This window comes from Salmo salar, chromosome 15 (genome assembly GCF_965601325.2).
Source record: "Salmo salar chromosome 15, fSalSal1, whole genome shotgun sequence".
Lineage (NCBI taxonomy): Eukaryota > Metazoa > Chordata > Actinopteri > Salmoniformes > Salmonidae > Salmo > Salmo salar.
Genome location: NC_138305.1, coordinates 13,639,535 through 13,702,719, shown reverse-complemented (window position 1 = coordinate 13,702,719; position 63,185 = coordinate 13,639,535). Strand labels below are relative to the sequence as shown.

Here is a 63,185-nt window from a genome sequence, read left to right as displayed (position 1 = left end):
GCGCTGTCTGATCCGCTGTCTGATGCGCTGTCTGATAAGCTGTCTGATGCGCTGTCTGATGCGCTGTCTGTTGCGCATCAGAGGGGGGTGAGGAGGGTGAGGGGGTGAGGTGTAGAGGGGAGGAGGGGGGTGAGGTGTAGAGGGGCGGAGGGGTTAGGGGAGGAGGGGGGTGAGGTGTAGAGGGGAGGAGGGGGGTGAGGTGTAGAGGGGAGGAGGGGGGTGAGGTGTAGAGGGGGGGAGTGGGGTGAGGTGTAGAGGGGAGGAGGGGTGAGGTGTAGAGGGGAGGAGGAGGTGTATATCGTTTAAACGTTTCAATGAAGTTGGTTTCAACAAAATGTACTTACAATCACAGTAGTATATTATAGTATGTAGCCCAAAGAATCAGGGCCTGGAACTGTAAGTATGGACCGCCACCCTGTGCTCATTTACCGGTACTACCGCATTCACTTCATCCATAGACCGACCGTCTGGTATGACTGGATGATGGATCATTCACTTCACCGACCGTCTGGTATGACTGGATGATGGATCCGTAGACCGACCGTCTGGTATGACTGGATGATGGATCCTTCACTTCACCGACCGTCTGGTATGACTGGATGATGGATCCGTAGACCAACCGTCTGGTATGACTGGATGATGGATCCGTAGACCAACCGTCTGGTATGACTGGATGATGGATCCGTAGACCGACCGTCTGGTATGACTGGATGATGGATCCGTAGACCGACCGTCTGGTATGACTGGATGATGGATCCGTAGACCGACCGTCTGGTATGACTAGATGATGGATCCGTAGACCGACCGTCTGGTATGACTGGATGATGGATCCGTAGACCGACCGTCTGGTATGACTAGATGATGGATCCGTAGACCGACCGTCTGGTATGACTGGATGATGGATCCGTAGACCGACCATCTGGTATGACTGGATGATGGATCCGTACACCGACCGTCTGGTAACACTGGATGATGGATCCGTAGACCGACCGTCTGGTATGACTGGATGATGGATCCGTAGACCGACCGTCTGGTATGACTGGATGATGGATCTGTAGACCGACCGTCTGGTATGACTGGATGATGGATCTATAGACCGACCATCTGGTATGACTGGATGATGGGTCCGTAGACCGACCGTCTGGTATGACTGGATGAAAGATCATTCACTTCACCGACCGTCTGGTATGACTGGATGATGGATCCATAGACCGACCGTCTGGTATGACTGGATGATGGAATCATAGACCGACCGTCTGGTATGACTGGATGATGGATCCATAGACCGACCGTCTGGTATGACTGGATGATGGATCCGTAGACCGACCGTCTGGTATGACTGGATGATGGATCATTCACTTCACCGACCGTCTGGTATGACTGGATGATGGATCCGTAGACCGACCGTCTGGTATGACTGGATGATGGATCCGTAGACCGACCGTCTGGTATGACTGGATGATGGATCCGTAGACCGACCGTCTGGTATGACTGGATGATGGAATCGTAGACCGACCGTCTGGTATGACTGGATGATGGATCATTCACTTCAACGATCGTCTTGTATGACTGGATGATGGATCCATAGACCGACCGTCTGGTATGACTGGATGATGGATCCGTAGACCGACCGTCTGGTATGACTGGATGATGGATCCGTAGACCGACCGTCTGGTATGACTGGATGATGGATCCGTAGACCGACCGTCTGGTATGACTGGATGATGGATCCGTAGACCGACCATCTGGTATGACTGGATGATGGATCCGTAGACCGACCGTCTGGTATGACTGGATGACAGTGACATTTCTATCCACATATCCTGACATGTATTGTGGTGATAAAGATATTCAGAGCTGACCTGTGTGGAGGAGCTTCCTGTCAAGTCCACAGTTCTACATCAAATCAAATCAAGCTTCATTTATAGAGCACATTTCAGACATGGAATACAGCACAATGTGCATCACAGGGAAAAAACGAATGAAAACTGAAATATTTACTACAAAACAAACATAAGAGGATAAAAAACATAAGAATAACAATAAAAACTGAACAACTAAACAGCACCCTGAAGAAAAGCAAAACTAAAAAGGTGTGTTTTAAGTTTCGGCCCCCCTCAGGTTCTCTGGCAGGCTCTTACAGAGTCTGGGCCCATCAGGTTCTCTGGCCGGCTCTTACAGAGTCTGGGCCCCTCAGGTTCTCTGGCAGGATCTTCCAGAGTCTGGGCCCCTCAGGTTCTCTGGCCGGCTCTTACAGAGTCTGGGCCCCTCAGGTTCTCTGGCAGGATCTTCCAGAGTCTGGGCCCCTCAGGTTCTCTGGCAGGCTCTTACAGAGTGTGGGCCCCTCAGGTTCTCTGGCAGGCTCTTACAGAGTCTGGGCCAGTCAGATTCTCTGGCAGGCTCTTCCAGAGTCTGGGCCCCTCAGGTTCTCTGGCCGGCTCTTACAGAGTCTGGGCCCCTCAGGTTCTCTGGCAGGATCTTCCAGAGTCTGGGCCCCTCAGGTTCTCTGGCAGGCTCTTACAGAGTGTGGGCCCCTCAGGTTCTCTGGCAGGCTCTTACAGAGTCTGGGCCAGTCAGATTCTCTGGCAGGCTCTTCCAGAGTCTGGGCCCCTCAGGTTCTCTGGCAGGCTCTTCCAGAGTCTGGGCCCCTCAGGTTCTCTGGCAGGCTCTTCCAGAGTCTGGGCCCCTCAGGTTCTCTGGCAGGCTCTTCCAGAGTCTGGGCCCCTCAGGTTCTCTGGCAGGCTCTTCCAGTATGATATAAAATGCTAACCTCCCTTGTTATTGTAATGGTGAGAGGTTAGCATGTCTTGGGGGTATGATATAAAATGCTAACCTCCCCTGTTGTTGTAATGGTGAGAGGTTAGCATGTCTTGGGGGTATGATATAAAATGCTAACCTCCCCTGTTATTGTAATGGTGAGAGGTTAGCATGTCTTGGGGGTATGATATAAAATGCTAACCTCCCCTGTTATTGTAATGGTGAGAGGTTAGCATGTCTTGGGGGTATGATATATAACACTAACCTCCGCTGATATTGTAATGGTGAGAGGTTAGCATGTCTTGGGGGTATGATATAAAATGCTAACCTCCCCTGTTATTGTAATGGTTAGAGGTTAGCATGTCTTGGGGGTATGATATAAAATGCTAACCTCCCATGTTATTGTAATGGTGAGAGATTAACATGTCTTGGGGGTATGATATAAAATGCTAACCTCCCTTGTTATTGTAATGGTGAGAGGTTAGCATGTCTTGGGTGTATGATTTAAAATACTAACCTCCCCTGTTATTGGAATGGTGAGAGGTTAGCATGTCTTGGGGGTATGATATAAAATGCTAACATCCACTGTTATTGTAATGGTTAGAAGTTAGCATGTCTTGGGGGTATGATATAAAATGCTAACATCCCCTGTTATTGTAATGGTTAGAGGTTAGCATGTCTTGGGGGTATGATATAAAATGCTAACCTCCCCTGTTATTGTAATGGTGAGAGGTTAGCATGTCTTGGGGTTATGATATAAAATGCTAACCTCCCCTGTTATTGTAATGGTGAGGGGTTAGCATGTCTTGGGGGTATGATATAAAATGCTAACCTCCCCTGTTATTGTAATGGTGAGGGGTTAGCATGTCTTGGGGGTATGATATAAAATGCTAACCTCCCCTGTTATTGTAATGGTGAGGGGTTAGCATGTCTTGGGGGTATGATATAAAATGCTAACATCCACTGTTATTGTAATGGTTAGAAGTTAGCATGTCTTGGGGGTATGATATAAAATGCTAACATCCCCTGTTATTGTAATGGTTAGAGGTTAGCATGTCTTGGGGGTATGATATAAAATGCTAACCTCCCCTGTTATTGTAATGGTGAGAGGTTAGCATGTCTTGGGGGTATGATATAAAATGCTAACATCCCCTGTTATTGTAATGGTTAGAGGTTAGCATGTCTTGGGGGTATGATATAAAATGCTAACCTTCCCTGTTATTGTAATGATGAGAGGTTAGCATGTCTTGGAGGTATGAAATTTGTGCATCTGTAACTTTTTCACTCACTATTGTTCACGATTCATTCATGACAGATCCTTAGTGTGGACACCAAGGAACTTGAAACTCTCGACCCGCTCCACTACAGCCCCGTCGATGTGAATGGGGGCCTGTTCGGCCTGCCTTTTCCTGTAGTCCACGATCAGCTCCTTTGTCTTGCTCCGATTGAGGGAGAGATTGTTGTCCTGGCACCACACAGCCAGTTCTCTGACCTCCTCCCTAAAAGCTGTCCCATCGTTGTCGGTGATCAGGCCTACCACTGTTGTGTCGTCAGCAAACTTAATGATGGTGTTGGAGTCGTGCTTGGCCACATAGTCATGGGTGAACAAGAAGTACAGAAGGAGACTAAGCTGGCACCCCTGAGGGGCCCCAGTGTTGAGGATCAGCATGACAGATGTGTTGTTACCTACCCTCACCACCTGGGGGCGGCCCGTCAGGAAGTCCAGGATCCAGTTACAGAGGGAGGTGTTTAGTCCCAGGGTCCTTAGCTTAGTGATGAGCTTTGAGGGCACTATGGTGTTGAACACTGAGCTGTAGTCAATGAAAAGCATTCTCACGTAGGTGTTCCTTTGTCCAGGTGGGAAAGGGCAGTGTCGAGTGCAATTTAGATTGCGTCATCTGTGGATTTTCTGGGGCGGTATTCAAATTGGAGTGGGTCCAGGATTTCCATGAGTTTTGCAAAATGTGTATAATCTCCAGTTTAACAATATAGTGAGTTAGGCCTATAATAGTTTAATACAATATATATGCAAAAGTATGTGGACACCCCCTTCAAATTAGTGGTTTGGCTATTTCAGCCACACCCGTTGGTGACAGGCATATAAAATCGAGCACATAGCCATGCAATCTCCATAGACAAACATTGGCAGTAGAATGGCCTTACTGAAGAGCTCAGTGACTTTCAATGTGACACCGTCCTAGGATGCCACCTTTCCAACAAGTTAGTTTGTCAAATTTCTGCCCTGCTAGAAATGTCCCAGTCAACTGTAAGTGATGTTATTGTGAAGTGGAAACGTCTAGGAGCAACAACGGCTCAGCCGCGAAGTGGTAGGCCACACAAGCTCACAGAACGGGACCACCGAGTGCTGAAGCGCATAAAACTCATCTGTCCTCGGTTGCAACACTCACTACTGAGTTCCAAACGGACACTGGAAGCAACGTCAGCACAATAACTGTTCGTCGGGAGCTTCATGAAATGGGTTTCCATGGCAGAGCAGCCACACACAAGCCTAAGATCACCATGCGTAATGCCAAGCATCGTCTGGAGTGGTGTAAAGTTCGCTGCCATTGGACTCTGGAGCAGTGGAAACGTGTTCTCTGGAGTGATGAATCACGCTTCACCATCTGGCAGTCTGACGGACTAATCTGGGTTTGGCGGATGCCAGGAGAACGCTACCTGCCCCAATGCATAGTGCCAACTGTAAAGTTTGGTGGAGGAGGAATAATGGTCTAGGCCCCTTAGTTCCAGTGAAGGGACATCTTAACACTACGTTATACAATGACATTCTAGATGATTCTGTGCTTCCAACTTTGTGACAAAGCGCGCACACTGCATTCACTCAGCTTCAACTTGATTTCAGGCATGAGAGAGTCTATTATTTACCCTCCCGTTCTAGCTACAGTGTCAGTTCAGTCCATTGTTGGTTACAGACGGCATTGTCCCCTACAAAGGACGCTGTGTTTTCCACCGAGAAGGTGCATGTGATGCAGGAACCCCTCTTTATACTTCTATAGGTCATTTATTTTTCCAGTGGGAGGGGGGGTTCAGTAGGTGGCGGTAATGCACCATAGTGTTAGATGCCAACCACGATAAACCCCACAGAAGAAGAAGAAGCCTACTGCTTTTGCCCGTTTATGTCACGGGCCATAGACCGGTGCCGCACGGCTCAGCATAATCGAATTACCCATTGTTTCCACCCGGTCGGCCACTCCTCTTTCCCTGTGCGCTTTCACTTCGGATTGGCTGTCCTGTCTTCACCACCCTCTCTCATCTCCAAGTTCCGTGTTAACAGTCAGGTATTTAATTGTTTGATTTTGTAGTTAACATTTTCATTCAGGACTCTTCTGGCCCGACGCTCTCTACGATCTTTGCAGTCATGTCTGACCGAGGCTCTTTTGATACCAACGTGGTGACTTTAACCCGGTTTGTGCTGGAGGAAGGGAGGAAAGCCAAGGGAACAGGGGAGCTCACTACCCTGCTCAACTCGATGTGCACGGCCGTCAAAGCCATCTCCACAGCGGTGAGGAAAGCTGGCATCGCCAACCTGTAAGTAATTCTCATCACAGTTAGCAAGCATGCTTTCTAACAAAATAGGACATGTCTGTCTCTCATTGGAGAGAGAGAGACGGAGACCGAGAAAGTTTGTTGTTCAACAAGTCATTGTACAAGTAGCACTTTGTTTACAGATGTATCAGTAGGCTGATGTCTTAGTTTTTACCCAATTTACACACTGAATGGAGTTTCAGATGCAACATATCCACGTAAGGAGGTTGGTGGCACCTTTAAATTGGGCTGGTGGGATTGGCTGGAACAGAATCAGTTGAATGACAGACAGACAGACCGCCATTCAAGTTGAAATACCTATTCAAATTGAAGTTGAAATACCTATTCAAATTGAAGTTGAAATACCTATTCAAATTGAAGTTGAACCAATTGCACTTTATGGCAGCGAGGTGTGGGGTCCACTAGCAAAACAAGATTTCACCCAATGGGACAAACACCCCATTGAAACCCTGCATGCAGAGTTCTGTAAGATTCTCCTACATGTCCAGAGGAAAACTACAATCAATGTATGCAGGGCAGAATTAGGCCAATATCCACTAATTATAAAACAAAAAAAAGAGCAATTATTTTGGAAACATCTCGAATACAGTGACCCCCTCTCATATCATTACCAAGCCCTGCAATGCCAAGAGCTGAGCAAAGAAAAGAGTCCCCTCATCCAGCTGGGGCTGAGTTCACAAACCTGTTCTTCTAACACACTGAAGCCTCAGGACCCTCATCCAGCTGGTCCGAGGGGCTGAGTTCACTAACCTGTTCTACTAACACACTGAAGCCTCAGGACCCTCATCCAGCTGGTCCGAGGGGCTGAGTTCACTAACCTGTTCTACTAACACACTGAAGCCTCAGGACCAGAACATCCAATCAATCAGAATGAACTAAATTACAACCCAGTCAAAACAAAACTACATTACTTATTGGGAAGCACAAAGCAAAATGCAGTGCTATCTGGCCCTAAATCGACAGTACACTGTGGCAAACTATTTGACCATGGTTACTGATCAAAACCTTGACATAGTACAGGCTCAGTGAGCACAGCCTTGCTATTGAGAAGACACAGGAAAACCTGGCTCCCTGTAGAGGAAAGGCTGTGCAACCACTGCACAACAGCAGAACCTGAGACGGAGCTGCATTTCCTGACAAAATGTCAAAAATATATAACAATTTGAGTGTCATTTCCCCAAATTTGAAACCCTTCTTCAAGGTTTCAAAGACCTCTCTGATGAGGATAGGCTACCCGTCCTGTTGGGGGAGGAAGCAGAGAGCTGTGGGTTGGCAGCGCACTACATTGCTGCCTGCCATAAGATGAGGGACAGTGTCTGACAGTCCAATCAACCTGCACATGTCCTCTATGCTTATTGTTATTGTTGAATGTGTTGGTTATTTTGACCCTTGGTTATTGTTGTTACTGTTGTCCCGTTGACAAGTTTGATTCTTATTATTTTTATATTGTAAATATCCAAAGTAAGCTTTGGCAATATGTACATTGTTACGTCATAATAAAGCGAGTTGAATGGTATGATTTCATTCGCTCCGTTATAATGAACCATTCTCCCCTCAGCAGAGGGTTTTGACCAATCATAATCACTCAGCAGAGGGTAGCCTAGGCCCTACTAGGCTATTTGACCAATCATAATCACTCAGCATAGGAAAGGTAGGTAGCTGTATTTTATGTAACTTCACATTCCGTTTTGATGTGGTGTTTTTTTTAGTTTTATTTAACCTTTATTTAACTAGGCAAGTCATTATTTTTTACAATGACAGACTACCAAAAGGCCTCCTGCGGGGATGGGATTAAAAAATAACAAATATATATAAATATAGGACAAAACACACATCACGACAAGAGACCTAAGACGGCAACACTGCATGTCAGCTACACAACAACATTATTGGGCCCAGACAACAGCACAAAGGTCAAGAAGGTAGAGACAACAATGCATCACGCAAAGCAGCCACAACTGTCAGTAAGAGAGTCCATGATTGAGTCTTTGAATGAAGAGATGGAGATAAAACTGTCCAGTTTCAGTGTTTGTTGCAGCTCGTTCTAGTCACTAGCTGCAGCGAACTGAAAAGACAAGCGACCCAGGGATGTGTGTGCTTTGGGGACCTTTAACAGAATGTGACTGGCAGACAACGGGTGTTGTATGTGGAGGATGAGGGCTGCAGTACATATCTCAGATAGGTGGGAGAGAGGCCTAAGAGGGTTTTATAAATAAGCATCAACCAGTGGGTCTTGCGACAGGTATACAGAGATGACCAGTTTACAGAGGAGTATAGAGTGCAGTGATGTGTCCTATAAGGAACATTGGTGGCAAATCTGATGTCCGAATGGTAAAGAACATCTAGCCACTCGAGAGCACCCTTACCTGCTGATCTATAAATTATGTCTTCGTAATCTAGCATGGGTAGGATGGTCATCTGAATCAGGGTTAGTTTGGCAGCTGGGGTGAAAGAGGAGCGATTACGATAGAGGAAACCAAGTCTAGATTTAACCTTAGGCTGCAGCTTTGATATGTGCTGAGAGAAGGACGGTGTTTTTGGTATACACAATCGCACTGACTTCCTCATTTCAAAATTGCAGTATCACACTTGCTTGGCACATATATCTTTACATGTGGTAATGTGGAGTTGTTTTTGTGAAAGAGCGTTGGTCAACTCAAACCACCACATCCATCAACAGACAGGACTAATCTGTCTCTCTCGTTAGAGAGACGTACATATGAAGTCGGAAGTTTACATACACCTTAGCCGTCTCTTGTTCGCTCCTATGGCCTATTTATTGCCTGCCTCCTCATGCCTTTTGCACACACTGTATATAGACTTTCTTTTTTTCCCTACTGTGTCATTGACTTGTTTATTGTGTTATTGGCTTGTTTATTGTTTACTCCATGTGTAACACTGTTGTTGTCTGGGACACACTGCTTTGCTTTATCTTGGCCAGGTAGCAGTTGTAAATGAGAACTTGTTCTCAACTGGCCTACCTGGTTAAATAAAAAAATAATTTAAAAAATAAAAAGAGACCTACAGTAGAAGTGGGAAGTTTACATACACCTTAGCCAAACACATTTAAACTCAGTTTTTCACAATTCCTGACATTTAATCCTAGTAAAAATTCCCTGTCTTAGGTCAGTTAGGATCACCACTTTATTTTAAGAATGTGAAATGTCAGAATAATAGTAGAGATTTATTTCAGCTTTTATTTCTTTCATCACATTCCCAGTGGGTCAGAGGTTTACATAATAATTGAGTGTATTTGGTAGCATTGCCTTTAAATTGTTTAACTTGGGTTAAACGTTTCCGGTAGCCTTCCACAAGCTTCCCATAATAATTTGGGTGAATTTTGGCCCATTCCTCCTGAAAGAGCTGGTGTAACTGAGTCAGGTTTGTAGGCCTATCTACACACAACACACCATAATGACAAAGCAAAAACAGATTTTTATATTTTTATTTATATACATTTATGAAAAGCGTTTTTGCTTTGTCATTATGGTGTGTTGTGTGTAGATAGTTTCAAACCTTGCTGAGGAAAAACTATTATGTTTTAGTCAAACATCTGTTTGTGCTTGTTGCTGTCAATTTGCAGTCTACAAATGAGTTGTAATTCCGTTCCGGCTCCCCGACCATCCGGCTCCCCGACCATCCGCTCCCAAGCTGAATCTAGTCGATGATCCCTGGGATACAGCTTAGAATGAAATGTAGTCGTGGTGCTGGGGTGGCGTTGGCATGCACCTTAAAGGGGGTGCTGGGGTGGCGTTGGCATGCACCTTAAAGGGGGTGCTGGGGTGGCGTTGGCATGCACCTTAAAGGGGGTGCTGGGGTGGCGTTTGCATGCACCTTAAAGGGGGTGCTGGGGTGGCGTTGGCATGCACCTTAAAGCCAGACTCGGTAAGAGACACATAGAAGTAGTGTAAACGGGGGGGCTAGACGTAAAAGGGGGGGTAGATGTTTGTTTATTTCATCACCCTCTGTCTCCTCTCTCCCACCTGCTAGTAGGTAGCAGTTCTGTCTCCTCTCTCTCTCTCCCGCCTGACGGCTGTTTAGTAGGTAGCGGTTCTGTCTCCTCTCTCTCTCTCCCGCCTGACGGCTGGTTAGTAGGTAGCGGTTCTGTCTCCTCTCTCTCTCTCTCTCCCGCCTGACGGCTGGTTAGTAGGTAGCGGTTCTGTCTCCTCTCTCCCGCCTGACGGCTGGTTAGTAGGTAGCGGTTCTGTCTCCTCTCTCCCGCCTGACGGCTGGTTAGTAGGTAGCGGTTCTGTCTCCTCTCTCTCTCTCTCCCGCCTGACGGCTGGTTAGTAGGTAGCGGTTCTGTCTCCCTCTCTCTCCGCCTGACGGCTGGTTAGTAGGTAGCGGTTCTGTCTCCTCTCTCTCTCCCGCCTGACGGCTGGTTAGTAGGTAGCGGTTCTGTCTCCTCTCTCCCGCCTGACGGCTGGTTAGTAGGTAGCGGTTCTGTCTCCTCTCTCTCCCTCCCGCCTGACGGCTGGTTAGTAGGTGGCGGTTCTGTCTCCTCTCTCTCTCTCTCTCCCGCCTGACGGCTGGTTAGTAGGTAGCGGTTCTGTCTCCTCTCTCTCTCTCTCCCGCCTGACGGTTGGTTAGTAGGTAGCGGTTCTGTCTCCTCTCTCTCTCTCTCTCTCTCTCCCGCCTGACGGCTGGTTAGTAGGTGGCGGTTCTGTCTCCTCTCTCTCTCTCTCTCCCGCCTGACGGCTGGTTAGTAGGTGGCGGTTCTGTCTCATCTCTCATAGCGGGCAGCACCAATGAGATGGGTACTAACTGCGTCTCCTCTCCCCAGGTATGGCATAGCAGGCAGCACCAATGTCACGGGGGACCAGGTGAAGAAGCTGGACATCCTGTCTAACAACCTGGTGATCAACATGATCAAATCCTCCTTCACATCCTGTGTCCTGGTATCAGAGGAGGACGATACCGCCATCATAGTAGAACCAGACAGACAGGTAACTAACGCTGTTGTCCTGGTATCAGAGGAGAACGATACCACCATCATAGTAGAACCAGACAGACAGGTAACTAACGCTGTTGTCCTGGTATCAGAGGAGGACGATACCGCCATCATAGTAGAACCAGACAGACAGGTAACTAACGCTGTTGTCCTGGTATCAGAGGAGAACGATACCACCATCATAGTAGAACCAGACAGACAGGTAACTAACGCTGTTGTCCTGGTATCAGAGGAGAACGATACCACCACCATCATAGTAGAACCAGACAGACAGGTAACTAACGCTGTTGTCCTGGTGTCAGAGGAGAACGATACCACCACCATCATAGTAGAACCAGACAGACAGGTAACTAACGCTGTTGTCCTGGTGTCAGAGGAGAACGATACCACCACCATCATAGTAGAACCAGACAGACGGGTAACTAACGCTGTTGTCCTGGTGTCAGGAGAACGATACCGCCATCATAGTAGAACCAGACACAGGTAACTAACGCTGTTGTCCTGGTATCAGAGGAGAACGATACCACCATCATAGTAGAACCAGACAGACAGGTAACTAACGCTGTTGTCCTGGTGTCAGAGGAGAACGATACCACCATCATAGTAGAACCAGACAGACAGGTAACTAACGCTGTTGTCCTGGTGTCAGAGGAACGATAGTAAAACCAGACGGTTAGTTTTTGGACCAAAAGTTATAAAAATTCTGGCAACATTGCTGTTTAGAGCGGGGGGGGGCCAACCCACCAGATAGTCCACATTTTGGTTCTATCCCTGCACTGATGAACATAATACAAATGATGATTTTCCTCTGGTCTCCTCCAGGGTAAATACGTGGTGTGTTTTGACACTCTGGTCTCTCCTCCAGGGTAAATACGTGGTGTGTTTTGATCCTCTGGTCTCTCCTCCAGGGTAAATACGTGGTGTGTTTTGACCCTCTGGATGGCTCCTCTAACATCGACTGCTTGGCTTCCATCGGCACCATCTTCGCCGTCTATAAAAAGGTCTGTTTCATTAGGTTTCTCTACAGGAGCCATGTCTCACGTTGTTTTTAACCAAACAGAAGGTGAAGCCAGTGGTCAGTGTGTTTGACCAGGCTGGATATACGTGTGTGTGTGTGTGTGTGTGTGTGTGTGTGTGTGTGTGTGTGTGTTCTATAAAGTGCTTCATTGAGACCTAATGTATTTAGCTTATACAGTGGCAAGAAAAAGTATGTGAACCCTTTGGAATTACCTGGATTTCTGCTTACAATTTGATCTGATTTTCATCTAAGTCACAACAATAGACAAACAGTGTGCTTAAACTAATAACACAGAAATTATTATACAACATTTAATCATTGTGTAGGTTGGAAAAAGTATGTGAATCCCTAGGCTAATGACTTCTCCAAAAGCTAATTGGAGTACGGAGTCAGCTAACCTGGAGTCCAATCAATGAGACGGGATTGGAGATGTTGGTTAGAGCTGCCTTGCCCTATAAAAAAACACTCACAAAATTTGAGTTTACTATTCACAAGAAGCGTTGCCTGATGTGAACCATGCCTCGAACAAAAGAGATCTCAGAAGACCTAAGCTTAAGAATTGTTGACCTGCATAAAGCTGCAAAGGGTTATAAAAGTATCTCTAAAAGCCTTGATGTTCATCAGTCCACGGTAAGACAGATTGTCTATAAATGGAGAAAGTTCAGCACTGTTGCTACTCTCCCTAGGAGTGGCCGTCCTGCAAAGATGACTGCAAGAGCACAGCGCAGAATGCTCAATGAGGTTAAGAAGAATCCTAAAGTGTCAGCTAAAGACTTACAGAAATCTCTGGAACATGCTAACATCTCTGTTGACGAGTCTACGATACGTAAAACACTAAACAAGAATGGTGTTCATGGGAGGACACCACGGAAGAAGCCACTGCTGTCCAAATAAAACATTGCTGCACGTCTGAAGTTTGCAAAAGAGCATCTGGATGTTCCACAGCGCTACTGGCAAAATATTATGTGGACAGATGAAACTACAGTTGAGTTGTTTGGAAGGAAAACAACACTGTGTGGAGAAAAAAAGGCACAGCACACCAGCATCAAAACCTCATCCCAACTGTAAAGTATGTTGGAGGGAGCATCATGGTTTGGGGCTGCTTTGCTGCCTCAGGGCCTGGACAGCTTGCTATCATCGAAGGAAAAATGAATTCCCAAGTTTATCAAGACTTTTTGCAGGAGAATATAAGGCTATCTGTCCGCCAATTGAAGCTCAACAGAAGTTGGGTGATGCAACAGGACAACGACCCAAAACACAGAAGTAAATCAACAACAGAATGGCTTCAACAGATGAAAATACGCCTTCTGGAGTGGCCCAGTCAGAGTCCTGACCTCAACCTGATTGAGATGCTGTGGCATGACCTCAAGAGACCGGTTCACACCAGACATCCCAAGAATATTGTTGAACTGAAACAGTTTTGTAAAGAGGAATGGTCCAAAATTCCTCCTGACCGTTGTGCAGGTCTGATCTTCAACTACAGAAAACGTTTGGTTGAGGTTATTGCTGCTAAAGGAGGGTCAACCAGTTATTAAATCCAAGGGTTCACATAGTTTTCCCACCCTGCACTGTGAATGTTTACACGGTGTGTTCAATAAAGACATGAATACTTATAATTGTTTGTTAATAGTTTTAGCAGACTGTGTTTGTCTATTGTTGTGACCTAGATGAAGATCAGATCACATTTTAGGACCAATTGATGCAGAAATCCAGGTATTTCTTACCACTGTATATGCATTTTTTAATGATCAAATCAATCAACCAATCGTCCGGTGTGTCTTCCAGACGACAGAGGATGACCCGTGTGAGAACGACGCGCTGCAGCCCGGTAGGAACATCGTTGCCGCCGGATACGCTCTTTATGGCAGCGCCACCATGATGGTACTGTCCACTGGGCAGGGAGTGAACTGCTTCATGTTGGACCCGGTCAGTACACACCCATTACCGGGCAGAAAGTCAAATATTGCTTGGCCCCTTGAGCACCGTCCTCTACCCACATCACTGCAGCTGTTAGAACCTCTTACTGGAGATTTCATTCATGTTTATGTATCCAGCCGTCGGTCCGGTGATACGCTCATTCATGTTTATGTATCTCTCTCTGTCAGGCCATAGGTGAGTTCATTCTGGTGGACAGAGATCTGAAGATCAAACCGAAAGGAAATATCTACAGTCTGAATGAAGGATACGCCAAATACTTTGACCCCGCTGTCACGGAGTACCTACAAAAGAAGAAGTTCCCCCAGGTACACGCACACAAAGTAGTTCCCCCCCCCCCCCCTCGAGGTACGCGCACACAAAGTAGTTCCCCCCCCCCCCCCGAGGTACGGGCACACAAAGTAGTTTCCCCCCCGAGGTACGGGCACACAAAGTAGTTTCCCCCCCGAGGTACGGGCACACAAAGTAGTTTCCCCCCCCGAGGTACGGGCACACAAAGTAGTTTCCCCCCCCGAGGTACGCACACACAAAGTAGTTTCCCCCCCCCCCGAGGTACGCACACACAAAGTAGTTTCCCCCCCCCCCCCGAGGTACGCGCACACAAAGTAGTTTCCCCCCCCGAGGTACGCGCACACAAAGTAGTTTCCCCCCCGAGGTACGCACACACAAAGTAGTTCCCCCCCCCCCCCCCCCCCCTCGAGGTACGCACACACAAAGTAGTCCCCCCCCCCCCCCCCCGAGGTACGCGCACACAAAGTAGTTCCCCCCCCCCCCCCGAGGTACGCGCACACAAAGTAGTCCCCCCCCCGAGGTACGCGCACACAAAGTAGTTTCCCCCCCCCCCCGAGGTACGCGCACACAAAGTAGTTTCCCCCCCCCCCCCCCCGAGGTACGCGCACACAAAGTAGTTTCCCCCCCCGAGGTACGCACACACAAAGTAGTTCCCCCCCCCCCCCCCGAGGTACGCGCACACAAAGTAGTTTCCCCCCCCCGAGGTACGCGCACACAAAGTAGTCCCCCCCCCCCCGAGGTACGCGCACACAAAGTAGTCCCCCCCCCCCCCCCCCCCGAGGTACGCGCACACAAAGTAGTTCCCCCCCCCACCCGAGGTACGCGCACACAAAGTAGTTCTCCCCCCCCCCCCCGAGGTACGCGCACACAAAGTAGTTTCCCCCCCCCCCGAGGTACGCGCACACAAAGTACTTTCCCCCCCGAGGTACGCACACACAAAGTAGTTCCCCCCCCCCCCCCCCCCGAGGTACGCGCACACAAAGTAGTTTCCCCCCCCCCGAGGTACACGCACACAAAGTAGTTCCCCCCCCCCCCCCCCCGAGGTACGCACACACAAAGTAGTTCCCCCCCCCCCCCCCGAGGTACGCGCACACAAAGTAGTTCCCCCCCCCCCCCCCCGAGGTACGCGCACACAAAGTAGTTCCCCCCCCCCCCCCCCGAGGTACGCGCACACAAAGTAGTTCCCCCCCCCCCCCGAGGTACGCGCACACAAAGTAGTCCCCCCCCGAGGTACGCGCACACAAAGTAGTCCCCCCCCCGAGGTACGCGCACACAAAGTAGTCCCCCACCCCCCCCGAGGTACGCGCGCACAAAGTAGTTGCCCCCCCGAGGTACGCGCACACAAAGTAGTTCCTTACTTGAGATTATTTTCTCATAAACATCTAATACTGGCGGTATACAGAACAGCTACAATGGTGAAATTTACATTTACATTTAAGTCATTTAGCAGACGCTCTTATCCAGAGCGACTTACAAATTGGTGCATTCACCTTATGATATCCAGTGGAACGACCACTTTACAATAGTGCATCTAAATCTTTTAAGGGGGGGGGGGGGTGGGGTTAGAAGGATTACTTTATCCTATCCTAGGTATTCCTTAAAGAGGTGGGGTTTCAGGTGTCTCCGGAAGGTGGTGATTGACTCCGCTGTCCTGGCGTCGTGAGGGAGCTTGTTCCACCATTGGGGTGCCAGAGCAGCGAACAGTTTTGACTGGGCTGAGCGGGAACTGTGCTTCCTCAGAGGTAGGGGGGCCAGCAGGCCAGAGGTGGATGAATGCAGTGCTCTTGTTTGGGTGTAGGGCCTGATCAGAGCCTGAAGGTATGGAGGTGCCGTTCCCTTCACAGCTCCGTAGGCAATCACCATGGTCTTGTAGCGGATGCGAGCTTAAACTGGAAGCCAGTGGAGAGAGCGGAGGAGCGGGGTGACGTGAGAGAAGTTGGGAAGGTTGAATACCAGACGGGCTGCGGCGTTCTGGATAAGTTGTAGGGGTTTAATGGCACAGGCAGGGAGCCCAGCCAACAGCGAGTTGCAGTAATCTAGACGGGAGATGACAAGTGCCTGGATTAGGACCTGCGCCGCTTCCTGTGTGAGGCAGGGTCGTACTCTGCGAATGTTGTAGAGCATGAACCTACAGGATCGGGTCACCGCCTTGATGTTAGTGGAGAACGACAGGGTGTTGTCCAGGATCACGCCAAGGTTCTTAGCACTCTGGGAGGAGGACACAATGGAGTTGTCAACCGTGATGGCGAGATCATGGAATGGGCAGTCCTTCCCCGGGAGGAAGAGCAGCTCAGCTTGAGGTGGTGATCCGTCATCCACACTGATATGTCTGACAGACATGCAGAGATGCGATTCGCCGCCTGGTTATCAGAAGGGGGAAAGGAGAAGATTAATTGTGTGTCGTCTGCATAGCAATGATAGGAGAGACCATGTGAGGATATGACAGAGCCAAGTGACTTGGTGTATAGCGAGAATAGGAGAGGGCCTAAAACAGAGCCCTGGGGGACACCAGTGGTGAGAGCGCATGGTGCGGAGACAGATTCTCGCCACGCCACCTGGTAGGAGCGACCTGTCAGGTAGAACGCAATCCAAGCATGGGCCGCGCCGGAGATGCCCAACTCGGAGAGGGTGGAGAGGAGGATCTGATGGTTCACAGTATCAAAGGCAGCAGATAGGTCTAGAAGGATGAGAGCAGAGGAGAGGGAGTTAGCTTTAGCAGTGCGGAGAGCCTCCGTGATGCAGAGAAGAGCAGTCTCAGTTGAATGCCCAGTCTTGAAACCTTACTGATTAGGATCAAGAAGGTCATTCTGAGAGAGATAGCAGGAGAGCTGGCCAAGGACGGCACGTTCAAGAGTTTTGGAGAGAAAAGAAAGAAGGGATACTGGTCTGTAGTTGTTGACATCGGAGGGATCGATTGTAGGTTTTTTCAGAAGGGGTGCAACTCTCGCTCTCTTGAAGAAGGAAGGGACGTAGCCAGCGGTCAAGGATGAGTTGATGAGCGAGGTGAGGTAGGGGAGAAGGTCTCCGGAAATGGTCTGGAGAAGAGAGGGGATAGGGTCAAGTGGGCAGGTTGTTGGGCGGCCGGCCGTCACAAGACGCGAGGGGAGAAAGAGGTCAAAGCACAGGGTAGGGCAGTGTGAGCAGGACCAGCGGTGTCGTTTGACTTAGCAAACGAGGATCGGATATCGTCAACCTTTTCAAAATGGTTGACGAAGTCATCCGGGGAGGGGGAGGAGGATTCAGGAGGGAGGAGAAGGTAGCAGAGCTTCCTAGGGTTAGAGGCAGATGCTTGGAATTTAGAGTGGTAGAAAGTGGCTTTAGCAGCAGAGACAGAAGAGGAGAATGTAGAGAGGAGGGAGTGAAAGGATGCCAGGTCCGCAGGGAGGCGAGTTTTCCTCCATTTCCGCTCGGCTGCCCAGAGCCCTGTTCTGTGAGCTCGTAGTGAGTCGTCGAGCCACGGAGCAGGAGGGGAGGACCGAGCCGGCCTGGAGGATAGGGGACAGAGAAAATCAAAGGATGCAGAAAGGGAGGAGAGGAGGGTTGAGGAGGCAGAATCAGGAGATAGGTTGGAGAAGGTTTGAGCAGAGGGAAGAGATGATAGGATGGAAGAGGAGAGAGTAGCGGGAGAGAGAGAGCGAAGGTTGGGACGGCGCAATACCATCCGAGTAGGGGCAGAGTGAGAAGTGTTGGATGAGAGCAAGAGGGAAAAGGATACAAGGTAGTGGTCGGAGATTTGGAGGGGAGTTGCAATGAGATTAGTGGAAGAACAGCATCTAGTAAAGATGAGGTCAAGCGTATTGCCTGCCTTGTGAGTAGGGGGGGAAGGTGAGAGGTTGAGGTCAAAAGAGGAGAGGAGTGGAAAGAAGGAGGCAGAGAGGAATGAGTCAAAGGTAGACGTGGGGAGGTTAAAGTCACCCAGAACTGTGAGAGGTGAGCCATCCTCAGGAAAGGAACTTATCAAGGCGTCAAGCTCATTGATGAACTCTCCAAGGGAACCTGGAGGGCGATAAATGATAAGGATGTTAAGCTTGAAAGGGCTGGTAACTGTGACAGCATGGAATTCAAATGAGGAGATAGACAGATGGGTCAGGGGAGAAAGAGAGAATGTCCACTTGGGAGAGATGAGGATTCCAGTGCCACCACCCCGCTGGCTCGATGCTCTAGGGGTATGCGAGAACACGTGGGCAGACGAAGAGAGAGCAGTAGGAGTAGCAGTGTTATCTGTGGTAATCCATGTTTCCGTCAGCGCCAGGAAGTCTAGGGACTGGAGGGTAGCATAGGCTGAGATGAACTCAGCCTTGTTGGCTGCAGACCGGCAGTTCCAGAGGCTGCCGGAGACCTGGAACTCCACGTGGGTCGTGCGCGCTGGGACCACCAGGTTAGAGTGGCAGCGGCCACGCGGTGTGAAGCGTTTGTATGGCCTGTGTAGAGGGGAGAGAACAGGGATAGACAGAAATGAAATGTCCCCCTGTTACAGACAAACTATTTAGACAGTGTAACTGTGTTTGTGGTTCAGGGGCTAACCCTTACTCTGTGTCTCAGGATGGCAGTGCCCCGTACGGTGCCCGCTATGTGGGTTCTATGGTAGCAGACGTCCACAGGACCCTGGTCTACGGAGGAATCTTCCTCTACCCTGCTAACGTCAAGAGCCCCGAGGGAAAGGTGAGCCCTGACCTCTTAACCCTCTCAAGGTCAAGATGTTGCATGTTCTCAGTGTGTTGTGTCTTGGTTAGTTTAGTTTCCTAATGTGGAGGGTCACAATGTGTGTTCATCTCTATTGCTTAAAGCAGAAGAGCTGGAGCTTCTGGGGAAATAGGAAACAGAGCTGGTATTCTACTCTTGGCATGTCACAACAGTGATGTCTTCAGAACAGTGAACTTTGTGTGTAAGGATGTGGTTCTGTTGAATAATATATTTTCCTAATTTATTATTGTCCTTTAACCCTACCACCCTTCCCGTAATTGGAGTAAACTAATGGACAACAATACTTAGGCTTCTACTTCCTGTTTATACAGAACAAAAATATAAAACGCAACATGTAAAGTGTTGGTCCCATGTTTCATGAGCTGAAATAAAAGATCCCAGAAATGTTCCACACTTATTTCTCTCATATTTTGTGGACAAATTTGTTTACATTCGTGTTAGTGAGCATTTCTCCTTTGCCAAGATAATCCATCCACCTAACAGGTGTGGAATTTCAAGAAGCTGATTAAACAGCACGATCATTACACTGGTGCACCTTGTGCTGGGGACAATAAACGGCCACTCTAAAATGTGCAGTTTTGTCACAACGCAATGCCACGGATGTTAAGTTTTGAGGAAGCGTGCAATTGGCATGCTGACTGCAGGAATATCCACCAGAGAAATGAATGTTCATCGCTCTACCATAAGCCGCCTCCAACGTCATTTTAGAGAATTTGGCAGTGTATCCAACCGGCCGCAGACCACGTGTAACCACGCCAGCCCAGGACCTCCGCATCTGGCTTCTTCACGTGCGGGATCATCTGAGACCAGCCACCTGGACAGCTGATTAAACTGAGGAGTATTTCTGTCTGTAATCAAGCCCTTTGTGGGGAAAAACTAGCTCTGAGTTTGGTTGTGCCCAGTCATGTGAAATCCATAGATTAGGGCCTAATGAATGTATTTGATTTCCTTATATGAACTGCAACTCAGTAATATCATTGCATTTTGTGTGTGTACATCTTACGGACACAGTATTTTTTTTTTTTTTTGTCCCATCCTTCAGCTCCATCCAGTCCCATCCTTCAGCTCCCCTCAACCCCTCCCATCTATCTCCTAACACCATCCAGTCCCATCCTTCAGCTCCCCTCAACCCCTCCCATCTCTCTGAACACCATCCAGTCCCATCCTTCAGCTTCCCTCAACCCCTCCCATCTATCTCTGAACACCATCCAGTCCCATCCTTCAGCTCTATCCAACCCCTCCCATCTATCTCTGAACACCATCCAGTCCCATCCTTCAGCTCTATCCAACCCCTCCCATCTATCTCTGAACACCATCCAGTCTCATCCTTCAGCTCCCCTCAACCCCTCCCATCTCTCTGAACACCATCCAGTCCCATCCTTCAGCTTCCCTCAACCCCTCCCATCTATCTCTGAACACCATCCAGTCCCATCCTTCAGCTTCCCTCAACCCCTCCCATCTATCTCTGAACACCATCCAGTCCCATCCTTCAGCTCTATCCAACCCCTCCCATCTATCTCTGAACACCATCCAGTCCCATCCTTCAGCTCTATCCAACCCCTCCCATCTATCTCTGAACACCATCCAGTCCCATCCTTCAGCTCTATCCAACCCCTCCCATCTATCTCTGAACACCATCCAGTCCCATCCTTCAGCTCTATCCAACCCCTCCCATCTATCTCTGAACACCATCCAGTCCCATCCTTCAGCTCTATCCAACCCCTCCCATCTATCTCCGAACACCATCCAGTTTGATTTCTAGTTGCCGTATTTTTCCGCTGTACTGTGATATTTCACAAAAGTTGTGAACCTTTCTATTCTCATATTTCATCCAGATTATAAATTTAAGGATGAAAATTTTTACTGAGTATTATTGATCGATTGGACTATGGCTTTTCAAATCACCTAGCAGTGCTGTTTTGGAGAGTTCGCTCCAGGTAAATGTTTCAATTCTTCAGCCATTCCTGAACCTGCGAACCAAAAACAATCCACATGAGGACAGTATGAAATGAAGTGGTTTAATCATTCTCCTCGCAGTGAAATCTACAGAGCTGGAACGGTTGTATCCACAACAATCAGTTGGTTGTATCATCAGTTTAAATGGGAAAAACTACGTTTTGAATCTGGTGTTTTGTGTATCAGTTCATAAACCATGTGGCATGGAATCAGTACATCAAAAATCTCACAACTATTTTGAAACCTGTATGGCACAGCATCACCAATTTTGGTCTTTAATGCAGGGCCAACAGCCTTACGTTCTTCCACTGGCGGTAATGCTGCAATTTTGGATAGAGCAGACATTTCCATCTTTTTTTAAAAATCAATTAGTATATTTTGGTGGATTAAACTGAAATTGCAACAAACTTCCTAGGGCTATGTTTTTAGTGATATTCCCGTGTGTATCAAGAATGGTCCACAACCCAAAGGACATCCAGCCAACTTGACACAACTGTGGGAAGTATTGGAGTCAACATGGGCCAGCATCCCTGTGAAACGCTTTTGACACCTTGACAAATTGAGGTTGTTCTGAGGGGGAAAAACGGGGTGTAACTCAATATTAGGAAGATATTCTGTAATATGAAGTGTTCTCTGTGTTCTAGCTGCGTCTGCTGTATGAGTGCAACCCCATGGCGTTCATCATCGAGCAGGCGGGCGGTATGGCAACCACAGGAAGTCAGAACGTCCTGGACATCCAGCCAATCAACATCCACCAGAGAGTTCCCGTGGTGCTGGGGTCACCAAGTGACGTCAAGGAGTACCTGGATATATACCAAAAACACCAGGCCAACAATGGCAACTAGGGGACCACACACACACCAGGCCAACCATGGCAACTAGGGGACCACACACACACCAGGCCAACCATGGCAACTAGGGGACCAAGCATACAGGTACACACTCCCTCTGTAAAGACCCATTATAAACCAAGAGACCAAAGATCCACACATTCCCCTATTACTTATGAGACTCAACGGGATCAGCATGCTGTTGACCAACGATCATCACCATCAACCACTAGACCAACGACACTCCAACCACGAGACTGTAGACACTCCAACCACGAGACTGTAGACACTCCAACCACGAGACTGTAGACACTCCAACCACGAGACTGTAGACACTCCAACCACGAGACTGTAGACACTCCAACCACGAGACTGTAGACACTCCAACCACGAGACTGTAGACACTCCAACCACGAGACTGTAGACCAAAGGTACACCCTCAAGCCTCACCACCCAGACCAAAGAATAAGTAAACCAAGATAACCACCAACTACTTCCCATCCTGGACCAGGAACTGAAGGGGAACAGACCATTTTCCCCTCATTCCTTCATTGTCATTTATTTTCAAGGAATTTGCAGACAACCTGCAGTACCTTCTCACACTATCGGCCCCCAGACCACATGTCTGGAACCAGTGTGTGAAATGTTACCATATGTCAGACAGACCTAATGTTACCTCTATGCCGTACATAAGATCTGTGCCTTGACACAGATATGGTTTGGGATGATGAAGCATGTAAATAATAAACCTTGGTGGCGCTGTACAACGTTCTGTTTGGCATCTTATTTCACCACATATATACACAACACCAGGGGCACGTTCGGCAGGATGTTAATATGCTTACGTACAACAAACAACTCCCTGACCTATAGAGGATATCAACTCTCTGACGTATAGAGGGTATCATGTCAGCTCTCTGACCTATAGAGGATATCATGTCAGCTCTCTGACCTATAGAGGATATCATGTCAGCTCTTTTCATGGCATTCCTATCTGCAACCTTTGGCTAATGAACTTGGCCCTGGAGTCAGATGGTCTTAAATGAACGTGGCCCTGGAGTCAGATGCTCTTAAATGAACAGCAATGAGAAGGCAGCCCACAGTACACTGATTGTCTAACAACAAAACACTGTTTTTTGTGATAACTACATTTCTCTGCAAACCAATGATTCTCACAACACTCTCTCAGACAACTTTAGTTTAGGTTCAATAAACTCGGAGACCAATAGTTTCCATGATGCCTTGGATGAGGACAGATTGTACACTAGAGCAGCGGTCCCCAACCACCGGGCCACGGACCGGTATCAGGGCGTGGTACATTCACTACCGTGCCGCACAGAAAGGATAAATAACTAATTAAAAATAATAATTGTATACAATTATAGGCTATTTGTGCAGTAATTACATTGAACTTGGCGCAGTCGGTTAGCTGACGTGAATAAAAACAAACGTCGCTGGAGAACTTCTTCTGAAGGGGTAAGGGAGATAAAAGACCCAACGACGATGTCGACAATGCAGAGACAGCAGAGCCCGACTGCAACAAAAAAAATAAAGCCTCATTCAATAGAAAAATATGATGAGTCCTACCTAAAATATGGCTTTATTGCGACAGGTGACTCACATGCTCCAAGCCTCCTGTGCGTAGTATGTGGAGATAGGCTATCTAACAAAAAAATAAAGCCCCCAAAACTGCTTCGGCACATCGAATCCAAGCACCCTGCACTTAAAGACAAACCTGTTGAATTCTTTGAAAGAAAATGTGAACAAGGACAGAAGCGAGTCTTGAAAGCCACTGCATCAACAAACGTGGCTACACTGAGAGCGTCACAGTTAGTGGCTAGCCGTATTGCTAAGGCCAAGAAGCCTTTCACTACTGGCAAGGAGTTGATTCTACCTGCTGCTACGGACATTTGCCGTGAACTCTTGGAACGGCCTTCCCTGTGGCTCAGTTGGTAGAGCATGGCGTTTGCAACGCCAGGGTTGTGGATTCGATTCCCACGGTGGGCCAGTACAAAAAAATGAATGAAATGAAATGTATGTATTCACTACTGTAAGTCGCTCTGGATAAGAGCGTCTGCTAAATGACTAAAATGTAAATGTAAACTCTTAGGAGAGACTGCAGCTAAAAGATAGCAGGTTCCTCTTTCAGCTACCACCGTCACTAGGCGAGTTGATGAAATAGCGGAGGACGTTGAGGCACAATTGTTAGAGAGGCTTAACGAGTCACCGTGGTATGCAATCCAGGTTGACGAATCTACCGACGTCGACAGCAAGGCAATACTACTTGTTTATAAAATGTTTATGTGCGATATATATTTCAGGATGATGTGCATGAGGATATGTTGTGTGCGTTGTCCCTGCCGACTAACACAACGGCCGCATAACTATTCAAGTCTTTGGATGATTACATGTCAGGAAAATTGGATTGGTCATTCTGTGTTGGCGTATGAACGGATGGGGCTGCTGCCATGTCTGGACGGCTGTCTGGTTTTCACTACCCGGGTTAAAGAGGTTGCACCTGAATGTGAGTCTACACACTGTGCCATTCACAGAGGAATGCTGGCTAGCCGAAAAATGTCCCCTGAATTTAACGTGCTATTGAATGATGTTATTAAAGTTATCAATCACATCAAAGCACACGCCCCTTAACAGTTTGGACAGCTTTGTGAGGAAATGGGATGTAGAGCACAAACGCCTTCTCTTACACACAGAAGTCAGATGGCTATCCAGGGGGAGATCGCTTGACAGAGGGTTTGAGTTATGAGAGCCGCTGCAGAGTATTCTTTCAGAAAAAAAGTCCCCACTGGCAGCACATTTCAATGACGAGGAATGGGTCGCAAACTCGCTTACCTGTGCGACATATTGAACCTGCTCAATGAACTCAATCTGTCACTTCGGGGGAGAATGAAAACTGTCTTTAAATTGGCAGATAAAGTGGCTGCATTCAAAGCCAAACTGGAACTGTGGGGACGGCGAGTGGACAGGGGCACATTTGAAATGTTCCAAACATTAGCAGGATTTTGGGAGAGACTGAGACTGTGCCGTCTTTCTCCCAGCTGGTGCACGATGACCTAGCTTCGCTGTCAACGGAGTTCGAGCGTTACTTCCCAACCGCCAAAGTCCCACAAAGTGCGAAGGAATGGATCCGCGACCCATTTGTGAGCGTCCAAGGTGAATCGTCCGTGTCCATGCAGGAAGAAGATCAACCGCTGTTCTCCCAGACACAGTGAGTTAACCGCTGTTCCCTCAGACACAGTGAGTCAACCGCTGTTCCCCCAGTCACAGTGAGTTAACCGCTGTTCCCCCAGACACAGTGAGTTAACCGCTGTTCCCCCAGTCACAGTGAGTTAACCGCTGTTCCCCCAGTCACAGTGAGTTAACCGCTGTTCCCTCAGACACAGTGAGTTAACCGCTGTTCCCCCAGTCACAGTGAGTTAACCGCTGTTCCCCCAGTCACAGTGAGTTAACCGCTGTTCCCCCAGACACAGTGAGTCAACCGCTGTTCCCCCAGACACAGTGAGTTAACCGCTGTTCCCCCAGACACAGTGAGTTAACCGCTGTTCCCCCAGTCACAGTGAGTTAACCGCTGTTCCCCCAGACACAGTGAGTTAACCGCTGTTCCCCCAGTCACAGTGAGTTAACCGCTGTTCCCTCAGACACAGTGAGTTAACCGCTGTTCCCCCAGACACAGTGAGTTAACCGCTGTTCCCCCAGACACAGTGAGTCAACCGCTGTTCCCCCAGACACAGTGAGTCAACCGCTGTTCCCCCAGACACAGTGAGTCAACCGCTGTTCCCCCAGACACAGTGAGTCAACCGCTGTTCCCCCAGACACAGTGAGTCAACCGCTGTTCCCCCAGTCTCAGTGAGTCAACCGCTGTTCCCCCAGACACAGTGAGTCAACCGCTGTTCCCCCAGACACAGTGAGTCAACCGCTGTTCCCCCAGTCACAGTGAGTCAACCGCTGTTCCCCCAGACACAGTGAGTCAACCGCTGTTCCCCCAGTCACAGTGAGTCAACCGCTGTTCAACCAGTCACAGTGAGTCAACCGCTGTTCCCCCAGACTCAGTGAGTCAACCGCTGTTCCCCCAGACACAGTGAGTCAACCGCTGTTTCTCCAGACTCAGTGATTCAACCGCTGTTCCCCCAGACTCAGTGAGTCAACCGCTGTTCCCCCAGTCACAGTGAGTCAACCGCTGTTCCCCCAGACACAGTGAGTCAACCGCTGTTCCCCCAGACACAGTGAGTTAACCGCTGTTCCCCCAGACACAGTGAGTCAACTGCTGTTCCCCCAGACTCAGTGAGTCAACCGCTGTTCCCTCAGACACAGTGAGTCTGCTTCACTCTCAACCCCTTCAGTCAAATTCGATGTGAGAGAATTGGATGATGACATGCATGTTGAAGTTTTCGAACCGTAAAATGTACAGAAATAACAATTCTGGGTAAATATCTACCCACCCATATTTTGGAAGTTCTTACAAACCCCAAAAAGTAATGTCTAGTGAAGAGTTGAAATCTCAGAGAAGTATTTAAGACAGACGGTCATCAAACAGACCCTACAGTCATCGCATCATGATTCAATGTGTAATTTCTGGATGACATTACAATCCCTGGCCCTGTTAAAGACAGGTTCCTCATCAACGAAGGGTTGGTATGTTGGTGTAGGTAACAGGACGGTGTTTCTATACTCCAGTAGCAGCAGTCGTTACATGCTCATCCTTCTGGCATGGACGTATCTTAGGACTCATCCAGGGTTAACCCTAACCCTGGGAACAGCCACCCTGTGATGCTAGGCTACGCTTTCCTGGACATTCTCCGTTAAGCTTGTTTTTAAATCCATGACTAGGCCTTATCTGTGTCAGGAAAACCCCCCCAGAATGTGTTGTTTTGCTTGCATCCAATAGCCAACACTGGTATAATGAAGGGATAATAAACTAACGTAGGCCTATTCTACAGAAAATCACCTCTCTCAATGTTTGAGCAACAACAGTGTAATGTTGGACACTTGTCTTGCATGATAAGGAAGTGGTCTGTGTTTAACTTCTGCCTTAGAAAGAGCAGACACACACACACACACACACACACACACACACACGCGCGCGCGCGCACGCCCGGCTGTCTGTCACAAAAGGTTTGCTGTCACTCGATACCCCCTCATCACAGATGTAACCCTGGGGTTCATCCATGCTGTAGGAATTAGGAAGACCTTCTCTGTAACAGCCACACACAGTTTTACTATCCTTGTGGGGACCTAAAATTAATTTCCATTCAAAATCCTATTTAACCAAACTCTAATTCTAACCTTCAACCTAACCCTTAAGCCTAAAATAGCCTTTGTCTTTGTGGGGTCCTGGGAAATGTCCCCAGGAGGGAGAATTTTCTTTGTTTTACAGTTTTTGTGGAGACTTTCCCAGGGGACTTGGATAATAACTCTGAGATCGACCCGGATATGGGGACCTAACCCGGTTTGTGATGGAGACGGGTTGCCAGGTCAGGGGGTGGACAGTAGCGTTGACCCAGCGGTTTGTGATAGAGACGGGTTGCCAGGTCAAGGGGTGGACAGTAGCGTTGACCCAGCGGTTTGTGCTGGAGACGGGTTGCCAGGTCAGGAGGTGGACAGTAGCGTTGACCCAGCGGTTTGTGATAGAGACGGGTTGCCAGGTCAGGCGGTGGACAGTAGCGTTAACCCAGCGGTTTGTGCTGGAGACGGGTTGCCAGGTCAGGCGGTGGACAGTAGCGTTGACCCAGCGGTTTGTGATGGAGATGGGTTGCCAGGTCAAGGGGTGGACAGTAGCGTTGACCCAGCGGTTTGTGATGGAGACGGGTTGCCAGATCAGGGGGTGGACAGTAGCGTTGACCCAGCGGTTTGTGATGGAGACGGGTTGCCAGGTCAGGGGGTGGACAGTAGCGTTGACCCAGTGGTTTGTGATGGAGACGGGTTGCCAGGTCAGGGGGTGGACAGTAGCGTTGAACCAGTTGATTAACAGTCTGCTGACATCCATCAAAGATTATTTTTGTAATCAACCAGAGCTTGAAACCGTAGGCTTATATGTGTTGTCTACTTCTAGTTGAATTCTGGGTTGAATTGAAACAACAGCTCTGTTTAGCGACTATCTAATTATTCCATTTGTGGGCAATTATACATTCAATAGACACAATTAGTTATAATGCACACAGATGGTTTGAAGTGGTAGGATGAATTGTAAATTGGCGCTCGACACAAAAAAGGTAAATTGGCGCTCGACACAACCGCTGCTCAAAATGCCATTGACTCCACACACAGAAACACAAGTCCCTCCCTCATCCTCCCTTTGGCAAATCAGACCATAACTCCATACTCCTGCTTCCTGTTTACAAGCAAAAACTCAAACAGGAAGTACCAGTGACACTGTCAATACGGAAGTGGTCAGATGTCGTTGATGCTAAGCTACAGGACTGTTTCGCTAACACAGACTGGAATATGTTCCCGGGATTCGTGTGGTAACATCGAGGAGTTTTCCACATCAGTCGGCGGCTTCATTAATATGTGCATCGATGACGTTATCCCCACGTCGTCAGTTACTATAGAACACACAGTCAACAGGTTACTACGACAACACATTGATGGCATCAGCCACGTCTCACTTCAGCCCAAAGCACATGCACATACGTGAACGACAGCAATCAAATGGTAAAACACTAGTGGATCATCGATAAATTCGTTATTTAAACAGAAGAGTCCAAGTGAATGTTGGACCTGACTGACACCTACACCTGTCTGTTCACCTCTCGTTATGAATATGTTGAAGCATTACCTGTTGTTATGGATATGTTGTGTTGACTCCAGGGAGAAGCATTACCTGTTGTTATGGATACGTTGTGTTGACCCCAGAGAGAAGCGTTACCTGTTGTTATGGATATGTTGTGTTGACTCCAGGGAGAAGCATTACCTGTTGGTATGGATATGTTGTGTTGACCCCAGAGAGAAGCATTACCTGTTGTTATGGATACGTTGTGTTGACCCCAGAGAGAAGCATTACCTGTTGTTATGGATACGTTGTGTTGACCCCAGAGAGAAGCATTACCTGTTGTTATGGATACGTTGTGTTGACTCCAGAGAGAAGCATTACCTGTTGTTATGGATACATTGTGTTGACTCCAGAGAGAAGCATTACCTGTTGTTATGGATACGTTGTGTTGACCCCAGAGAGAAGCATTACCTGTTGTTATGGATACGTTGTGTTGACCCCAGAGAGAAGCATTACCTGTTGTTATGGATACGTTGTGTTGACCCCAGAGAGAAGCATTACCTGTTGTTATGGATACGTTGTGTTGACCCCAGAGAGAAGCATTACCTGTTGTTATGGATACGTTGTGTTGACCCCAGAGAGAAGCATTACCTGTTGTTATGGATACGTTGTGTTGACTCCAGAGAGAAGCGTTACCTGTTGTTATGGATACATTGTGTTGACTCCAGAGAGAAGCATTACATGTTGTTATGGATACGTTGTGTTGACCCCAGAGAGAAGCATTACCTGTTGTTATGGATACGTTGTGTTGACCCCAGAGAGAAGCATTACCTGTTGTTATGGATACGTTGTGTTGACCCCAGAGAGAAGCATTACCTGTTGTTATGGATACGTTGTGTTGACTCCAGAGAGAAGCATTACCTGTTGTTATGGATATGTTGTGTTGACCCCAGAGAGAAGCATTACCTGTTGTTATGGATACGTTGTGTTGACCCCAGAGAGAAGCATTACCTGTTGTTATGGATACGTTGTGTTGACCCCAGAGAGAAGCATTACAAACATTACAATAATTAACTGTGGTAATTAAATGATAATTCTTCTTCCGGTGATCTCTGCATTAAAGGTATAAATCAATACATAATAGTAAATAAGGCTATGCAAACAATAATTATATCCATAGAGCAGTACAATAATATACATACATATGTACATATACACATATAGTACCAGTCAAACGTTTGGACACACCTACTTATTCAAAGGTTTTTCTTTATTTTTACTATTTTCTGCGTTGTAGAATAATAGTGAAGACACCAAAACTATGAAATAACACATATGGAATCATGTAGTAATCAAAAAAAAAGTGTTAAACAAATCAAAAGCTGTTGTATATATATACTGCTCAAAAAAATAAAGGGAACACTTAAACAACACATCCTAGATCTGAATGAAAGAAATAATCTTATTAAATACTTTTTTGTTTACATAGTTGAATGTGCTGACAACAAAATCACACAAAAATAATCAATGGAAATCCAATTTATCAACCCATGGAGGTCTGGATTTGGAGTCACACTCAAAATGAAAGTGGAAAACCACACTACAGGCTGATCCAACTTTGATGTAATGTCCTTAAAACAAGTCAAAATGAGGCTCAGTAGTGTGTGTGGCCTCCACGTGCCTGTATGACCTCCCTACAATGCCTGGGCATGCTCCTGATGAGGTGGCGGATGGTCTCCTGGGGGATCTCCTCCCAGACCTGGACTAAAGCATCCGCCAACTCCTGGACAGTCTGTGGTGCAATGTGGCGTTGGTGGATGGAGCGAGACATGATGTCCCAGATGTGCTCAATTGGATTCAGGTCTGGGGAACGGGCGGGCCAGTCCATAGCATCAATGCCTTCCTCTTGCAGGAACTGCTGACACACTCCAGCCACATGAGGTCTAGCATTGTCTTGCATTAGGAGAACCCAGGGCCAACCGCACCAGCATATGGTCTCACAAGGGGTCTGAGGATCTCATCTCGGTAGCTAATGGCAGTCAGGCTTCCTCTGGCGAGCACATGGAGGGCTGTGCGGCCCCCCAAAGAAATGCCACCCCACACCATGACTGACCCACCGCCAAACCGGTCATGCTGGAGGATGTTGCAGGCAGCAGAACGTTCTCCACGGCGTCTCCAGACTCTGTCACGTCTGTCACATGTGCTCAGTGTGAACCTGCTTTCATCTGTGAAGAGCACAGGGCGCCAGTGGCGAATTTGCCAATCTTGGTGTTCTCTGGCAAATGCCAAACGTCCTGCACGGTGTTGGGCTGTAAGCACAACCCCCACCTGTGGACGTCGGGCCCTCATACCACCCTCATGGAGTCTGTTTCTGACCGTTTGAGCAGACACATGCACATTTGTGGCCTGCTGGAGGTCATTTTGCAGGGCTCTGGCAGTGCTCCTCCTGCTCCTCCTTGCACAAAGGCGGAGGTAGCGGTCCTGCTGCTGGGTTGTTGCCCTCCTACGGCCTCCTCCACATCTCCTGATGTACTGGCCTGTCTCCTGGTAGCGCCTCCATGCTCTGGACACTACGCTGACACACACAGCAAACCTTCTTGCCACAGCTCGCATTGATGTGCCATCCTGGATGAGCTGCACTACCTGAGCCACTTGTGTGGGTTGTAGACACCGTCTCATGCTACCACTAGAGTGAAAGCACCACCAGCATTCAAAAGTGACCAAAACATCAGCCAGGAAGCATAGGAACTGAGAAGTGGTCTGTGGTTCCCACCTGCAGAACCACTCCTTTATTGGGGGTGTCTTGCTAATTGCCTATAATTTCCACCTGTTGTCTATTCCATTTGCACAACAGCATGTGAAATTTATTGTCAATCAGTGTTGCTTCCTAAGTGGACAGTTTGATTTCACAGAAGTGTGATTTACTTGGAGTTACATTGTGTTGTTTAAGTGTTCCCTTTATTTTTTGGAGCAGTGTATATATAATATATTTTAGATTTTAGATTCTTCAAAGTAGCCACCCTTAGGAGTGCATTTGGCGCTACACATCTCAGGTTGTATTTCCACACACCTCCTGGATTGAGTTTGCACCCTGCAGTCATCCAGTCCATGGGGCGGCAGGTAGCCTAGTGGTTAGAGGCAGGTAGCCTAGTGGTTAGAGGGTTGGACTAGTAACCAGCAGGTAGCCTAGTGGTTAGAGCGTTGGACTAGTAACCAGCAGGTAGCCTAGTGGTTAGAGGCAGGTAGCCTAGTGGTTAGAGGGTTGGACTAGTAACCAGCAGGTAGCCTAGTGGTTAGAGGGCTGGACTAGTAACCAGCAGGTAGCCTAGTGGTTAGAGGCAGGTAGCCTAGTGGTTAGAGCATTGGACTAGTAACCAGCAGGTAGCCTAGTGGTTAGAGGGTTGGACTAGTAACCAGCAGGTAGCCTAGTGGGTAGAGCGTTGGACTAGTAACCAGCAGGTAGCCTAGTGGTTAGAGCGTTGGACTAGTAACCAGCAGGTAGCCTAGTGGTTAGAGGCAGGTAGCCTAGTGGTTAGAGGGTTGGACTAGTAACCAGCAGGTAGCCTAGTGGTTAGAGCGTTGGACTAGTAACCAGCAGGTAGCCTAGTGGTTAGAGCGTTGGACTAGTAACCAGCAGGTAGCCTAGTGGGTAGAGGGTTGGCCTAGTAACCAGCAGGTAGCCTAGTGGTTAGAGTGTTGGACTAGTAACCAGCAGGTAGCCTAGTGGTTAGAGGGTTGGACTAGTAACCAGCAGGTAGCCTAGTGGTTAGAGAGTTGGACTAGTAACCAGCAGGTAGCCTAGTGGTTAGAGTGTTGGACTAGTAAGCAGCAGGTAGCCTAGTGGTTAGAGCATTGGACTAGTAACCAGCAGGTAGCCTAGTGGTTAGAGGGTTGGACTAGTAACCAGCAGGTAGCCTAGTGGTTAGAGCGTTGGACTAGTCACCAGCAGGTAGCCTAGTGGTTAGAGCGTTGGACTAGTAACCAGCAGGTAGCCTAGTGGTTAGAGGCAGGTAGCCTAGTGGTTAGAGGGTTGGACTAGTAACCAGCAGGTAGCCTAGTGGTTAGAGCGTTGGACTAGTAACCAGCAGGTAGCCTTGTGGTTAGAGGCAGGTAGCCTAGTGGTTAGAGGGTTGGACTAGTAACCAGCAGGTAGCCTAGTGGTTAGAGGGCTGGACTAGTAACCAGCAGGTAGCCTAGTGGTTAGAGCGTTGGACTAGTAACCAGCAGGTAGCCTAGTGGTTAGAGGGTTGGACTAGTAACCAGCAGGTAGCCTAGTGGTTAGAGCGTTGGACTAGTAACCAGCAGGTAGCCTAGTGGTTAGAGCGTTGGACTAGTAACCAGCAGGTAGCCTAGTGGTTAGAGGCAGGTAGCCTAGTGGTTAGAGGGTTGGACTAGTAACCAGCAGGTAGCCTAGTGGTTAGAGCGTTGGACTAGTAACCAGCAGGTAGCCTTGTGGTTAGAGGCAGGTAGCCTAGTGGTTAGAGGGTTGGACTAGTAACCAGCAGGTAGCCTAGTGGTTAGAGGGCTGGACTAGTAACCAGCAGGTAGCCTAGTGGTTAGAGCGTTGGACTAGTAACCAGCAGGTAGCCTAGTGGTTAGAGGGTTGGACTAGTAACCAGCAGGTAGCCTAGTGGTTAGAGTGTTGGACTAGTAACCAGCAGGTAGCCCAGTGGTTAGAGCTTTGGACTAGTAACCAGCAGGTAGCCTAGTGGTTAGAGGCAGGTAGCCTAGTGGTTAGAGGGTTGGACTAGTAAGCAGCAGGTAGCCTAGTGGTTAGAGCGTTGGACTAGTAACCAGCAGGTAGCCTAGTGGTTAGAGCGTTGGACTAGTAACCAGCAGGTAGCCTAGTGGGTAGAGGGTTGGCCTAGTAACCAGCAGGTAGCCTAGTGGTTAGAGTGTTGGACTAGTAACCAGCAGGTAGCCTAGTGGTTAGAGGGTTGGACTAGTAACCAGCAGGTAGCCTAGTGGTTAGAGAGTTGGACTAGGAACCAGCAGGTAGCCTAGTGGTTAGAGGGTTGGACTAGTAACCAGCAGGTAGCCTAGTGGTTAGAGCGTTGGACTAGTAACCAGCAGGTAGCCTAGTGGTTAGAGCGTTGGACTAGTAACCAGCAGGTAGCCTTGTGGTTAGAGGCAGGTAGCCTAGTGGTTAGAGGGTTGGACTAGTAACCAGCAGGTAGCCTAGTGGTTAGAGCGTTGGACTAGTAACCAGCAGGTAGCCTAGTGGTTAGAGCGTTGGACTAGTAACCAGCAGGTAGCCTAGTGGGTAGAGGGTTGGCCTAGTAACCAGCAGGTAGCCTAGTGGTTAGAGTGTTGGACTAGTAACCAGCAGGTAGCCTAGTGGTTAGAGGGTTGGACTAGTAACCAGCAGGTAGCCTAGTGGTTAGAGGGTTGGACTAGTAACCAGCAGGTAGCCTAGTGGGTAGAGCGTTGGACTAGTAACCAGCAGGTAGCCTAGTGGTTAGAGCGTTGGACTAGTAACCAGCAGGTAGCCTAGTGGTTAGAGGCAGGTAGCCTAGTGGTTAGAGGGTTGGACTAGTAACCAGCAGGTAGCCTAGTGGTTAGAGCGTTGGACTAGTAACCAGCAGGTAGCCTAGTGGTTAGAGCGTTGGACTAGTAACCAGCAGGTAGCCTAGTGGGTAGAGGGTTGGCCTAGTAACCAGCAGGTAGCCTAGTGGTTAGAGTGTTGGACTAGTAACCAGCAGGTAGCCTAGTGGTTAGAGGGTTGGACTAGTAACCAGCAGGTAGCCTAGTGGTTAGAGAGTTGGACTAGTAACCAGCAGGTAGCCTAGTGGTTAGAGTGTTGGACTAGTAAGCAGCAGGTAGCCTAGTGGTTAGAGCGTTGGACTAGTAACCAGCAGGTAGCCTAGTGGTTAGAGGGTTGGACTAGTAACCAGCAGGTAGCCTAGTGGTTAGAGCGTTGGACTAGTAACCAGCAGGTAGCCTAGTGGTTAGAGCGTTGGACTAGTAACCAGCAGGTAGCCTAGTGGTTAGAGCGTTGGACTAGTAACCAGCAGGTAGCCTAGTGGTTAGAGGCAGGTAGCCTAGTGGTTAGAGGGTTGGACTAGTAACCAGCAGGTAGCCTAGTGGTTAGAGCGTTGGACTAGTAACCAGCAGGTAGCCTTGTGGTTAGAGGCAGGTAGCCTAGTGGTTAGAGGGTTGGACTAGTAACCAGCAGGTAGCCTAGTGGTTAGAGGGCTGGACTAGTAACCAGCAGGTAGCCTAGTGGTTAGAGCGTTGGACTAGTAACCAGCAGGTAGCCTAGTGGTTAGAGGGTTGGACTAGTAACCAGCAGGTAGCCTAGTGGTTAGAGCGTTGGACTAGTATCCAGCAGGTAGCCCAGTGGTTAGAGCTTTGGACTAGTAACCAGCAGGTAGCCTAGTGGTTAGAGGCAGGTAGCCTAGTGGTTAGAGGGTTGGACTAGTAACCAGCAGGTAGCCTAGTGGTTAGAGCGTTGGACTAGTAACCAGCAGGTAGCCTAGTGGTTAGAGCGTTGGACTAGTAACCAGCAGGTAGCCTAGTGGGTAGAGGGTTGGCCTAGTAACCAGCAGGTAGCCTAGTGGTTAGAGTGTTGGACTAGTAACCAGCAGGTAGCCTAGTGGTTAGAGGGTTGGACTAGTAACCAGCAGGTAGCCTAGTGGTTAGAGAGTTGGACTAGGAACCAGCAGGTAGCCTAGTGGTTAGAGGGTTGGACTAGTAACCAGCAGGTAGCCTAGTGGTTAGAGCGTTGGACTAGTAACCAGCAGGTAGCCTAGTGGTTAGAGCGTTGGACTAGTAACCAGCAGGTAGCCTTGTGGTTAGAGGCAGGTAGCCTAGTGGTTAGAGGGTTGGACTAGTAACCAGCAGGTAGCCTAGTGGTTAGAGCGTTGGACTAGTAACCAGCAGGTAGCCTAGTGGTTAGAGCGTTGGACTAGTAACCAGCAGGTAGCCTAGTGGGTAGAGGGTTGGCCTAGTAACCAGCAGGTAGCCTAGTGGTTAGAGTGTTGGACTAGTAACCAGCAGGTAGCCTAGTGGTTAGAGGGTTGGACTAGTAACCAGCAGGTAGCCTAGTGGTTAGAGAGTTGGACTAGTAACCAGCAGGTAGCCTAGTGGTTAGAGTGTTGGACTAGTAACCAGCAGGTAGCCTAGTGGTTAGAGCATTGGACTAGTAACCAGCAGGTAGCCTAGTGGTTAGAGGGTTGGACTAGTAACCAGCAGGTAGCCTAGTGGTTAGAGCGTTGGACTAGTAACCAGCAGGTAGCCTAGTGGTTAGAGGCAGGTAGCCTAGTGGTTAGTAGGTTGGACTAGTAACCAGCAGGTAGCCTAGTGGTTAGAGCGTTGGACTAGTAACCAGCAGGTAGCCTTGTGGTTAGAGGCAGGTAGCCTAGTGGTTAGAGGGTTGGACTAGTATCCAGCAGGTAGCCTAGTGGTTAGAGGGCTGGACTAGTAACCAGCAGGTAGCCTAGTGGTTAGAGCGTTGGACAAGTAACCAGCAGGTAGCCTAGTGGTTAGAGGCAGGTAGCCTACGATGTTAGGATGAAACAGTCAGAGGTCACCAAGCGCAACATAGCTTCAGCGTGTAAATCAGCTAGAAAGATGTGTCGGCATCGATTAATTGTCTCTGGCCCCCTCCCAGTTAGGGGGAGTGATGAGCTCTACAGCAGAGTCTCACAACTCAATCGCTGGTTGAAAACTGTGTTCTGCCCCTCTCAAAAGTTAGAATTTGTAGATAATTGGCCCTCTTTCTGGGACTCACCCACAAACAGGACCAAGCCTGGCCTGTTGAGGAGTGACGGACTCCATCCTAGCTGGAGGGGTGCTCTCATCGTATCTACGAACATAGACAGGGCTCTAACTCCTCTAGCTCCAAAATGAAATAGGGTGCAGGCCAGGCAGCAGGCTGTTAGCCAGCCTGCCAGCTTAGTGGAGTCTGCCACTAGCACAGTCAGCGTAGTCAGCTCAGCTTTCCCCATTGAGACCGTGTCTGTGCCTCAATCTAGGTTGGGCAAAATTAAAAATGGCGGTGTTCGCTTTAGCAATCTCACTAGTATAAAGACCTCCTCCATTCCTGCCATTATTGAAAGAGATTGTGATACCTCACATCTCAAAATTGGGTTACTTAATGTTAGATCCCTCACTTCCAAGGCAGTTATAGTCAATGAACTAATCACTGATCATAATCTTGATGTGATTGGCCTGACTGAAACATGGCTTAAGCCTGATGAATTTACTGTGTTAAATGAGGCCTCACCCCCTGGTTACACTAGTGACCATACCCCCCGTGCATCCGGCAAAGGCGGAGGTGTTGCTAACATTTACGATAGCAAATTTCAATTTACAAAAAAAAAACAATGACGTTTTCGTCTTTTGAGCTTCTAGTCATGAAATCTATGCAGCCTACTCACTCACTTTTTATAGCTACTGTTTACAGGCCTCCTGGGCCATATGCAGTGTTCCTCACTGAGTTCGCTGAATTCCTATCGGATCTTGTAGTCATAGCAGATAATATTCTAATTTTTGGTGACTTTAACATTCACATGGAAAAGTCCACAGACCCACTCCAAAAGGCTTTCGGAGCCATCATCGACTCAGTGGGTTTTGTCCAACATGTCTCTGGACCTACTCACTGCCACAGTCATACTCTGGACCTAGTTTTGTCCCATGGAATAAATGTTGTGGCTCTTAATGTTTTTCCTCATAATCCTGGATTATTGGACCACCATTTTATTGCATTTGCAACAAATAATCTGCTCAGACCCCAACCAAGGAGCATTAAAAGTCGTGCTATAAATTCTCAGACAACCCAAAGATTCCTTGATGCCCTTCCAGACTCCCTCTGCCTACCCAAGGACGTCAGAGGACAAAAATCAGTTAACCACCTAACCGAGGAACTCAATTTAACCTTGCGCAATACCCTAGATGCAGTTGCACCCCAAAAAATTAAAAACATCTGTCATAAGAAACTAGCTCCCTGGTATACAGAAAATACACGAGCTCTGAAGCAAGCTTCCAGAAAATTGGAACGGAAATGGCGCCACACCAAACTGGAAGTCTTCCGACTAGCTTGGAAAGACAGTACCGTGCAGTATCGAAGAGCCCTCACTGCTGCTCGATCATCCTATTTTTCCAACTTAATTGAGGAAAATAAGAACAATCCGAAATTTCTTTTTGATACTGTCGCAAAGCTAACTAAAAAGCAGCCTTCGCAAATGGAGGATGGCTTTCACTTCAGCAGTAATAAATTTATGAACTTCTTTGAGGAAAAGATCATGATCATTAGAAAGCAAATTACGGACTCCTCTTTAAATCTGGGTATTCCTCCAAAGCTCCATTGTCCTGAGTCTACACAACTCTGCCAGGACCTAGGATCAAGGGAGATACTAAAGTGTTTTAGTACTATATCTCTTGACACAATGATGAAAATAATCATGGCCTCCAAACCCTCAAGCTGCATACTGGACCCTATTCCAACTAAACTACTGAAAGAGCTGCTTCCTGTGCTTGGCCCTCCTATGTTGAGCATAATAAACAGCTCTCTATCCACCGGATGTGTACCAAGCTCACTAAAAGTGGCAGTAATAAAGCCTCTCTTGAAAAAGTCGAATCTTGACCCAGAAATTATAAAAAACTATCGGCCTATATCGAATCTTCCATTCCTCTCAAACATTTTAGAAAAAGCTGTTGCACAGCAACTCACTGCCTTCCTGAAGACAAACAATGTATACGAAACGCTTCAGTCTGGTTTTAGACCCCATCATAGCACTGAGACTGCACTTGTGAAGGTGGTAAATGACCTTTTAATGATGTCAGACCGAGGCTCTGCATCTGTCCTCGTGCTCCTAGATCTTAGTGCCGCTTTTGATACCATCGATCACCACATTCTTTTGGAGAGATTGGAAACCCAAATTGGTCTACATGGACAAGTTCTGGCCTGGTTTAGATCTTATCTGTCGGAAAGATATCAGTTTGTCTCTGTGAATGGTTTGTCCTCTGACAAATCAATTGTACATTTCGGTGTTCCTCAAGGTTCCGTTTTAGGACCACTATTGTTTTCACTATATATTTTACCTCTTAGGGATGTCATTCGAAAACATAATGTTCAATTTCACTGCTATGCGGACGACACAGCTGTACATTTCAATGAAACATGGTCAAGCCCCAAAATTGCCCTCGTTAGAAGCCTGTGTTTCAGACATAAAGAAGTGGATGGCTGCAAACTTTCTACTTTTAAACTCGGACAAAACAGAGATGCTTGTTCTAGGTCCCAAGAAACAAAGAGATCTTCTGTTGAATCTGACAATTAATCTGGATGGTTGTACAGTCATCTCAAATAAAACTGTGAAGGACCTCGGCGTTACTCTGGACCCTGATCTCTCTTTTGAAGAACATATCAAGACTGTTTCAAGGACAGCTTTTTTCCATCTACGAAACATTGCAAAAATCAGAAACTTTCTGTCCAAAAATGACGCAGAAAAATTAATCCATGCTTTTGTTACTTCTAGGCTGGACTACTGCAATGCTCTACTTTCCGGCTACCCGGATAAAGCACTAAACAAACTTCAGTTAGTGCTAAATACGGCTGCTAGAATCCTGACGAGAACCAAAAAATTTGATCATATTACTCCAGTGCTAGCCTCCCTACACTGGCTTCCTGTTAAGGCAAGGGCTGATTTCAAGGTTTTACTGCTAACCTACAAAGCATTACATGGGCTTGCTCCTACCTATCTTTCCGATTTGGTCCTGCTGTACATACCTACACGTACGCTACGGTCACAAGACGCAGGCCTCCTAATTGTCCCTAGAATTTCTAAGCAAACGGCTGGAGGTAGGGCTTTCTCCTATAGAGCTCCATTTTTATGGAATGGTCTGCCTACCAATGTGAGAGACGCAGACTCAGTCTCAACCTTTAAGTCTTTACTGAAGACTTATCTCTTCAGTAGGTCCTATGATTAAGTATAGTCTGGCCCAGGAGTGTGAAGGTGAACGGAAAGGCTGGAAGCGTTGGACTAGTAACCAGCAGGTAGCCTAGTGGGTAGAGTGTTGGGCCAGTAACCAGCAGGTAGCCTAGTGGGTAGAGTGTTGGGCTAGTAACTGAAAAGGTTGCAAGATTGAATCCCCGAGCTGACAAGGTAAAAATCTGTCGTTCTGCCCCTGAACAAGGCAGTTAACCCACTGTTCCTAGGCCGTCATTGTAAATAAGAATTTGTTCTTAAATGACTTGCCTAGTTAAATAAAAGGTCAAATAAAAAACACACTTCATCTTTTGGTGCACTGCTTTACATGTCTCTAATGTGTTGCAATGTCTCCAAGGTGTATTTCCTAATCAGTTTAGGTGACAGAGGTGTTCTCTTGGCAGTCGCCATGGCAGCTCTTTTAGTCGGGTCATTACCTTTACTCTCGTCTGTAAAGGTCTTTCCATGTGCTTTAATTTTCAAAATCGCAACTTGTCCAGGTAACTGGAGAGCATTCAGTAGATCCATCACCTCTGGTCCATTCTTCACAGGAGCTCCCAGTGGTGTCATGAATCATGTTTTTACATATTTTTCTGAAATCATGGGTAACGCCGAAAGCATACCTTGAGTCTATGTAGATATTAGCTGTTTTTCCTTCAGCCTGTTTACATGTTTCTATCAAAGCCACCAATTCCGCCACCTGTGCTGATGTTCCTGCAGGTAACGTGCCTGTCACTATCACATTGTCCATTGTAGTAACTGCCCAGCCTGCCTTCCTCACACCCACCCTCCACAATGCTTGAACCGACTGTGTATAAGATAAACTCAGGGTTTTCTAACAGATGACCCTTGGTAAACCCATGAGAGAGCTGATCCAAAACCAACTCACAACAGTCGTGTTTAAGTAATGTGGTGTGTGGAAGAAGCATCAGAGTAGCTGGATTACATGGTGTCTCACGTTGTATGATGATGTTAGGAGCCTCCAACACCGTCGTTGTTCCAAAGAGCAGCTGTGACCTGTGCAGCTCCGTTCATTGTCAGACTATGAACAGCATGTGGACACTTGATGGTTGATCGAGAACAAGAGACACAACCATCGACACAGCGACGTGAGGCTGCATAGCTGTGACCCCATCCCAACGCCACATCATCCAGTCTCTTCAAATAGTAGCCTACAGGGTTTTTCTTCTGCTGAAAGAGTAACGTGTTTGGTTTCACTCGGGAACCTGCACAACTCTGATATCAGATGGTTCATTATGTTGATTGACGTCTCTGTCCAGTCGTGACAGCCTGTCAATGATGTCGCCATAGTTTTGTCTCTCCCAGTTGTGGAAACATCGTGTATGGATTACACCAGCTGATGTGTGATTACCTAATTTATGGAGGAATTTAGAGTATCTTCATCTTCCATGTCTGGCGACCCACCGTGTGTATAAGCACCTCTGCTCTAAACCTTTCTTCAAATTCAACTAACGGTTATTTTGGTTATCTCTCTCCAGTTGGTGGTTGCATTGGTCAGACCCTTAAGGAAAACATGTATGGCTTTTCCATCCATCGGCCACATCTTGCTCTTCACCACCCACAGCTCTATGAAGCTTTTCTTCATGTACACCGTGTTCACAGTTGATTAAAACAAAGGCTAACAGTGTGGAAGAAGTGAACAAATATTGTTGTCTATCAACAATGACAAGCCACCGGGGTCTGACAATCTGGATGGGAAATTACTGTGGATAATAGTGGACGATATTGCCACTCCTATTTGCCATATCTTCAATCTAAGCCTACTAGAAAGTGTGTCCCCTCAGGCCTGGAGGGAAGCTAAAGTCATTCCACTACCCAAAAATAGTAAAGTCCCCTTTTACTGGCTCAAATAGCCGACCAATCAGCCTGTTACCAACCCTCAGTAAACTTCAGGAAAAAATGGTGTTTGACCAGATAAAATGCTATTTCACAGAAATCAAATTGACAACAGAATTTCAGCGTGCTTTTAGGGAAGGACACTCAACCAGCACAGCACTTACACAACTGACTGATGATTGGCTGAGAGAAATTGATGATAAAAAGATTGTGGGGACTGTTTTGTTAGACGTCAGTGCAGCTTTTGACATTATTGATCATAGTCTGCTGCTGGAAAAACGTATGTATTATGGCTTTACACCCCCTGCTATAATGTGGATAAAGAGTTACCTGTCAAACAGAACACAGAGGCTGTTCTTTAATTTAACCCCCGTATAGGTTAATAAGCCATATTTGTTTATTGTGGATAAAGAGTTACCTGCCTAACAGAACACAGAAGGTGTTCTTTAATGGAAGCCTCTCCAACATAATCCAGGTAGAATCAGGAAATCCCCAGGGAAGCTGTTTAGGCTTCATACCCACGTTTCACGGATACTTCAAAGTCTTTGACCATTCATCCACCTGTTTTGGAGATGCTGATTACTGTCACCGGGGGTTTGTCTTTACTTACTTTTACAGCCTGTGTTTTTGTTGGCCTAAGACATCGTTCGTCACTGCTGTCAGAATCTGTTGACTCGAAGGCCAAGGCAGTGTTGACCAGATGCTTGAAACCCGAGCAACTCAGCCTGAGGGTAGATTGAGGGAACAAAAGGCCCACAGGGGGCCAAGTCTGCCTTCATGACCTTTGCCTCCTGTAATTGTTGAATTTTGCCTTTTAAGATTTTTATCTGTTCACCAAGAGCCCTCAAACTCTCTTTAATGTCCTATCGTGATTATCAATAAATATTTTCTCATCCCTTTTTCTTACTTCGGGTAAAGACCATTGTGCCTTTCTCAATGAGTTAGACATTATCTGTATTTTTCCCCCAAAGATTTTTGTATATCAGACAGATTTCATCTTAATCAACAGAATATTTCTTTATTCATCTCTTGCCTACACTTCTCTACTTTGAAATGGTTATTCATATCACTAGAAAGTGAATTTAAAATATATTTTCATGTTCACATCCAGAGGAGCTGTTCTGCCCCTTCTCCAGAGTGGTTTTTCTCACTTAACAACGGCATTATATTAACTTCAACAGATGTATAATATACAATGCCGTTCAGAAGTTTGGGGTCGCTTAAAAATGTCCTTGTTTTGAAAGAAAAGCATTTTTTTGTCCATTAAAATAACATCAAATTGATCCGAAATTTATTCTATCTTTATTTAACTAAGCAAGTCAGTTAAGAACAAATTATTATTTTCAATGACGGCCTAGGAACAGTGGGTTAACTGCCTTGTTCAGGGGCAGAACGACAGATTTGTACCTTGTCAGCTCGGGGATTTGAACATGCAACCATTTGGTTACTAGTCCAATGCTCTAACCACTAGGCTACGCTGTTGCTGAGAAATACAGTGTAGACATTGTTAATGTTGTAAATGACTATTGTAGCTGGAAACAGCTGATTTTTTTCTGACATATCTACATAGGCGTACAGAGGCCCATTATCAGCAACCATCACTCCTGTGTTCCAATGGCACGTTGTGTTAGATAATCCAAGTTGATAATTTTAAAAAGCTAATTGATCATTAGAAAACCCTTTCACAATTATGTTAGCACAGCTGAAACTGTTGTTCTGATTAAATAAGCAATAAAACTGGCCTTCTTTAGACTAATTGAGTATCCGGAGCATCAACATTTGTGGGTTCGATTACAGGCTCAAAATGGCCAAAAACAAAGAACTTTCTTCTGAAACTCGTCAGTCTATTCTTGTTCTGAGAAATTAAGGCTATTCCATGCGAGAAATTGCCAAGAAACTGAAGATCTCGTACAACGCTGTGTACTACTCCCTTCAGAGAACAGCGCAAACTGGCTCTAACCAGAATAGAAAGAGGAGTGGGAGGCCCCGGTGCACAACTGAGCAAGAGGACAAGTACATTAGAGTGTCTAGTTTGAGAAACAGACGCCTCACAAGTCCTCAACTGGCAGCTTCATTAAATAGTACCCTCAAAACACCAGTCTCAACGTCAACAGTGAAGAGGCGACTCCGGGATGCTGGCCTTCTAGACAGAGTTGCAAAGAAAAAGCCATATCTCAGACTGGCCAATAAAAATAAAAGATTGAGATGGGCAAAAGAACACAGACACTGGACAGAGGAACTTTGTTTTGTGCTGCTACCATGTTGTGCTTCTGCCATGTTGTGTTGCTACCATGCTGTGTTGTCCTGTGTTGCTGCCATGCTGTGTTGTCATCTGCTGCTACCATGATGTGTTGTCATGTGTTTCTACCATGCTGTGTTGTCATGTTGTGTTGCTGCCATGCTGTGTTGTCATGTGTTGCTGCCATGTAGTGTTACTACTATGCTGTGTTGTCATGTGTTGCTGCCATGCTGTGTTGTCATGTGTTGCTGCCATGTTGTGTTGCTACCATGCTGTGTTGTCATGTGTTGCTGCCATGCTGTGTTGTCATGTGTTGCTGCCATGTTGTGTTGCTACCATGCTGTGTTGTCATGTGTTGCTACCATGCTGTGTTGTCATGTGTTTCTGCCATGCTGTGTTGTCATGTGTTGCTGCCATGCTGTGTTGTCATGTGTTTCTGCCATGTTGTGTTGCTACCATGCTGTGTTGTCATGTGTTGCTGCCATGCTGTGTTGTCATGTGTTGCTGCCATGCTGTGTTGTCATGTGTTGCTGCCATGCTGTGTTGTCATGTTGCTGCCATGCTGTGTTGTCATGTGTTGCTGCCATGCTGTGTTGTCATGTGTTGCTGCCATGCTATGTTGTCATGTGTTGCTGCCATGCTGTGTTGTCATGTGTTGCTGCCATGCTGTGTTGTCATGTGTTGCTGCCATGCTGTGTTGTCATGTGTTGCTGCCATGTTGTGTTGCTGCCATGCTGTGTTGTCATGTGTTGCTGCCATGCTGTGTTGTCATGTGTTGCTGCCATGCTGTGTTGTCATGTTGCTGCCATGCTGTGTTGTCATGTGTTGCTGCCATGTTGTGTTGCTGCCATGCTGTGTTGTCATGTGTTGCTGCCATGCTATGTTGTCATGTGTTGCTGCCATGCTGTGTTGTCATGTGTTGCTGCCATGCTGTGTTGTCATGTGTTGCTGCCATGTTGTGTTGCTACCATGCTGTGTTGTCATGTGCTGCTGCCATGCTGTGTTGTCATGTGTTGCTGCCATGCTGTGTTGTCATGTAATCCTTCCCTGTAGCTCAGTTGGTAGAGCATGGTGTTTGCAATGCCAGGGGTTGTGTGTTCGATTCCCACGGGGGGCCAGTACAGGAAAAGAATTCTATGAAATGTATGCATTCACTACTGTAAGTCGCTCTGGCTAAGAGCGTCTGCTAAATGACTAAAATGTAAAATGTGTTGTCATGTGTTGCTGCCATGCTGTGTTGCTGCCGTGTTGTTGTCATGTTGTGTTGCTGCCATGCTGTGTTGTTGTCTTAGGTCTCTTTATGTTGTGTTCTGTCGTGATGTGTGTTTTGTACTTTATATTTTTTTTAAGTATTCTGTCTCCGCAGGAGGCCTTTTGCCTTTTGGTAGGTCGTCATTGTAAATCTAAATTTGTACTTAACTGACTTACGTAGTTAAATAAAAAATAAAATCTGCAGAGAACCTTGTAGCGTCATTCCCAAGAAGACCAGGCTGTAATCACTGTTAAAGGTGGTTCAACACAGTACTGAGTAAAGGGTCTGAATACCCAAGAAGACCAGGCTGTAATCACTGTTAAAGGTGGTTCAACACAGTACTGAGTAAAGGGTCTGAATACCCAAGAAGACCAGGCTGTAATCACTGTTAAAGGTGCTTCAACACAGTACTGAGTAAAGGGTCTGAATACCCAAGAAGACCAGGCTGTAATCACTGTTAAAGGTGGTTTAACACAGTACTGAGTAAAGGGTCTGAATACCCAAGAAGACCAGGCTGTAATCACTGTTAAAGGTGCTTCAACACAGTACTGAATAAAGGGTCTGAATACCCAAGAAGACCAGGCTGTAATCACTGTTAAAGGTGCTTCAACACAGTACTGAGTAAAGGGTCTGAATACCCAAGAAGACCAGGCTGTAATCACTGTTAAAGGTGGTTCAACAAAGTACTGAGTAGAGGGTCTGAATACTTATGTAAATGTGATATTTCAGTTTTTCATTTATAAATTTGCAAAAAAATTATAAAAACCTGTTTTTGCTTTGTCATTATGGGATATTGTGTGTCGATTGATTAGGGGGAAAAACTACTTAATACATTTTAGAAAAAGGCTGTAATGTAACAAAATGTGGAAAAAGGGGTCTGAATACTTCCCGAATTAACTGTATTAGGGTGAGGCACATGGGCTACTAACAGCTAACTACACAACAAGAAAGCATTGAGCTTGGCTGAAACACCTATCTTTTGGCGCTGCTTTACTAAAGACAGCACTGAGCTGGGCTGAAACACCTATCTTTTGGAGCTGCCTTACTAAAGACAGCACTGAGCTGGGCTGAAACACCTGCCTTTTGGCGCTGCCTTACTAAAGACAGCACTGAGCTGGGCTGAAACACCTGCCTTTTGGAGCTGCCTTACTAAAGACAGCAAAAAATACCATGTTTGTGTGCAGCTTTATTAACTCAATGCTTTAAAAATAAATGTTTGCAAACTGATGTGAGACACGTATTAATGCCAAAATAAACAGGCTTTATTTTATATAAACAGGTGGGGCTCAGAGCCCCACTGGATAATAGTAACATAATATTCAGTGCTGTCTAATTTGAGTATAATGAAGCCTGTTCCTTGTAATGTTTTCTGTTCTCAGATACAGAGAGTTGTGAAAGCCTGTCTGCTGATGAAGAGGTCCCAATGAAGAGCAGTGGTTCTTGTTTTTGCCTCGGCACTGCACAGCTGATTCAAATGATCACGTCATCATCAAGCTTCGAGTGATATTTATGTATTCATTTGTGATGCTATCCTTGATATGATCCTTCTGTACGTGTGTGCACATGCATCTATCCAATGTTATCACGACTTGTAATAAGATATATTATACTTTAGTAATCTACAATGACCTGGTGATGTAAAAGTCTAAGAATGAGATTATCTTCCATATTCTCCCATAACTTGCAACTGGAGATTCCTTCAAAAGGATTTCCTACAGTTATCGTGTAGGGCACTGCAAGGTTGGGTGACCAGGGCCATCTGAGACTGCCTCCTGGAGGAATTCAGGTGTGTGAAGGCTGCGTGTGTCCTGCATAACTTCATGAGGATGGACACGAGGACCAGGAGGGGATCTGCAGCTGGCCGACGTGTGCCAGAGGAGAGGTCTGCTGCTCTGCAGGCTGTTTCAAGGATGGGGGCCAACAATGCTTAAACAAATGCAAATGCACCTACTTAGCTGTTATTCTGACTGTCTGACGTGACTAAGTTAGCCGAAGTTGACTAGTTAGCAAGCAAGGGATAAGGGCATTATCACTTTATACATGATTATAAATTATTGACATTTTTATTAAAAAAGTAATTTTGATGAATTTATTAATACCATTTCATCCTTTCACAAGATATAGTCCCGACACAAATCTAGGGTTGCTACCCAAGCCGGCTGGTCGTTCGTTCTGTCCGTTCGGTTGCCAGGGACGCGACCCAGTCGTTCAGTATTTTTGTTCTGCATCTATGGGCGCGACCCAGTCGTTCATTCTAAAATTTCCATTGCCATACTGGCTGGCAACCTTCTTAACCCATGTTTGCTAGCTAGCCAACTACAGCTAACTTACGGTCACGTCAAAGAGTGCAGACAGAATAACAACAAATTAGCCACATTTGCATTTGTTTAAGCTGTTTTCTAGTGACATTTATTTGGATACTTCCATAACAATGAGCTAATGAGGCACGATTTCACCTGGCATAGAAAATGTGCTCCCTCATCAGGACACTGTTGTTCAGAGGAGCTAGCCAACAACACAGCTAACAACATTTGGCATGATATATTTGGCATGATATAGTTAGCTTCGCTAGCTAGTTAGCAAACGTTAGCTGCCAGCTAGCTAGCTAACATCGACATGACAGAATTTCCATGCAATTTGTTTAGCTAGCTAGTTATCTAACCTTTGAAGGTAGCTGGTAAGTTTGCTAGCTAGCGTCCTTTGTCAGCACAATAGTAGTTACAATTTTAAGATGAAGGGATGAAATTCACATAATGGGAACATGGAGGAAAATGGGGGAGGGTCATGCTTTTTCAATTTCAGTCAGGGGAGGGTTTTAGTATTTAGTATTTATCTTGTCCATGGGAGGGTCATGTAATACTATATGTATCAGTGTTTTAGAGTTGCTTATTCATCTAATGTATTTATAAAGCCTTGTTACAGGCTTTGAGGTTGGACTTTACCACGTTGGGCGCACCAACATGTGTTACATCTGTGCTGGTTTGTCATCTCGTTAGTGGGAAGGTGTTTCCCTGTGCTGGTTTGTCATCTCGTTAGTGGGAAGGTGTTTCACCTGTGCTGGTTTGTCATCTCGTTAGTGGGAAGGTGTTTCACCTGTGCTGGTTTGTCATCTCGTTAGTGGGAAGGTGTTTCCCTGTGCTGGGTACCTTCCCTGTGCTGGTTTGTCATCTCGTTAGTGGGAAGGTGTTTCCCTGTGCTGGGTACCTTCCCTGTGCTGGTTTGTCATCTCGTTAGTGGGAAGGTGTTTCCCTGTGCTGGTTTGTAATCTCGTTAGTGGGAAGGTGTTTCACCTGTGCTGGTTTGTCATCTTGTTAGTGGGAAGGTGTTTCCCTGTGCTGGTTTGTAATCTCGTTAGTGGGAAGGTGTTTCACCTGTGCTGGTTTGTCATCTCGTTAGTGGGAAGGTGTTTCACCTGTGCTGGTTTGTCATCTCGTTAGTGGGAAGGTGTTTCCCTGTGCTGGTTTGTCATCTCGTTAGTGGGAAGGTGTTTCCCTGTGCTGGTTTGTCATCTCGTTAGTGGGAAGGTGTTTCACCTGTGCTGGTTTGTCATCTCGTTAGTGGGAAGGTGTTTCCCTGTGCTGGTTTGTCATCTCGTTAGTGGGAAGGTGTTTCACCTGTGCTGGTTTGTCATCTCGTTAGTGGGAAGGTGTTTCCCTGTGCTAGTTTGTCATCTCATTAGTGGGAAGGTGTTTCACCTGTGCTGGTTTGTCATCTCGTTAGTGGGAAGGTGTTTCACCTGTGCTGGTTACCTTCCCTGTGCTGGTTTGTCATCTCGTTAGTGGGAAGGTGTTTCCCTGTGCTAGTTTGTCATCTCATTAGTGGGAAGGTGTTTCACCTGTGCTGGTTTGTAATCTCGTTAGTGGGAAGGTGTTTCACCTGTGCTGGTTACCTTCCCTGTGCTGGTTTGTCATCTCGTTAGTGGGAAGGTGTTTCCCTGTGCTGGTTTGTCATCTCGTTAGTGGGAAGGTGTTTCACCTGTGCTGGTTTGTCATCTCGTTAGTGGGAAGGTGTTTCACCTGTGCTGGTTTGTCATCTTGTTAGTGGGAAGGTGTTTCACCTGTGCTGGTTTGTCATCTCGTTAGTGGGAAGGTGTTTCACCTGTGCTGGTTTGTCATCTCGTTAGTGGGAAGGTGTTTCACCTGTGCTGGTTTGTCATCTCGTTAGTGGGAAGGTGTTTCCCCGTGTTGGCCCAGGTGCTATTTAAGATTGCCTGGCCCAGTGCTCCAGTTGTATTGATAGATGTGGAGGGTTAACACCTAAAGTTGGCTCTCCCTATTTGATTTCTAGACAAACAATCCTTTATCTGATCTTCCCTGTTTTTGTTTTGCTCCACCTTTTTGGTTTGCTTCCTGTCTTTAAGTTTGGTGCGAGTTTTTATTTTGTTTGCCTCTTAGTGGGCAAATTTAGTGTGGTCACGGTGGGTGTCTTTCAGTTGTTGTTGCTATGCAACTTTCAGTGGACACCCCATGAGTGTCTTTCAGAACCCATCCCAGAACCCCACTTGTTTTGTTTTGGTTGTTGGTCAGTGACTCTGTTTGTTCCCTCTTGTCATGAAGTTGGACTGTTGGGGAGGTTTATGACCCCCATAAATACCTTTCTCCTTTTTCCTCTCTCTACTCTACCGATGTGACTATTGAAAATCCTTTTGTTAACATAGAGAGTATTTAAGAGGTAGGCCTACCAGTTTGACAGACGAAATAAGGCTATAGGCTGCTATATGCATAGATATTCAACCCACCATGCCCTTTAAATAACTGACACGGAGGTAGGTTAAGGGCTCTTAAATTAAAACCAAGACTCAAATTGAAGGGGTATGAGAGGGTATGCCACATTTAATTAAAGAAAATGGCAAAAGCATTGGTTTTATTTTCTTAAATCTAGGCTTATCGGATTTTATAAATGATCTATAACACCGAACTGGCGACACGAGTCAGCGTGCATGCCCCTGGCCCGCCACAAGGACATCCCGGCCGGCCAAACCCTCTCCTAACTCGAACGGCGCAAGGCCAATTGTTTTCCACCTCATGGGTCTCCCGGTTGCGGTCTGCTGCGACACAGCCTGGGATTGAACCCGGGTCTGTAGTGATGCCTTTAACACTGCGATATAGTGCCTTAGACCACTGCGCCACTAGGGAGGCTCCCTGTTATAAACGTTTGAGGAGATTATATGCTGTTATAAACGTTTGAGGAGATTATAGTGTTATAAATGTTTTACAAATGGAACCGTAATGTGAAGTGTAACCTCACATTAACACATCTAACACCACCAGTTGTCCCTCCCATTAACACATCTAACACCACCTGCTGTCCCTCCCATTAACACATCTAACACCACCTGCTGTTCCTCCCATTAACACATCTAACACCACCTGCTGTTCCTCCCATTAACACATCTAACACCACCTGCTGTCCCTCACATTAACACATCTAACACCACCAGTTGTCCCTCACATTAACACATCTAACACCACCTGCTGTTCCCCACATTAACACATCTAACACCACCTGCTGTCCCTCACATTAACACATCTAACACCACCTGCTGTCCCTCCCATTAACACATCTAACACCACCTGCTGTTCCTCACATTAACACATCTAACACCACCTGCTGTCCCTCCCATTAACACATCTAACACCACCTGCTGTTCCTCACATTAACACATCTAACACCACCTGCTGTTCCTCACATTAACACATCTAACACCACCTGCTGTTCCTCACATTAACACATCTAACACCACCTGCTGTCCCTCATATTAACACATCTAACACCACCAGTTGTCCCTCATATTAACACATCTAACACCACCTGCTGTTCCTCCCATTAACACATCTAACACCACCAGTTGTCCCTCATATTAACACATCTAACACCACCTGCTGTTCCCCACATTAACACATCTAACACCACCTGCTGTTCCCCACATTAACACATCTAACACCACCTGCTGTCCCTCACATTAACACATTTAACACCACCTGTTGTCCCTCCCATTAACACATCTAACACCACCTGCTGTTCCTCACATTAACACATCTAACACCACCTGCTGTCCCTCCCATTAACACATCTAACACCACCTGCTGTTCCTCACATTAACACATCTAACACCACCTGCTGTTCCTCACATTAACACATCTAACACCACCAGTTGTCCCTCATATTAACACATCTAACACCACCTGCTGTTCCCCACATTAACACATCTAACACCACCTGCTGTCCCTCACATTAACACATTTAACACCACCTGCTGTCCCTCCCATTAACACATCTAACACCACCTGCTGTTCCTCACATTAACACATCTAACACCACCTGCTGTCCCTCCCATTAACACATCTAACACCACCTGCTGTTCCTCACATTAACACATCTAACACCACCTGCTGTTCCTCACATTAACACATCTAACACCACCTGCTGTTCCTCACATTAACACATCTAACACCACCTGCTGTCCCTCATATTAACACATCTAACACCACCAGTTGTCCCTCATATTAACACATCTAACACCACCTGCTGTTCCTCCCATTAACACATCTAACACCACCAGTTGTCCCTCATATTAACACATCTAACACCACCTGTTGTCCCTCACGTTAACACATCTAGCACCACCAGTTGTTCCTCCCGTTAACACATCTAACACCACCAGTTGTTCCTCCCATTAACACATCTAACACCACCAGTTGTTCCTCCCATTAACACAACACCACCAGTTGTTCCTCCCATTAACACATCTAACACCACCTGCTGTCCCTCATAGTAACACATCTAACACCACCTGCTGTCCCTCCCATTAACACATCTAACACCACCTGCTGTCCCTCACATTAACACCACCTGCTGTTCCTCCCATTAACACATCTAACACTACCTGCTGTTCCTCATATTAACACATCTAACACCACCTGCTGTTCCTCATATTAACACATCTAACACCACCTGCTGTTCCTCATATTAACACATCCAACACCACCTGCTGTCCTCACATTAACACATCTAACACCATCTGCTGTCCCTCCCATTAACACATCTAACACCACCTGCTGTCCCTCCCATTAACAATCCAACAGTTTTCCATAGCCAGTCTAACAGCAGCTCAGGAATCTGAATAGATTAGACTCTTCCTACTAAACACAGTGAAGTCAACACATTGAACTACATTGATCTGAACATATTATCGTTACTGATTGGCCATCAACACAAACACAATTCAATCCTGTTCAGGTAATTCTTGCATCAAAATGAAGTGCTGTTTATCTGATGGGTGAGGAAAATAAAACAAGGAAGATTTCAGTCACCAACATGGAATCTATGAAGAGGAGCTGGAGAGATTTATAGAGAATGGAGGGAAGGAAATATTGCTCTGCATTTAATAAATCACAGTACACAATGTTCTCAGGTAAACAATTTATTATAAAATGGAACTACTACGCTACAAAGGTTCAGGACATGGTATCATCCCAGTCTACGGGAACAATCTCATCAGAAATACAAACAAGGCTATTGCGCAAAGAGAGAGAGAGAGAGAGAGAGAGAGAGAGAGAGAGAGAGACGTCTTTCTGTTGTGTCTGTACAAAGTCTTAAATACACCTGTCTCCATACGCTCAGACAGACAGATACAAAGGGTGCTCAACAAATGGCACTGTATTCCCTACATGGTGCTAACCATATCGGGCCCCGGTCTAAAGCAGTGCACTATATAGGGAATAGGGTGCCAATTGGGACGCAATATGTTCAGCGTCAAATCCAAGGAAACAAAAGAAAGCCACTTACCATCAGAATCAGGAAACAACAAAAACATTTCAATGTTCATTATAAGACTTTAAAAAGCTCAGTAATAGACTACAAGTAACTTCCCTTTCACATACACAGTTCTTCAGCTCAGCAAGGCAACAGTAGGAGAGTTGAGAGTAACTGTGTGTGTGTGTGTGTGTGTGCTAAAATAAACCCACAAGAAAAACCTCAGATGGGAATCTCTGTTGCTCTTCAGGAAAAGATGCGTACGTTTCGGTGAGAAGCAACATGTTGTCTCTGATACCACTGTGTCCTGTCTTCCACCGCGTTCCCTTTTACAACATGTATGGATGGTTCATTCAGTCCAACACTGCGGAGAAGAGTTAAGACAATCGACTGACTGACAGACTTCTTTATACCTTTACTGCATGTCAGTAGAGTATGTCAGTAGTCTAACCCCACAGACACAGAGCTGGGGGCTGGGAGGGTAACAGACAGAGTAGACTGTGAAGTGAAGGCCTCTGGGTATTCACGTCATCGTAATGGACATGTTGTTTCTGCTAGGAAGGTCCTGTCATGGTAGCTAGGTCTCTGTCTGGGTTTAAACCACAGTCGTCTTCACAACACTGCATTAGCCTGCTGATCTTAAGCCACTAGCTCAGGCAACAGGACTAATTTGGTTTCCCAAACTAAGATTAAGACTAGTCCTGCTGGACTAATTCAAAGTGTTTATTTGCTCCAGGCTTAATCTGTGCCCGGGAAACCAGCCCTAAGAGTTAGATGTTCCATTAGGTTGTGGATCTCTCAACACATTGGTAGTCCCTAACTGCTGTGCTGTATCGTTGTTACTAACCCTAACCCAGGGCCAACGGACTGTTCAGGGTTCCATCCAAAATGGGACCTTTTTGACCAGAGCTCTGTGGTGCACTATGTAGGGAAGACCCCAGGACAAGAAGAGCCCCTAGACAGGGTTGTTGGACCGTTGTGCTTTTTAGGAGAGGTAGAAGGTCAGAAAGATCTCACTGTTGTTGGAACTAGTCAAGCATTGAACTCCTTATATCATGTCAGAAAGAAATGGACAAAGACTTCATCTGTTATCAAACTGTAATCATGTTAGGAAGCAATGGACAGAGATTTCATCTGTTATCAAACTGTAATCATGTCAGAAAGAGATGGACAGAGATTTCATCTGTTATCAAACTGTAATCATGTCAGAAAGAGATGGACAGAGATTTCATCTGTTATCAAACTGTAATCTCAGCATATAAAAGGAGCCCAGGTTGATATCAAATCCTCCATTGCTGAGGTGGACTTATTTATTTTCCTTCATGAACACCAGCTGTGTTGCGTTGAGGGGCATGTGCTGGCATGTACAGTACCAGTCAAAAGTTTGGACACACCTACTCATTCAAGGGTTTTTCTTTATTTTAACTATTTTCTACATTGTAGAATAATAGTGAAGACATCAAAACTATGAAATAACACATTTGGAATCATGTAGTAACACAAAAAGTGTTAAACAAATCAAAATATATTTTACATTTGAGATTCTTCAAAGTAGCCACCCTTTGCACACTCTTGGTATTCTCTCAACCAGCTTCACCTGGAATGCTTTTCCAACAGTCTTGAAGGAGTTCCCACATATGCTGAGCACTTGTTGGCTGCTTTTCCTTCACTCTGTGGTCCAACTAATCCCAAGCCATCTCAATTGGGTTGAGGTCAGGTGATTGTGGAGGGCAGGTCATCTGATGCAGCACTCCATCACTCTCCTTCTTGGTCAAATAGCCCTTACACAGCCTGGAGGTGTGTTGGGTCATTGTCCTGTTGAAAAACAAATGATAGTCCCACTAAGCACAAACCAGATGGGATGGCGTATTGCTGCAGAATGCTGTGGCAGCCATGCTGGTTAAGTTTGCCTTGAATTCTAAATAAATCCCAGACCGTGTCACCAGCAATGCACCCCCACACCATCACACCTCCTCCTCCATGCTTCACGGTGGGGAACACACATGCGGAGATCATCCGTTCACTTACTCTGTGTCTCACAAAGACACGGCGGTTGGAACCAAAAATCTCAAATTTGGACTCATCAGACCAAAGGACAGATTTCCACCGGTCTAATATCCATTGCTCGTGTTTCTTGGCCCAAGCAAGTCTCTTCTTCTTATTGGTGTCCTTTGGTAGTGGTTTCTTTACAGAAATTCAACCATGAAGGCCTGATTCACATTCAGTCTCCTCTGATCAGTTGATGTTGAGATTTGTCTGTTACTTGAACTCTGTGAAGCATTTATTTGGGCTGCAATCTGAGGTGCAGTTAACTCTAATGAACTTATCCTTTGCAGCAGAGGTAACTCTGGGTCTTCCTATCCTGTGGCGGTCCTCATGAGAGCCAGTTTCATCACAGCACTTGATGGTTTTTGCAACTGCACTTGAAGAGACTTTAAAAGTTCTTGAAATGTTCCAGAGTGACTGACCTTCATGTCTTAAAGTAATGATGGACTGTCGTTTCTCTTTGCTTATTTGAGCTGTTCTTGCCATAATATGGACTTGGTCTTTCACCAAATAGGGCTATCTTCTGTATGTCACAGCATAACTGATTGGCTCAAATGCATTAAGGAAAGGAAAAAAAATCCACACATTTTTACTTTTAACAAGGCACACCTGTTAATTGAAATGCATTCCAGGTGACTACCTCATGAAGATGGTTGAGAGAATGTCAAGAGTGTCTAAAGCTGTCATCAAGGCAAAGAGTGGCTACTTTGATGAATCTAAAATATGTTTTGGTTACTAAATAATTCCATATGTGTTATTTCATAGTTTTGGTCTCTTTACTATTATTCTACAATGTAGAAAATAGTTAAAATAAAGAATAATCCTTGAATGAGTAGGTGTGTCCAAAATGTTTTACTGGTACTGTGCTTCTAGTGCTGTGTTGCAGTTGAGATGTACTGACAAGCAGGGCAGCAGGGCAGAAAGAGTAACTATTAAAGTTTAGAAGCCACTTCAGTAGGGTTCCATTTGGGATCCTCTTTGGAGCTCAGGAAAGCCAGTTAATTTCAACATTCATATAGGGGGATGGAGAGGAAGAGAAGAGAGGACAGGAGGAGAGAGGAGAGGAGAGGAGGAGACAGGACAGGACAGGATGAGAGAGGAGAGGACAGGATGAGAGAGGAGGTGAAAGGAGAGGTTTGGAGGAGAGAGGAGAGGAGGACAGGAGAGAGGAGAGGGGACAGGATGAGAGAGGAAACGTTTGGAGGAGAGAGGAGGAGAGGACAGGAGGAGGAGGAGAGAGGAGAGGAGGAGAGGGGACAGGATGAGAGAGGAAACGTTTGGAGGAGAGAGGAGGAGAGGACAGGAGGAGGAGGAGACGTTTGGAGGAGAGAGGAGAGGAGGAGACAGGACGAGAGAGGAGACGTTTGGAGGAGAGAGGAGGAGAGGACAGGAGGAGGAGAGAGGAGAGGAGGAGAGGGGACAGGATGAGAGAGGAAACGTTTGGAGGAGGAGAGGAGGAGAGGGGACAGGATGAGAGAGGAGTGGACAGGATGAGAGAGGAGGTGAGAGGAGAGGTTTGGAGGAGAGAGGAGAGGAGGACAGGAGGAGGAGGAGACAGGACAGGAGGAGGATGAGAGGGGACAGGAGGAGGAAAGTAGGAGAGAAGAGTAGGAAGAGGAGAGAGAAGAGTAGGAGGAGAAGGGAGAGGAGAGGAGGAGGAGAGAGAAGAGTAGGAAGAGGAGAGAGGAGAGGAGGAGAAGAGAGAAGAGTAGGAAGAGGTGAGAGGAGAGGAGGAGAAGAGAGAGGAGAGGAGGAGGATGAGAGAGAAGAGTAGGAAGAGGAGAGAGGAGAGGAGGAGGAGAAGGGAGAGGAGGGAAGCTATATGGACACTGGATGTGCACAGAGCATCAGTCTCACAGAGCATCAGTGACCTAGGGGTTAACAGGAGAGAACTAACACTAAACCCCGTGGAAAGATTAGATTGCACATGGTGTTGGTTGGTTGGTCAGCCCTAGTTAGCCCAGCCTCACTCTGGGGACGTTTCCCCAGTCAGGACTCTGATCTAGGATCAGTTTATAGTCTTCTCCCCTGGTGGGCCAGATTAGGATGAGCGGAAGCTGTTCTGATCCAGGACATGGTGTGTATTCAATAGTGCACACTGAAGCAAAATGTTTTGCGACGGAAAAAGAAAACCCAATTCAGGTATGTCCCTCTGTTCCTCTACCCGCTTGGTTCTGCTTGGTTCCCAGTGACCGTCTCATCGGGAGATGACTGAGCTGATGGAGTTGTAGGAGGTGCCTCCGTTACAGGCTCTGCCCCCTCCCCTAGCCACACCCTCTATGTTGACCCTGAAGACAGGTGAGGTCTTTAACAGGAAGTCAGCCGCGTCACGCCTCCCCAGCTCACGCAGCTTCCACATCAACAACCCCACCGTGCTGTCTGGACGGACTGACCAATCCCGGAGCAGCGCTGCCGTGGGGCTGGCCAGGAGGGCGGGGTCATTGTCTGGGGCAGGGCCCCCATTGGTTGGGGTGCCGTTAGGGGTGGAGCTGTGTTTGGCCACCAGGTAGGTGAGACCCAGGTTCATAGCCAGCAGACACCAGTCCTTCCCCAGCGCATCAGGAGGGTCTAACAGACGACACAGCTTCCTCCTGGCCAGCAGGCTGACCTCTGAGATGTGGACATCTGCACACAGACTACCCTGACTATAGACTTCAGTACAGCCCAAGGCTAGGATACTGCTGAAGCTTTCCCTGTAACCACCCATGGTGTTGGTGAGGCTGGTCTCTCTCTGGGTCTGGGCCTTCAGGAAGTCTTTAGGCTGGTAGATCATGACGGGACCGTGATGCTCTCTGAGCTGCTGGGGGCTGAGGTAATACCGGGCGGTGAGGAGGCCAGGGAGGGTGGAGGACAGGAGCGACTCTGTGATGGTAACCATGGTGTCCAGGAGGGTGTAACACTTGGCCCGTTCGCTGTCGTGACCTCTGACCTGGATCTCCACCCCTTGGCCGTGGTTGACCAATAGGATCATGGCCTCCGCTCCGCCTTGGCTCACCTTTGCCCCATTGGTCCAGAGGCGGATGTCACCGTCAGGCCCCTCCCCTGTGTCGTCCTCAGGGCGCTGCTGGTGACTCCAGCGACACAGGTTCACCTACAGTCAGGAAACATGACAACAGAATACTCAACAGGAAACATACTCCGGAGAATCCCAGATGGCAGCATTTTCAATAGTGCACTTGACAGGGACTGGGGAGTCATTCAGACAGTCTTGATAGGGACTGGGGAGTCATTCAGACAGCCTTGATAGGGACTGGGGAGTCATTCAGACAGCCTTGACAGGGACTGGGGAGTCATTCAGACAGTAGATGATAGGGACTGGGGAGTCATTCAGACAGTCTTGATAGGGACAGTCTTGACAGGGACTGGGGAGTCATTCAGACAGTCTTGATAGGGACTGGGGAGTCATTCAGACAGCCTTGATAGGGACTGGGGAGTCATTCAGACAGTCTTGATAGGGACAGTCTTGACAGGGACTGGGGAGTCATTCAGACAGCCTTGATAGGGACAGTCTTGACAGGGACTGGGGAGTCATTCAGACAGTCTTGATAGGGACTGGGGAGTCATTCAGACAGTCTTGATAGGGACAGTCTTGACAGGGACTGGGGAGTCATTCAGACAGTCTTGATAGGGACTGGGGAGTCATTCAGACAGTCTTGATAGGGACAGTCTTGACAGGGACTGGGGAGTCATTCAGACAGCCTTGACAGGGACTGGGGAGTCATTCAGACAGTCTTGACAGGGACTGGGGAGTCATTCAGACAGTCTTGATAGGGACGTCGCGGGACGGGGTCATTCAGACAGTCTTGATAGGGACTGGGGAGTCATTCAGACAGTCTTGATAGGGACTGGGGAGTCATTCAGACAGTCTTGATAGGGACAGTCTTGACAGGGACTGGGGAGTCATTCAGACAGTCTTGATAGGGACAGTCTTGACAGGGACTGGGGAGTCATTCAGACAGTCTTGATAGGGACAGTCTTGACAGGGACTGGGGAGTCATTCAGACAGTCTTGATAGGGACTGGGGAGTCATTCAGACAGTCTTGACAGGGACTGGGGAGTCATTCAGACAGTCTTGACAGGGACTGGGGAGTCATTCAGACAGTCTTGATAGGGACTGGGGAGTCATTCAGACAGTCTTGATAGGGACTGGGGAGTCATTCAGACAGTCTTGATAGGGACAGTCTTGACAGGGACTGGGGAGTCATTCAGACAGTCTTGATAGGGACTGGGGAGTCATTCAGACAGTCTTGATAGGGACTGGGGAGTCATTCAGACAGTCTTGATAGGGACAGTCTTGACAGGGACTGGGGAGTCATTCAGACAGTCTTGATAGGGACTGGGGAGTCATTCAGACAGTCTTGATAGGGACTGGGGAGTCATTCAGACAGTCTTGATAGGGACAGTCTTGACAGGGACTGGGGAGTCATTCAGACAGCCTTGATAGGGACAGTCTTGACAGGGACTGGGGAGTCATTCAGACAGCCTTGATAGGGACAGTCTTGACAGGGACTGGGGAGTCATTCAGACAGTCTTGACAGGGACTGGGGAGTCATTCAGACAGTCTTGATAGGGACTGGGGAGTCATTCAGACAGTCTTGATAGGGACAGTCTTGACAGGGACTGGGGAGTCATTCAGACAGTCTTGATAGGGACAGTCTTGACAGGGACTGGGGAGTCATTCAGACAGCCTTGATAGGGACAGTCTTGACAGGGACTGGGGAGTCATTCAGACAGTCTTGACAGGGACTGGGGAGTCATTCAGACAGTCTTGATAGGGACTGGGGAGTCATTCAGACAGTCTTGATAGGGACTGGGGAGTCATTCAGACAGTCTTGATAGGGACTGGGGAGTCATTCAGACAGTCTTGATAGGGACAGTCTTGACAGGGACTGGGGAGTCATTCAGACAGTCTTGATAGGGACTGGGGAGTCATTCAGACAGTCTTGATAGGGACTGGGGAGTCATTCAGACAGTCTTGATAGGGACAGTCTTGACAGGGACTGGGGAGTCATTCAGACAGTCTTGATAGGGACTGGGGAGTCATTCAGACAGTCTTGATAGGGACTGGGGAGTCATTCAGACAGTCTTGATAGGGACAGTCTTGACAGTAGGGACTGGGGAGTCATTCAGACAGCCTTGATAGGGACAGTCTTGACAGGGACTGGGGAGTCATTCAGACAGCCTTGATAGGGACAGTCTTGACAGGGACTGGGGAGTCATTCAGACAGTCTTGATAGGGACTGGGGAGTCATTCAGACCGTCTTGATAGGGACTGGGGAGTCATTCAGACAGTCTTGATAGGGACTGGGGAGTCATTCAGACAGTCTTGATAGGGACAGTCTTGACAGGGACTGGGGAGTCATTCAGACAGTCTTGATAGGGACAGTCTTGACAGGGACTGGGGAGTCATTCAGACAGCCTTGATAGGGACAGTCTTGACAGGGACTGGGGAGTCATTCAGACAGTCTTGACAGGGACTGGGGAGTCATTCAGACAGTCTTGATAGGGACTGGGGAGTCATTCAGACAGTCTTGATAGGGACTGGGGAGTCATTCAGACAGTCTTGATAGGGACAGTCTTGACAGGGACTGGGGAGTCATTCAGACAGTCTTGATAGGGACAGTCTTGACAGGGACTGGGGAGTCATTCAGACAGCCTTGATAGGGACAGTCTTGACAGGGACTGGGGAGTCATTCAGACAGTCTTGACAGGGACTGGGGAGTCATTCAGACAGTCTTGATAGGGACTGGGGAGTCATTCAGACAGTCTTGATAGGGACTGGGGAGTCATTCAGACAGTCTTGATAGGGACAGTCTTGACAGGGACTGGGGAGTCATTCAGACAGTCTTGATAGGGACAGTCTTGACAGAGATGGGAGTCATTCAGACAGTGTTGGTGAATCAAAGCAGGTACCTGTAGCTTGTGGAACAGTCCACAGGGGAAAGGTGTGAGGTGTTCAGCAGGAACTAGCCTGACCCCTCCGTAGATCAGAACATTGTCCTCCTCCTCTTCCTCTGTCCAGGAGTGGTGAAGGCTGTTGGTCTTGATCAGGGCGGGGACATCCACCATGCCAGGGTTGGTCAGGTCACGTGCGCACACGTCCATGGCATCCAGCACCTGTCGTAAGAGAGGATGTTAGCATGGACGCTAATATTTTCCTATGGGAAATGCTAACATGTTGCATTGTGGCATACTTGACGGTATACAACTATGCATGCCCAGCTTGTGTTAGCATGGTCGCTAAGTGTGACATGTTTTCCTAATGGGAGATGCTAACAGTTCCCCGTAATAGTACTGATGACTGTCTCTAACCTGTAGCAGTTCGTCCACGTCGCTCTCTGGGGCCAGAGCCTGTATCTCCTCCAGCCTGTAGCGCCCCCTGTAGTGGTGGATAGCTTTAGGCGTGTCCACAGAGAGGAGACGGGCTAACACCCCACTACACAGCCAGCGGGGCTCCAATACCATCACATCCTGCACCGTCTCGCTCTGCATCAGGTTGATCTGTTAGGAGGATGGGGAAGAGAGAGATGGATAGAGAGGGAGGGAGAGAGAGCACGATGGATAGAGAGGGAGGGAGAGAGAGATGGATAGAGAGGGAGGGAGAGATAGATGGATACAAAGGGAGGGAGAGAGAGCACGATGGATAGAGAGGGAGAGAGAGCACAATGGATAGAGAGGGGGAGAGAGAGAGATGGATAGAGAGGGAGGGAGAGAGATGGATAGAGAGGGGGAGAGAGAGCACGATGGATAGAGAGGGGGAGAGAGAGCACGATGGATAGAGAGGGAGAGAGCACGATGGATAGAGAGGGAGAGAGAGCACGATGGATAGAGGGGGAGAGAGAGCACGATGGATAGAGAGGGGGAGAGAGAGCACGATGGATAGAGGGGGAGAGAGAGCACGATGGATAGAGGGGGAGAGAGAGCACGATGGATAGAGAGGGGGAGAGAGAGCACGATGGATAGAGAGGGGGAGAGAGAGCACGATGGATAGAGAGGGGGAGAGAGAGCACGATGGATAGAGAGGGAGAGAGAGAGCACGATGGATAGAGAGGGAGAGAGAGAGCACGATGGATAGAGAGGGAGAGAGAGAGCACGATGGATAGAGAGGGAGAGAGAGAGAGCACGATGGATAGAGAGGGGGAGAGAGAGCACGATGGATAGAGAGGGGGAGAGAGAGCACGATGGATAGAGAGGGAGAGAGAGAGCACGATGGATAGAGAGGGAGAGAGAGCACGATGGATAGAGAGGGAGAGAGAGCACGATGGATAGAGAGGGAGAGAGAGAGCACGATGGATAGAGAGGGAGAGAGAGAGCACGATGGATAGAGAGGGAGAGAGAGAGCACGATGGATAGAGTGGGGGAGAGAGAGCACGATGGATAGAGAGGGGGAGAGAGAGCACGATGGATAGAGAGGGAGAGAGAGCAGCGATGGAAGAGAGAGCACGTGGATAGAGAGGGGGAGAGAGAGCACGATGGATAGAGAGGGAGAGAGAGCACGATGGATAGAGAGGGGGAGAGAGAGCACGATGGATAGAGAGGGAGAGAGAGAGCACGATGGATAGAGAGGGAGAGAGAGAGCACGATGGATAGAGAGGGAGAGAGAGAGCACGATGGATAGAGAGGGAGAGAGAGAGCACGATGGATAGAGAGGGAGAGAGAGAGCACGATGGATAGAGAGGGAGAGAGAGAGCACGATGGATAGAGAGGGAGAGAGAGAGCACGATGGATAGAGAGGGAGAGAGAGCACGATGGATAGAGGGGGAGAGAGAGCACGATGGATAGAGGGGGAGAGAGAGCACGATGGATAGAGAGGGGGAGAGAGAGCACGATGGATAGAGAGGGGGAGAGAGAGCACGATGGATAGAGAGGGGGAGAGAGAGCACGATGGATAGAGAGGGAGAGAGAGAGCACGATGGATAGAGAGGGAGAGAGAGAGCACGATGGATAGAGAGGGAGAGAGAGAGCACGATGGATAGAGAGGGAGAGAGAGAGCACGATGGATAGAGAGGGGGAGAGAGAGCACGATGGATAGAGAGGGGGAGAGAGAGCACGATGGATAGAGAGGGAGAGAGAGAGCACGATGGATAGAGAGGGAGAGAGAGCACGATGGATAGAGAGGGAGAGAGAGCACGATGGATAGAGAGGGAGAGAGAGAGCACGATGGATAGAGAGGGAGAGAGAGAGCACGATGGATAGAGAGGGAGAGAGAGAGCACGATGGATAGAGTGGGGGAGAGAGAGCACGATGGATAGAGAGGGGGAGAGAGAGCACGATGGATAGAGAGGGAGAGAGAGAGCATGATGGATAGAGAGGGGGAGAGAGAGCACGATGGATAGAGAGGGAGAGAGAGCACGATGGATAGAGAGGGGGAGAGA

At 47.4% G+C, this 63,185-nt stretch overlaps 2 protein-coding genes across 4 annotated transcripts in view; one reads left to right on the top strand and one right to left on the bottom strand.

Annotated features, from left to right (window-relative positions):
• The first annotated feature begins 6,006 nt into the window (after positions 1-6,006).
• On the top strand, positions 6,007-22,773 carry LOC106593443 (fructose-1,6-bisphosphatase 1). Its single transcript, XM_082961590.1, has 7 exons — positions 6,007-6,303; positions 11,105-11,267; positions 12,181-12,273; positions 14,076-14,216; positions 14,396-14,533; positions 19,059-19,178; positions 21,821-22,773. The coding sequence occupies exons 1-7, from the start codon at positions 6,134-6,136 to the stop codon at positions 22,019-22,021; spliced, it is 1,026 nt and encodes a 341-aa protein (XP_082817716.1). The 5' UTR covers positions 6,007-6,133; the 3' UTR covers positions 22,022-22,773.
• Positions 22,774-52,416: 29,643 nt separating this feature from the next.
• Positions 52,417-63,185, bottom strand: part of dapk1 (death-associated protein kinase 1) — a 178,927-nt gene continuing 168,158 nt past the window's right edge. For all 3 annotated transcript variants that reach the window (XM_045695458.2, XM_045695459.2, XM_045695460.2), the window contains 3 exons: positions 61,123-61,311; positions 60,724-60,927; positions 52,417-57,901 (listed from right to left, as the gene is read on the bottom strand). In XM_045695458.2, the coding sequence (XP_045551414.2) occupies positions 57,008-57,901; positions 60,724-60,927; positions 61,123-61,311 (1,287 nt within the window). In that variant the 3' untranslated portion in view covers positions 52,417-57,007. The remainder of the gene's footprint in view (positions 57,902-60,723; positions 60,928-61,122; positions 61,312-63,185) is intronic.

Excerpts from the sequence above, each read along its gene's own strand:
- LOC106593443 (XM_082961590.1), top strand. The coding sequence starts at position 6,134 with ATGTCTGACCGAGGCTCTTTTGATACCAACGTGGTGACTTTAACCCGG. Across the intron at positions 6,304-11,104 it reads AAAGCTGGCATCGCCAACCT|GTATGGCATAGCAGGCAGCA; the intron begins GTAAGTAATTCT and ends TCCTCTCCCCAG. Across the intron at positions 11,268-12,180 it reads TAGTAGAACCAGACAGACAG|GGTAAATACGTGGTGTGTTT; the intron begins GTAACTAACGCT and ends TCTCTCCTCCAG.